This window comes from Falco punctatus (assembly GCF_963210335.1).
Source record: "Falco punctatus genome assembly, chromosome: 15".
NCBI lineage: Eukaryota > Metazoa > Chordata > Aves > Falconiformes > Falconidae > Falco > Falco punctatus.
Window position 1 is genome coordinate 1,228,686 of NC_137595.1, and position 72,089 is coordinate 1,300,774.

The following is a 72,089-nucleotide window of genomic DNA, read 5'->3' on the forward strand; positions in this document are numbered from 1 at the left end:
AGACTGCGCTGCCCACCCCTCCGCCTGCCACAGCCCCATTCCGGGCACGATGCTGGGCAGCAGAGCTCCATCCAGCCACGGAGGCTCCAGGCACCTCTCGGCACACGGGATCTCTGCTCTCCCCTGCTGCCTCAGCGCCAGCCTTTTACCTCTCCTTCTGCAGCCCTGGCCAAGGCGATACCAGCAGTTGCTCTCCAATGGTGGGGATAACCATGAGCCAGAGCAAAGGGTGACTATCCATGGGGAGGTTCTGGTCCAGCTCAGCACACGTCGGATCCTCCCAGCGGCAGCAGGACCTGCCAATTGTGCATTCCAGTGCATGATGCCCCGTCTGAGCGATCTGCCAGACAAGGACATTAGCAATGTAAGAGGCAATCGGCTTTACATTCGCTCTGTCTCAGTTTCACCATCTGTAACCTGGGGTTAATGATGTCTACTTCAGGAAAGTGCTTTAAGATCTTTGGATGAAAAAATGTGCACAAATGCAAATTATTCTGCTTATGACATGAGGAGGTTTATGGCCTGCATGGCTCTTAATAATACATTAATTATGCTTACAGTATTAAAAGTGTTCTGTGATTAAGCAAATAATTACAGAAATAGATGAGTAAATGGGACACTGGGTGCAATGCTGGTTACTGAGCTTATCCCGTTCCACACATTACAAGACTGTGTTTTCAGTTGCTCATGGCTTTGCCTAATTTTAATTGTTTGAGATGAAATTTTCCACGCCAGTGTCTGCCTCAAGCTAAACTTGAGTTTAGCTTGTTCTGGCAAGTTTCAACCAAAAAGCTTAATCTGTTCCCAAGAATGAGGCTCAAAAAAAAAAAAAAAAAAAGTGCTGAATTCTGGCAACCTTGTCTTTATGATGCTCTTGCTCTTCATCAGGTATCTTTACAGCAGGAGCTTCAGAAATGGGAGAGTGTGTTTGTGCCTGGAGTGTGCCCTTCATGTCCTCCTGCCTGGAAAACACAACCGAGCCTAGCCAGGTGCTGACCCTCCCGCAATGACAGCTTGCATTTCACCCATCAAGATTTCCTGTATCTTTGCGATGAAAATGCCATATCCTGATCAGGACAGAGGCTGTGACACTTGAAAAGGAAGGATGGGTTTGGGATTCAGGCAGTTGAGCCCTCCTTTGGGGACTGGTCCACAGCTTGGACCGTGAAGCCAGCTGGTCTCCCCAGCCATGATTTTCATCGGTGCAACATAATATCTCATCTGCTCCTTGCTTCTTGGATATTCAAACCTCAAATCACGGGAATGATTTCAGAAACACTAAACATTTGTGCCTTCAAAGGAAGCTGTGAGGAGTGGTGCTTTGAACATAGAGAGCATTATATAAAAGGCCAAGTACCATCAAAAAAAATCAGCTGCCTCAAACTGGGCACTCAGAATTGCCGATCCTTTTAATCTTGTGATATCTGTGCTTCAGCTTTCACTAAGCAAGTAGGAGAGCTGGCAGGCACTCACATTGGTTGTGGAAATATTGACACTTCACAGAAGTGAAAGCAGTGGTAGGGCAGGAACAGGCACCAGAGGAAAGCCCAGGGAGGACTGACCAAACCCAGCTTCAGCGCAGGTTTAGTTTTTGCTGTTGCTTTGCTGGAATGCAGTAAATGCGCCTACCCCTGAGCACTGACAAGCCAGGGTGGGAAATTGCTGCTTGTCGGTGGAGCTGTGTGCGTGCCCTGCCCTGAACGAGAGACGTCACATAAACCTCCCCATCCATGTGATCCTGTCATTACAGCTTGGGACTTGCAAGGAGGGTGCGGGATAGAAGATCTTACATAAAAGACTACTTCAGTCCATCACTTCCCAAGATTTGAGTTCCTGCCACCATAATGGTTCTCCTGCAGTGTTGCTCGTGTGTGAGAAGTGCTGCATAATTCACCTTGCCAAGGCATGGCATGCATTCAGTGCTCTTCCCAGCCCACTTACCTCTGGCTTGCCCTGCTGCTGCAGGACACTGACGCTCGCCTTCCGTGGTATTTAACGGTCAGAAATTCCTGTGTACATAACAGCATTTCTCGTGCCCTGCCACTGAAAGTCTTATCGGTTTCGGTAGCTCTCAGCTACCAGGAAGCTGTCAGCACAGTTGTAATCACTGTGTTCATGAAATATCCTCTGAGGAATCTGCCTACATGTTACCTCATCTTTTTTTAATTTTTTTTATTTATTCCCTGCCCACCCCCCCCACCCCCCCCCGCAGTATTTTCTTTTTGACCAGAAAGTCATGTTTGGACAAAAAAATGGCAATTGCATTACATGCCTCTTCTAGCAGTTTGGTTCTCCCCTCTCTTCAGGCAGCTCAGTTTTCTCTGCTGTGTCACATCAGAGTACAAACACCCAGCTAATGTTTAATGTTTGTCACACATGAGCTCTGGGAATTGTTTATGACACTGTTTATGACATGACATCCCGAATATAACATACATTCATTACCTGTGGTCTCTCTGTCTTGCTGGAAACAACCAGCCAGAGCAGCAAATGAGGGGACATGGTTGCAGGTGTCCAGCTGGGGACACAGGCAGGAGGCTCCCACCGCTCCTCTCCTCCAGCCTGGGAAGCCACCTCCCGAGACTGCTGTGAGGGATGTCTGGTGCCTTCTGCATTCCCGCAAGTCTGCTTCACTTACACCTGGAAAAACTAGACCCAGTGATTTGGAAAAGGATAATCAAACTCCATCAAGTAATGTCGTGGCTCCATTTCTCCTTTCAAGGTGGTCAGCTGTGGACTTGCACTTTCTACTGAAGAATTCCATCTCATCCTGCCAATGTTTTGCCATTTTTTCAGTATATCTTTTTTTGAATGCTTGTTTTTAAAGAAAATAAATAATAGTTGCAACTCGTTAAACCATCGTAAGTTTCTGCCAGCACATGGGGTGCTGTATTTGCAGGTAGGAAGGTGTGGTCCATAGCTGACTCGATGAATATGGCCCTATACTTCACATACGAGGTATCAACAAATGCAGTTGGGGCTTCTCAGTCGTCATTTCATTTCTTGACCTTGTTCTGCTGCTTTATGTTGTTATATTAAAACCAGCTTGCAAATTAGTCCCTTTAGTGGTATCTGTGACTTTGCCTCCCTTTGTGCTTTGGTCACCACTGTCCCATGCCATCGTTTTCCCCACCAAAAGGAATACTTTCCTACGAAGTGGGAACCAGGAGCAATTTGGGATTAATTGACTCCTTCTGGAGAGCATTTCTGGTCAAACGTATTGCAGCAGCAATCTGCAAAGTTCATCTTCTACCCAAGATTCCAGTTAAGAACCCCCCTCAAAGTACTCATGTGGATTTTTATGGAACACAAAGCAAAACAAAAGCCTCCTAAATGCTTTCAGGGGGCCTGATCCAATGCTCAGGGAAGTAACAGAGAGTTTCTTTTGACTTCAAATTAATTTGGTCTGTTTCAGCAAGAATCTGAGAGTTTTATTCATTAAATATTTTTTAAGGATTCTCCGAGCTTTAGCCAAGCACAAATGGCTTCAGCATCTGCAATAATCACATCAGCAATTAAATTTTTTCTTAAGCATTCAGGTCAGCCATTAAAATACCAATTGAGAATATTTTTGCAAGGGTTTTGTTCTTACACCAAGCTAGCAGTCAAGCTGGTACTTCTCCTTTCATCTTCAACCCCCTATTACCTCAATATAGCGTGTCCATCAATTTGCTTTTATTTATTTTTTCCAGGCTGTTTTAGACAATGCTGAAGAAATCTCACTCAGCAACGAGTGTTGACCTTGAGCCGCTCTTTTTCTTTCTCTCTCCTTTATTTAAGAATGTGCAATGAATTAAGACATCACTTATATGCACACTCTTTGCAGGCAACAACGGCTCTCCAATCGAGCATGAATGGCAGGTCTGTGGGCAGCGCTGTCCTGGAAATGTGATATTATGGAAACGAGAGGTGACCTGCTTACAGACAAAACAATGTGACAGGAAGAATCCTGCCTCTGAAATGGGACATGACTGCCAGCTCCCCGAGGGGCCGCACTGCTTGCCTCTCATCAGAAGCCCTAGACAGGTGGAGAGGGAGGACTTGGGAGCACAGAGGTCCCAGCAGAAATGATGTTGCAAGTGTCCTGCCCAGCTGTGCTGGGACTCGCACCCAAGCCAGGGCTGCCCTGCACCCCAGGGTGCTGCTGGGATGTGCCAAGCAGCCTCTGTGCTGCCAGCGCTGCAGCCGCACGCAGCACCTGTGTCTGGGGAGAGCCATGGGCACAGACCACTTTGCCTTCACTCGGCCAGGCTAACCACAGCTTCTGCCCTGCTTTCCCCATCTAGACCCCCGTCCTGCCTTTCCCTGCCTCCCTCCCAAGGTGAGTGCTGGCAAGCCACTGGTGACCATAAGCTGTGAAACCTTCAATTGCCTCAAAAACTTCCTTATGTAATCGAAACCCAGGCAGGGAGATGACACATCACTCATGACACTTCATCCCAGACAGTGACTGAGCCATGGCAGACGGTGCGGCAGGACAGATGCGTGGGACCCTGCCATTGCTGGCACGTCCCACACATTAATGACCAGGAGTGACCAGAAACAGCTTGGGAATGAGCCTGGGATCATGGGAAGCTGCTCAGCTGCAGTGCAGAGCCACAAGCCCGGCTGGCCACCCCGGTGCTGTGCTGCCAGCTGTCTCCATGGCAGGTTGCAGCCCTGAGACGAGGGGAAGGGATATTTGTGTTTAATAACATTTGGAGGGGAGAGGAAGGGAAATTCCTCAAATCTCTTGCTTTTTTCAAGTCTTTCTATACCCAAGTCTCAGAGGCAACAAGGAATTAGTACAAAACCATACCAAACAATAATAACCCCATTCAATGTGCTTAGACACTCATGGGAACTCGAGAAACAAAAGGAATCCATGGTATTATGCTCAGAAAGGCTTGTGCTGTCAGAGACTTGCTGCATTTCTCCTCTCTCCTTCCAGTACTCGACATTAAGGGCTGTGCAGGACCAGGGCTACGGAGCAGTGGGGAGGGAAGAAATGCATCCCCGGGGATCCAGCCCACAGTTTGCCGCAGCCCTGTCCCAGCCCCGGCGGAGCCCAGCAGCCCAGATGTGATCAATAAAGTGCATAGCTGTGGACCGGCTATCGGATTGCTCGGCTTTGATTTAAGGAGTTTCCCTGCCACCAGGGACAGAACACTTGGGATGTTTGCATGGAAACAGGATCTGTGTTTAAGTCATTAGGCCAAATTCACTGCAGGTGGAGACAGAGGCAGCCCCATGGACAGAGCCGGGGTTGTGCCCATGCACGTGCTGCATCTGCGTGCCATGCTCCTGCACCCAAGGCAGAGCCCTTTGGAGTTCCCTCCCTGCCTGCAGACCAGGCAGGGCTCACCGGCTGTCCTGCATCTTATGCCAGCCTTAGGAGATGGCTACGCTTCACGCTGCTCAGCAGAGGTGACCATCGTGGTGTCCCCACACTCCTCCATTCCAGCCACCAACTACTGCCTACACCTTCCATACTTAGCTATGTCTCTACCCAACAGCACCTAAGCAGTGTCGCTCTCTCCATCTTCCCCTCTTCCCTCGTTATATTAAAATTGCAAGAAAACCTTGGTGTAACTCAAACTAAACCCTCCCAGGAGAAGCTACCATTGCCCAAGGCTGGAAGAGGCTTAATGGCCTGCACCCGGTGCATTTGCGAGCTGCATCAATGAGCTGATGCTCCACGTAGCCCCCTGCTCAGTTAGCTGGAGGGGTTCTAGGACCTCCGACACCATGTGTGGGGCTGGAAGCAGCGTGGAGTTCTCGGCATGTAGCTGCACCTCCCATCACTCCCTGAACCCTCACGCCTTTTCACCTGCCTCTGTCCTCCACCACTGCCATCTCGTCTTCTGAATGGCCTTGAGCCTTCAAAGAGAGGGGGAGAATGGGAGGGAAATATCCACAGAGATTAGTTTTAAAAAATTTAAACAAAAATATCTGGTTTTAGCTGATGTTAAAATCGGAGCATTTCATTAAAAGGCTGCAGGGCTTTTAAAGACAAATTATAAGCAGAGCCATGAATAATGCAGTTTCTATTCAGAACATGAAGATTTTAGCGCATCCATAATACATGGGGTCAACCTGGGAAGATGCTGCTAATGCACAGAAATGCAGGAGGTAGCGGCCTCAGCTCTCTTTTGAAAGGAAAACAAACTGAGAAGTTTTAGGAGCTCTCCCACTGGCTGGGCGCTCTGGGGTACGGCTAGACTCCGAGGGATTTTTAAATCCTTTTTATTGGTGTCTTTCTCAACTAAAATAAACTTAGTAATCTCATTATGAGATTGGGGGCTGATCCAAGAGTGCTGGATATGGCCCATATAACTCTGTAAATAGCTGTCATTAAAGCTGGCTCTGCACAGTTAAGGCTATTAGCTGTCGGGGCAGAGGCAGCCCTGGATGTCCTGGCGTGCTGTGCAACCTGCTGGCTTTGCTGCACGACCCGACTACACTGCAAAGCCTTGTTTGCCAGGGAAAACAGGGCAGAGCTTGGCTGGGGCAGCGAGCGCCTGCTCTGCAGTGCTGGCTGAGCCCTGTGATGAGTTGGTGGCACCTCTGTGGGTGCTGCAGCCACCAGGGGGGATGCATTTCATGGGACGGGTGAGACCCGTGGGCATGGCGTAGGACAGCAGGCTTTAAGCAAGGCTCGCCCTGCTCCGAACTTGCTCCCAGCCTCTCCAGCCACTGCAGTGAGTGGTGGATGGGGCCCTGTGTGAGAGTTTAATGTGTCTGTGTTGTGGGAAAGAAGCCAATGTATAAACATCACACTCAGGAAAACACAATCTCTGCAGTAAGGAAAATTGATTCTTCTAACAGTTTTATTCACATAATGTTTGGTGGCTTTACCAGAGTTCCCAAGTTATCTCCCTCCTCCACTATTTAATGCTGCAGAGAGTATGTTCTCCAAATATCTTATCTCTTTAATAGCCCTTCCTTTTTAGAGTGTATATATCACTGTAATCTTATGTGGCTTCAGTTACCTTAAACATGGGTTGTTGTTAAAAAAAATGTTACCCTTTCAGAAAAAAGGCTGTGTAGAAGTTACTCACGCCCATAAAATGAAACTAGAGGGAAAAAAAAGGTTTTCAGTGGCTTTTGTGGGACTAATGGGGAACAATCCATCCTCTGGATCAGGCTTTTATAAATCTGTTTTGGCCGAAAACGTGAATTACTATTTGCATATTTTTTCCAACAAAAGAAAGGAAGAAAATGGAGTGAAAAACCCCCATGATTTTGGTTCGGTGCCAGTGCAATCTGTCAACAAGGACAAATTCCCCTCACTTAATCCAATTACACAAAAAATTTCTCTGCAGAATTATTTGGGTATTAAATTGGCAAAAAAGTCACTGGGGACTTTTTCTCCCCTGTTTTGCATCAAACCGCTCGCTACTCCTCCTGCACGGTGTCAGCTGGTGCGGACCCTGTGGTGGCTGGAAATACAGCCTCAGCACAGACACACACAGAGGGGATCCTCTCGGGAAGTGCCGGAGCAACTGTGGTACCGGCCCTGTGCGGATAGCTCAGGGTGTTTTATAGATCTCCCACCCCCTTGGCATGAAAACCCTTGCAGGGAAGCCGTGGTGGGGCTGGGTGGCTGCGAGGGGGTTTTGGCTCCCAGGGGCTCGGGAGACATGGTGGGACCAGGTAGCTGGAGATGGCCAGAGTCCAGCTCTGGCTCCGCACCATGGGAAAATGAGCTGAAACATGTGGCTCCTCCTTCACTCCATGGAGGGGAACAGAAAGATGCTCATCCCAGTCCAGCTGCCCCCAGCCAGCGCAGGACCTGGCAGGATTTGGTCTGCGCTAACCTGGATCTCCCTCTTCTTGCCCAAAGACGGGGCGCTGTTCCCCACTCCTGTGAAGGCAATCACTCAGTTTGACACCTCGCTCTGCTCAGAAGAATTTCCTGATGTGGTGCTCATGTTTCCTCTTCCCTGTTGCCTTTCTCACACTTCACGTCTGCAGCTCTGCCTCCATCTGCTTTCCCGCCTTCCTTTCTCCCTCTTGGACAGGTGGGGAAAACAGAAAGTGCCTGTGGACTGAGAGAAAATTTGCTATGGTAGGTATGGAGCTAATTTCATTCCTGGGGTATACTTGGGAATGGCTCCAGGGCTTTCCTGGAGAGGAATTTGGCCCTCGGGGGAGAGAAGGCATGGGGAATACATTAAGAGGGTCACCCCAGTGGCTACAAACAGGCTTTGTATTGTTACCAAATGTTGGTTAATCCAAAAATAGAATTTAAGAAATGTAGCAACTTTGCAAGAGAAATTCAGACAATCCAGGAAATCCAAAGGTAGCCCTGTGAACCTGAGAAAGTCCCAGGGTAGCCCACGAACCCCAAGTGTGGGGGGCATGAATCAGACTGACGGAGCAGCTTCAAGGAGTGGAAAAGCGGGACTGTTCATATATCACCCACTCCAGTGAAAGTGGTGGGGCAAAAGCCAGGAATAAATACCAAGTTTCCTCACGAGCCTGACGGTTTTGGTAGAAACACAACAGCAGAGGCGGCCGCTGTGATCAGCTCCATGCTCTGAGCAGGGGCAGGCGAGGAGGAGAGGGCTGTGCTGTTCTGGGGTCTGGTGGACCCTTGTCTTGCCCCTGAACAAGTCCCCTCATCTTTTGGTGAGTACAGCAACCCTTTCCCCCTTTCTGGAGCCTCCAGGCATGGCCACTACTGCCTGTGATCACACGAGGACATCGCCTGAAGGGAAGGTATTTTGCAGCCCACACGCAGTCCTTGTGTGTGCTGGTGCAGACCATAGCCGGCTGGGAAGTGTCTGTGATGCTAAATGACTCCAGACAGGAACACACTGCATTGCATGAGCTCTGGGGACTTTATTTCTTGTCAAACACAGGCTTCTTAAACCTACCTGTGCTTGGGCTACTGGGCAGAGCTCTTGGCTCTACAGCCTGGCGGGCACGAGGGTCCCCGCATCCCACAATGGACCCCACACAGGGTTTGCCCTGGCTCACAGGTGCTGCTCGCTGCATCACCAGCACATGTGTGATAAAGCCTTAATGCAGACGAGGTATTTGTGCTTTAAAAGTAGATGAAAGCTGCTGTCAGCAGTGAGGAGGAGAAGCCACACTCTCCAGGGGAAGAGATGGCTGGGAGAGCAGCTCTGCCAGGTGCTGAGCAGGGTCCCAGGGCTGGGGGGGGGTGGGTGGAGGGGGTGTGGTCTGGGCTCCGAGGTGTCCTTTGCTGAGATGTCTCCCTGCCTTATGGGTCACATCAACAATTGTTTTTCCCTGATGCTGCAGCTGGAACTGGACTGAGGCAGGTCCTGGGGACCCTTGTTTGAGGGAGCCTCTGAAGGGCAAGAAGGTCAGAGGCATTGAGAGCAGCACCAAGAAAATAGCAATCTCATGATGGACAGCCTGCACTAAGTGCTGTGCTATGGACCTCTGGCATGGAGAATGGGGGGGACTTTTGATGGTGTCCTGAGGTTACTGCCATCCAGGTGGCAGGGTAAGAGGACATGGTGGCTGTAACCTTACCTGGGAGCTGATCTAATTAGCATGCTTCCGTCTGTCCAGCCAGGAGGAGCACCAGCTCCAGGATCAGTGCTTTGACTGTCAATCCCTGGCAAATATTCAGACTTAAGATAGATTTGGGATTTCATCCCTTTACTGGGATGGGGCACCCACAGCTGCAGTGAGCGTGATCTTGACCAGGATTTTTCTCCTTATCTGTGGGATTTAAACCTGGGGAACAGCTTCAAGGTGTGATGCCATGGGAGAGCTGCCTGTGGTGGAGGTCTGGGGGGTCAGCAGCCTGTGCTGCCTATGCAGCCATGGGTTGATGGAGAGCTCCCATCGTCTGAGTCCTGGCCACGAGGGAGCTGCATAACGGTGAGGCCCCTGAGATTATTTTATATGGAAAATGCCAAGCATCTAAATTTAGCCCTTTATTTGCGGGGGGGGGGGGGGGGGGGGGGCGGGGAAAATCCAACCTTCCCTCATTAAAGCTGAGCATCTGTAGAGTATACTGAAAGCAGAACAAATGGGAATGAAAATCTCCCCCACCACAAGGGCAGGGCCTGGCTTGCTGATGTTTATTTTAATCGGAGCTCTGCTTTGGCAGGCGTGCCAGCGTGGAGCCCTGAAGCACTAGCAAAGGGAGGGAGCACTGAGTTTCTGGGACTTGGTGTGCAGGGGCTGCCTCACTGCCCACAGGGACCCTGCTGTGGGAGTAGGCGGTCCCCAGGGGCTGGCAGGACTGCAGATGCTGTGTGGATCTGATGGGTGATGGTGAGCGAGACCACCCTCAAGCAGCCCTCTGCAGGGCCAGCTTCTCCCACTTCCCTGGACATCCCTGGGCATGAGCACCATTGCACACGTTATTCCCCATCTGACCCGCTCTCTCCTTTGCAACGGCAAAGCTCACTGCACGTGACCCCACCAGCTAGAAAGTCAAACCAGACTCACTCTGCCTTCCCCCTCCTGTTCCCAGGAAAATCCACAAAAGTGGCCAAAATGAATGAAGAGGGACTGAATGTGTAACAATTTGGAGAAGAATTACTCTCAAAGACTAAAATATCACTGGCACCCTGGTGGCTTTAATGCATTCTGCCTCTTGGCCCTGAATAAATAACAATAGAAAAGCAACCCCAGAGAAATATCAACCAGACAAAGTACATCAGCAGACCAGAGCGGGAGCTGAGGAATGTATTCAAACAGGGAAAATGCTGAGAACACAAAAGCCACGCTGGATGCTGGAAGGACAACCAATGGGTAGGTTGGGCGGGTTATAAGCTCTGCATTTCCATATTTTTTTATTGTTTTCCCTAACTCCCAATGGCCAGAAGCATCATGGTTGCTGCTTCCCTAGTATTAATTGTACACAGCAGGTAAGTACTCTTTTACAGGCAAGTTATTAATGGATATTCTAGAAATCGGAGTTGGCAAAAATACATCCACCAGCAGTTTATGAGAGTTGCAAAATCCACATCTGAAAAAAAACTCCAACACCTGGCATGTTCTATCTGTGGGGTTTTTTTCCTTTATTTTGAACTCACTTGCCCCTAATGGAAAACAACTGGACCGAACTAAGACATTTCATTTTAACATTTTCTCCAAGAGAATGCCTCTTACTTTTCAACATTAAATTATTTTAATTTTAAAATTACATTCATCTAAATTTGTACAGTGATGTTTTGAGAAAAGGAAAATCTTCCCCTTCTGCCCCAAAGCACTGCAACTGTGGGGCTGCAAGGCAGCAGGACTGGCTCCTGGCAGAGTCAGCACCTCTCCAGTTTATCATTATCCTTCCTGGCAAGCACGGGGAGCTGCTGCTGAGGTACAACCTCCCCTTTCCCCAGCTCGCAGCTGAAAGATCATCCTTGCCCAGCTCTAATAGGAAGGAGAAATGTTGGGAATATCCACCCTGAGATGGTGCTTCGCAAACTGCAAAGCGTATCAATATCATTATGGTGCAGAAGTGTGGCGTGACCTCTAAGGTCCATAAAGTGATATTATTTTGACCAGCTGTACTCCAGGACCTTGCTGCCGAGGTGTTTTCTTAGCTCCCACTGTTCTGCCAAACAGTCCCCCACAGCTGGCTGAGCTCATGGCTTGCAAACCGTGTTCAGGCTCAGACACCTTAATGAAAAATATATATATCCTTAGTGCTGCTGGTTGTTCCCGTTTTATAGGGAAGGCTCTCCTGAGTGGAGATGACCTGTCAAGCATCCTTCCCTCATGCTGGCTGGCAAATAAATCCAGAAAGTAGATGTGGAATACTCACAAAAAGTGCATGTTCACCACAGTCACGCTGCAGGGTGGGAAGGGGTAGGTGGCTGATTGCATGGTGGCGTTTCTGTAGTATGGACGTATCTGTACCTTGTCCATGCTGTACCTGACACTGCCATCCAGAGGTGAGGCTTACTCCCCACCAGCTCATCTCTCAATAAAAACCCTCAGCCTCATGCCTGGGGAGGAACAAGCTCCTCCAAGAACCATTGCAGACAGCCGGGTGTGCTCACCCTCCTCCAGAAATGAACAATCCCCATTATCAGGGAAAAGTCAAAACACAAATGAACCAACAACCCCTCATCAAGAGGCAGGGGCTCAGGTGCCTCCATCGCTCTGTGTTTGTCATGGCTTCATCTGTCTTGAGAAGGAGCTGGAAGCCATCCAATTCATGAACTGTTGTCCTGCCTAGATTTTCTTTATTTTCCACTAAAACACAGTTGAAGAGCACAGCAGAGATCTTTTCCAGTGATTATCAAATGCAGCCTTTGACCACAGCTGAGCAGACAAGGGGCTGCTCCTTTCCCAGCAGTGAGAGTATCAGGGTCATCACAGAAAGCCACCCGCCGTCTCTTCCCCGTTCCCACCAGTGGACCCTGAAGACTTCACTGGGTGGGAAGATGGAGGCAGGGTTGAGCTGAGGCTCCCTGTGATGACAGGACAAAACCTCCCAGCGTGGCTGCCCGCAGAAAGAGCAGAGGCTCCGGGGTTTTTGGCTAAGCAGTGTTGCAGAAGTTGAGGTTTCACAGGGCACTGATAACTGCAAAACAGGGAAATAGTCTGGGAACCCTGCTGAGCTGCAGCTGGGCTTTCTGACCCGAAGAATTATCAGACACTCTTAATGATTTGTATCAACTCTGTGCCACCAATTTTCTCCCTGTTTCATTACTAATAAAAAAGCAATAGCCAGTGGGTCTCTGTAATGATCTCCTGATGGGCAACACCAGTGACTGGCAATGCCAGTGACAAATTTAATGAGAACCGGAGACTGCCCTTTGACAGATGCTGCCCTGCGAAGAGATGCAAAAGTGAGGCATGTCAAAGTGCATTACTTTATCTAATAACTCTCATTTTCTTTTGGATATGGTTGTCTCTTGGTTGTTTTGTAGGATTCCCAGTGTAACACAAGGAGCTCTTATTAATCCATTTTGGTGATTCCTCAGGATGAACAAACTCTTTCTGTCTAATTTCAAACCCACTTGAACATTATGGATTCGAAAGTTTGTCTAAACAGAATAGACTGTGAAAAAGGGTTCAGAGAAAAACCTGATAGAGCCAAAATAATTCAGCACATATTATACCACACCCTCTGCTAGCTAAGCTCCGGCAGAAATCCTATCCCCCCCAGCATATAGAAAATGCTATCCATCATATGGTTTTTTTTAAAAAAAATATCCAATTTGTGGAGGAATGACTTGAAGTCTTAGGAAAGGTTATTGTTCCAAAATCTTAGTGAATCGGGCAAACTTCTAAAAACATTTCAAGATAGTCACAAGTCCTTTTGGTCCCTTCTGATCACCCTACCAAAACCAACAGATTGGACACACATCTGAGACTTTTAAATCTTTGTGGGCAACTGTTAACAAGCAGAACATCAGGAAATTACGTTCAGTGGTGTTCTGCTGGCATTGATCTGGCACGAGACGAGAACTGAGCTGTAGATGAAGGGTTCAGGGCTGAGGCACCCAGCCCTCATCCAACCCAGCAATGCTGGGGGTGCTGAGCGTCTCAAAAGCCTTCTCTCCAGACACGTCTTCTGTGAGCAACAGAGACGTGACAACCTCATGGAGACAATTCTGGTCTAGTGGGCTGAATGTGAGCACGTGCCCTCCAGATCTGGACATGTCAGTTGGACGTGTGGATGGGACCCATCTGGCTTGTGTGTGTAGGTAGGTCAATCATAAGGGAAAAAAGAAGATAAATCCATTCTGGACTGGAGAATAGAGTTTGTGCTAACCAGAGTTACATTAAACACCACCACCACCACCCCCCCCTTTAAAATAAGATGGAAAACTTCTTCATGGATTGCAAAGCAACTTCTTAATGGATTGGAAAACCACCGGTGGAAGCAGGGGTATAACAGAACAGACCATGAGATGCCAGAACAAGCCTGGAAAAGTGTTTAAGGACTTCACATACAAGATGCTGCTTGTGTGATTGTGTCATGTGTTTGGTCACTGGGGAGAGGACGACAGTCATGGAAGGTGGAAAAGCCAGGAGAAGCACATATTTCATCTTGATCTTTTCTGTAGAAGACAATGAGGGGAAACATTTCAATTTCAAAGGCATTGTGTCTAGGAAATCAGAATGTGACCTTAATGGTGAGGGAAGTCTCTAAGGAGGAAATCAGGGAGCAACTGGAGAAAGTGTTGTAAATCACCAAGACTGGACAGTATTTATCCAAGAGTTCAGAAAGAAATAAAGTGTGAACTACTGGGAAGGTAGTGACATGGATACACAATATATTCTGGGGGTGAGGGGAAAAGAATCACGATTACTTCTATGGAACAGAAGTCAAAGATGACACCAAAATAAGAGTAATTTGAGAGTCATGCACAGATATTTCCAAAATTATCCAGAAAAAAAGAAAAATTAAAGCATAGTTTGGGAAGTGTTTTCTGATCACCTGACGGCTTTTTGATCTGACAATATCCTGCTACTTGCAGGGCTTTGCAGTCACACATGGCTCCCCTGTTTATTCCTGAGGTAGCATTCACAGACAGATTTTTTCCTGCCTAGGCAAGACATAGGGACAGTACCCATAGCCCCGCGATGGGTCCCCCCTGTTCAGGTTGCAAACTCCAAACTGCGGCACAGCTGCCAGGAAGTGTTTTCCCCATGTTAGGCACGAACTCCTCGACAACCGATACCACAAGCCCTATAAAATAAGACATACTCAGAGACATGCCAAAAGCACGTTGCAGCATGCTCTGCAGCCCCCAGTAACACAGTCCAGCAGGTATCACATTGTGCTATCCAGCCGGGTACGATGGAGGGGCCGCATCCATCACCAACACTCAGATCCCAGAATGGTTGGATGGAAACTGGACCATTACATGCTCTAATTCCTGTGTAGTGAGTCACGCAACAGCGGTGACCAGGTGACAAACTCTCCATCATTCCTGCTCCAAGAAGGGCTGGTGATGAGGGGAGAGCGGTTCCCAAAGCCAGGGTCCCTACTCCCTTCACTGGGAGTTGGTTGCCTGTAAAATTATACACTGAAACATCACAGCCGGGCGACTTGAGTGCATGCCGCACCTCATTCTCCCACATCTTCTGGTTCCCATCCAAAGGAATAAAGCCTCCTTGTGCAGGAGGACGACTGCCTCCATTCAGGGCCATAATGGGAGCTGACAGCTCCGGCGGGCAGCCGGCACGGGCATGCAGGCAGCTCTGCTCCTGTCCCCCTGACAACGGCCAGCCCAGACTCACCCTGCTGCCTGCAAAAGGTTAAACACAAGCCACTTCGTTCCTTTTATTATCATTTTTTTTAAATAACATTGTCTCCATTGTGCCACAGAGGGGGGAAATAATGCAGATTTGTGCCGAAAGCCCTCCCAGGGATGCGGGGACGCGATGAGAACAAGAAACCCCAGAAGTGCTGCAGACAGAAATACGAAATGCCATGGCAATGTTTAAGTCATTATCCCAGCACGGGAGGCAGCCACTGCGAGAGCAGCTGGTACGCATGGGAGGGATGCGGCGAGCAAGGGGGACGAAAGGGAGAGTGTGAAGGCTGGGAGATAATAGCCAGCGGTGGGTCCGCACCCCGTGCTCCTCATTAGGGTCCCCTCACACTCCACAGGAAAGGAAAAACCTGCTTCTTTCCAGATACAAACACTGCCGGTGACTTGTTATCACTGCGCGGCAGCCGCAGCAGGGCTGGCGAGGAGCAGGGGGCAGTTACGTGGAAGGAGAGGCTGCTCTTGTCCTTTGGTCGCCCAGCCCCCAGGCACTCCAGCAGGTCCACCCCAGTGAGGGGTCCTGTGCCCAGGTACTGAGGGGTGAAGTCCCCTGGGAGCCTGGCAAAGAAGAGGCGCTGCTGTGGTGCCATGGCAACGGACCTCCTCTCCATCACACAGATAATTTCTGTGTGGGGAAGCTGTTTGCTGGAGTGTTTTTGAGGGCTTTGAATGCAACCTGGAATTTAAACAAAGGAGGAAGAGGGTTAGCTGCCTGAAAAGGCTGTGGGGTTTTGGGGACACATGGGAAAGCCCTTTTCACAAATATTATCCTTTGGTGTGGGAGAAAGGTCCATCCATCAACTGCCTTGAACATATCCTGCGACCCTCACCAAGCACAGTTCAGCTTTCAGATATTGCTGTAATGGTGGGCTTTTTTGTTGTTGTTTTTAATTTCAGTTTGGGAGGAAAGAAAGGAAAAGAAGACACCATCACCCTCCTGCAATTCTGTGTCTAGAGAGGAGGAGAGGAGAGGAGAGGAGAGGAGAGGAGAGGAGAGGAGAGGAGAGGAGAGGAGAGGAGAGGAGAGGAGAGGAGAGGAGAGGAGAGGAGAGGAAAGGAGAGGAGAGGAGAGGAGAGGAGAGGAGAGGCAGGGCAATAAATTCTGCCTCAGTACCAACTCCCCAGACATGCATCCCATACTCTGCCAGATGCCCAGCTATCGGGGAACAGCTGACCAGCATTTCTAGTCCCTGAGAATATTTTGGTGTGAAAGACTCTATGTGTGGCACAGGTCCAGGCACTGGGACCAGTGACCCACACTGTGGAGCACAGAGTATCTGCTCTTGCCCTCCAAAGCTGTTTTTATTCTGACCGTGCAGTTCAGAACAGTGGATGTCCTGCAGATGCTGTTGGTTTTTTTCTGTTTGTTTATTTTCCTGGCAACAGTCATCACAGGGAGGGGACTTCCGTGGTTCAACAAGTGTCCTGGGACCACAAATCCAACCCCTGCAAATCCATGAGTAGAAGAGAAGAAATGCAAGAGATGTGAGAACAGTCCTTTCTTCTCAGCTTGTACGTTTTCCAGATGCCAGAACAAGTCCAGTTGACTTTAGTCTACTAGTATCATTAATTGATAAAATCCCCGTGGGATGCAAAGAGAATGTCATTGCTTACCTTTGGTGTGGCTCCACTGACAGCAGTGAAGGTGCGCCGCGGAGATGGCACTCCTCTGTCTCTGCTCCTGAGCAGATGCAGCCCCACATAACAGCAGTCAGGCTTCCCAAGCAAATCCGAGAGCACTTAGTCCTCCCCAGGAGAGGCCATCTCACTGAAGGATAAACTTCATCTCAACAGCTCATTCAGGCTTTTGCTTTGTTGCCAAAACAGCCCACAAGCAGGACTGGGAAAGGGGGAAGTGGTGGGACAGGGACAATTAGAGCCAACTGCGGTGGAGGGATTTTGAGTTGATCTCTTTTTTCCCCTTTTAATAGCGCTGTATTATAAATATCACAAAACCACATGTTATCAGACAGAATGAAACAATTATGCTCAGCTTCACAACTACAGGGATATGTGCCTTCAATGGGGCCTTGTGCTCTCTGATGTGGACACCTGCTCTCTAGAAATTTGATGGGTGAGCAGCAACTCAACCAGGATGTGGGACCCAAGAAAACCCCGTTAAGTCAGAGCAAATTTCAGTTGTGACCAATTGGGTGCTACTGAAGGAAGAACTCATCCCAGTTGCTGAGTCATTTTAATCACACGCAGCTAATGACCTTCTGGGCCAGGGGAGTGGAGAGCCTGTGCGCACTCTCGCAGACGGTTCTGATTTCTTCAGCAGACACGGCGAGCCCCAGTAGGTATAATGGATACCCAGGCAGCTGGGGCTCAGCTCCGACTCCTCTGAGCAGGTTCCGCTACAAATAATGTCAGTGACTTTTCTGCCCCATTTGCTTTGTGCAGTTGTGGTTTTGTGTTCGTTTACTAACAAAACTCACTTTGGGTCCCCCCACCCCACGTGCGTACTTCCTTGCTCTTCCCTTCTGATGTCAGGAAGATTTTCCTTGAGAAGGGCTACTCGCAGGCAACCCCCCATCCCCCCCACCCCCCACCCCCCCACCCCTTGGCCCGTTATTTATAGGGTACCTTTCTGCAGAGCACAATGCTGGGAGGTGAGTGAGTTATTGTTCCGGGTGACATCATGGAGTGGACTTCATAAGGGGGCTCAGCGGATGGTCTCTGAAGACAGCTGCAAAAAAGGCAGCCCTGAAGGATATGATGAAGTGGGTGAGACATAAATTTCTTAGGACAGGCAGTGAAAAAACATTTACAGCCCTTCTTTCCTGAGTCTGGTTTCAATCAGAGTCCCAACCATTTCATTGATGCTTCGCACTAAGCACTCACTCAGACATATGCTTTATGCGCTCAACCTGCCTTATTTATTTTATTTTATTCCCTTTTTTACTGTTTTTAAAATGCACTAGTACAGGATGGCTTACAGATCCTCAGGCAGCCAGCTCCCATGTAAAGTAGCCACAGACAAAGGCTATCTGCCTGGATATGAATCTGGCTTGCAGACGGGAATCAACTATGAATAATATTGATAACGGTAATGAAGGAATGGGTTTATAAAACCATCACATTGCAGTCTCAGTCTATAACAAACATGGTATTAACTTTGACATTCATTAAGGCAGCTTGCCATTTCTTCCAGGCTTAATGGAAAATCTGTCTGTTTAGAAGTGTTTGTTGCAACTGCAGAGGTTAGGGGAATGGATGGGTTTCTGATTAGAAAAGCCCTGAGTGCTTGGATACCCCAAAGGACATTTTAAGTTCATTCTTGGGCTTCTTGTTCCTATTTTTATTTTATCTCATGTCTTGGGGCAGCTCTTTTCTAAGTTTGCTGGGTCCAGCCTCAGGCACGCAGCAGGATGGGCTGTCCCCATCCTTGATGTCTGTCTGAATGGTGGCTGGAGACTGTCGGGATGGAGCCTTCACCACAGCCCTGGTGTGGAGTCACCTTCCCAGTCTGGAGAAAATCTTGCTCATTGTGAACCCAAATCTCCTTTGCTACAGCTTCAGATCGTGACTTTTTGCCATCTTCCATCACAGATACAGAAAACAGGCTACTTCGGTATTCTTGATGCCCAGTTTTGTATAACTGAAGACTCCGTCGAGCCTGTCTCTCCCCAGCCTGTGCTGCTGTTCATTAAACAAGCCAGTTCATTCGGCCTTTTCAGTGGAACTTGAATTCCCCCAGAAAGTGACTGCAAGTCCTACAGCTTGGGTAAAATTAAACACCAGCCACCTTCCCTTTGATCAGCAAGTCTTGCGTTCCCCACGGGTGTGATTCCTCTCTCTCAGGCTTGATGGTCAAAATAGTTGTGCCTGGCTTTGGTGTGAGGAGGCATGGTTTTCACCCAAAACCTTACTCTATTCCCAGGCATCCTCTAGTAATCTCAGTCCAGGTTTACTGGGGGTTATGGGAAGCTGGGCTGTTGCTGAAGCCCCCTTTGCACAGATGCCGTGGGCCAGGTGATACAGAACCCTCCTACCTCCCCTTAACCGAACCATGGATGCTGCCCAGAAGTGTCCGCTTTCCAGCCAGACCCCCTGCTCTCTGCAGCATGGTTAAATGGCCTTTTCACAATCCTCAGCTCCACAAAGATTCTCCTGCACCGGTCCTGGAGCCCACAAGGCAGCACCTTTCCCAACGCCACCTTGCAGGCAGCCTCAGCGCTCTCCCAGGCTGTGCCAGCTGGACAAGCGTTTTGGTATCTCTGCACATCTCAGAACTCTCGGTCTTAACAGAAAGAATAGATTTTCAGGTAGTACAGTGAGTTAATCCCTATCTGCCTCCCCCTGTAACTAGCTGGTATTTGTCAGCATTCTGTATTTTACATATATGTGTGAGGCATTTAATAAAACCCAGACCAAGGAGATGAAAGATTTATCCGTTTGCCCTGAGAGATGTCCCTTGCGAGGGCAACTTGGGACTCGGGAGCGGAAACCTGGATTGTTTTTTATGGCAGCTGCATGAAGAGATACAGAGTCTTTGAAGTCCTCCTGGCCTCGCTTCCTCCTGCCTGCCCCCCGTGCCACCGGCTCAGCACGGCGGGGCTCCCCCCTTCCTCCAGCCCCAGGGTGGTGGGGTCACGTCCCAGCCAGGCGAGACAGCTCTGTGGTTAGAGCATGGCAGAGACAGTGGGAAGGTCATGTAGTGATGAACAGAGGAGGAGGAGGCCAGGATGGCCACCGTGCCATGTACCGGCCGGCTGGCATGGGCAGAGCTGGCTTAGCCTGCTCCATGTGGCCCCAAAAAGCTCTTAGTTAGCCCTTCTGTCAGAACAGTTTTCAGAATAAAATCATAGCATGGAAAACTACTGACTGCCCAGAAGGTAACAGCAGCTCGAGGAGAAGAGCCAGCCCTCCACCATGCTGACACACTGCCCGAGCCCAAAGGCTCTTTTGGCTGGTGTGGAACACCCCATAACGGCATGGCTGGCATGCATGGCCACTGGGTCATCTCCCTCCTGCCACCCGCTTGCTCAGCTCTACAACTCTTCTTCAGCAAAGCATCTCAGGCCCCAGATGCTCTGCAGCACGGCAAACCACCCTGGAGCTCCCGGCGGTAATGCCAAGCTGCCTGCCAGCAGGCTGAGTGATTCAGGCTGTGGGAAGGAAAAAGATGCTTCCTGTTAGGAGAGGAGTAGTGACATTTCCCCTGCTGTCCCCCAGGTGCCCATCTGAAGAAGGGCAGGGAGGCATCAGGCAGGTGCTAGCCCAAATAATAGGAGGCGAGTGGTCCCCAGGGAAGCACTGGGGCTCTGCCAGCGATGCTGCCTGGGCCCCAAGGACAGAGCTGGGAGGGAGGGCACTGTTGGTGCTGTGGTTACTAATGAACAATTTTAATTTCTTCCATAAACAGCTAATAAAGCTCATCTCTCTCTCCTCTCTAATGCACCATTTATTTCTCACTTTGAAAGGTGATCAAGGAAATTCACACAGAAGAATGGGAGGGGGAATTTGATGCTAAATGTCAGCACCGCCTGATGAAGCCTAATTCTCCCTCTGAGCAGCTGCAGCAGTATCCTCACGGATGGGGCTCTGAATGAGAAAGAGCCTGTGGCTTCTGGGGGCTGGGGGAGCTGACAGGGTCAGAGCCTGCCCTGGGATGCTTCTAGAGCAGATGGTCCAACCCAGGCAGCGATTTTGTTCACGGCAATTATTAGACAGACTCTCAGGATGGGCATTACTCATCCCTTTGGAGAGGGATGGGGGACTCATTGCTTTACAGGGACAGAGGAGGAGCAATGACCATCCTTCACCTTTTCACAGCCCAACAGCTCCTGGCCTGCAGGCGCTGTGTTTTCTGCCCACCGGCCCAGCGTGCCCATCAGCCCCAGGGCTTGCACTGGGCACCTGCTGCACTGTCCCTCTGTGCGACTCGGCCGCCTTTCTCACTTCCAGCCAACGATGAGCTTTGCAAATACCATTGAAAGACTTCGGAAAATTACTTGTCCTTGTGGATTATGATAATCTTTAAAGTTAGTGAAGGATAATTATCATCATGTCAAGAGGCTGATGATAATCTTATGATACCATACTCACTGGTGGTGGAGAGGAAAAACACAGAGCTAATTACTCAGGAATAACTCTACAGCGTTGAAGCTGGTATCTCTAGTTGTGCAGGACATCAAGAGCCTTCTGAGGCCACCAAACCAAAGCAGTTTTGCATGTAATTGGCTGAACAGTGGGCATAATGGGAATACAAGTGACCTGCTAAGAAGCCTGTTAGGCCTGTGATCCATGTGTGAAACACAGTGCTATATACACGTGGGATATTTTCAAATATCAAAGCGTATCCCTTTTCATCTCTGAGGTCTGCCTGGGGAAGAGACTTTAGACAAATATTTGCACCATTTAATCTGGATTGTCAACTCTTAGCACAAGCAGGACAGAGGAAGGAAACACATTTACAAGGCACGGGAGGAGGTGTGGAGCTTTGGACCCATCCAGTGCTTGAGTGCAATTAAAATGCAAACTACAGCAATATGGGGGCTTTAACATTTGAAGCCCAGAGAAGTCTCATGGTTTAAAGGACTTGACAGGACTGTGCTGGCAGTGTAAGTGCTCATTTCTGGTCAGGACTGTGGAAGGACAATGTAGTTGCACTGGGAAAGGGCCAACACAGAGCATGAGGTGTAGCAGAGCCCAAGGTAGGCTGAAGAAATGGTCAGTATTTAGCTGCCAGAGAATGCAATTAACAATTATTTAAACTAGCTAGACTTTACTGTAGCATGAAGTTTGAAGATCTACTTGCAGGTGCCAGGTGAGGGGGGTGAGGCCACTGCTGGTGACGGGGACGTGATGGGGGCTGCCCATGGCACTGGCACAGGGCTGCGGGGCGTGCTGGTTGAACCTCCCGCCTCACACCCCTTCATGTGCACTCAGCCTTTGCAGCATTTCTCTTCTGGGCTGCAATCGTCAGGGTTTGGGCTGCTTCTAAGACCATTTCAATTATTTTACTGGGGAAAGGATGAAAAACATTTTTCATTCGTGTTATAGCCCTCCCCTGAATCTTTTCGCTTGTTGTTTGATTGTTTATTCTCCATTGTAAAACTGAATTCGTGAAGCGGTGCTGACTGCCTGCAGCTGAATGGCCCTCCCTGTGATATTCATGCTGGATGTATCTAACATCCATCAAACATCGTAAGTCTAGTCCAGATCATTCTATAGAAAGATCAGTAGATTAGATACAGATTTCTATAGATCTTCCTGTAGAATGGTTGGAGGCATTCACAGGACCTGAGTTACTTGAATGGCCGAGTTCTTGTTCTTCACAAGTGTGTAACCATTTCTTAAATCCATGAGGCCCCATCAAGCCTAATGCAAGTTAATTTAAAGATGTCAGAAAACTGTGGATCAGATCTGTGGCAGTTTTAAGTGGCCTTAGATTATATAAAGTAAACAACTGTCATTCACCAGTTAGAGTTATTTCACAGAGCATGTACTGAAAAGGTAGGGCATACTTGCTTTGTAATATTCAAGACAGAAATGATCAAGTTGAGAGGAGACTGTAAATAATTTTCTGCTAGTATTAGCCCAAAAGTTTTAAATGGTTCCTCCAGCTGCACTTGAGCATTTCAGCTCCCTTTTGGGGAACTTTCAAGCTGCTTTCACTGGCATGGATATTAAAAATATCCTAAGGTCTCCTACCAATGTTTTGTGTCTGAAACACACACATACACCCACAGACATGCACACACAGAGCCAGGGCTCATAGCTTTGCATGTATGTCCCATCCGACCCAGCGCTGGTAATGGGTGCAGCCCGGGCGGGACCTGGGCCAATCCCGGGATAGAAAAAGACCATCCCAAGCATATCTGCACCATGCTCTCATGGAAACAGCATTCAGCCTGCAGACATGCCATAGATGAAAAAGGAAGCAAAATTTGTCAGGTGAATTTGTCAAGCAGTGGTGATAATCATTCATTTAGCCTGTAATGATATGGCACTTACTATGTAATAACCTGGATATTGCATGGAAATTACCATGTAATCCAATGCTTGGTAGTTGCCATATTGTCAGTGGCTGCATGGTAATTTGTACCCTCTCATTTAAAGCCCTGAAACTGCTATTATTACGGCAACAAAGCAGCAGATTCAGTTTGCCAAAAGGGGAATCTCCAGAGGGATGTTATGAATAATTAGGCAGCCACGGTGGTTTTGGATAACATCTTTACCGTAACTCCATTAACTAAGAATTGATTGCTTTCCTAGCTCTGACTTGCCTCCAGTCCTTCCTACCCAGAACTCTGTTATCCCAGCAGTAAAGACGCAGCTTTGCAAAGGCAAGCAGATCAGCAGCAGGGTAATTGCTCCAGGAGCATGAGCCTGAGAAGCAGTGTCCCTAAAGAGGCCAGCAGCTCAAGCAGGACAACATTAACCGAGGTGCAAAAACTTCGGTCACTGTTCAGCTGGTGTGGACTGGTGTATCCCCCTGAATTTGGAGGAACACCTACCTCCAGCAGATGCTGGTGAAGAGCCTGGCACAAGGTTTGATTGGCATTGAGGACACCCCAGTGCAAATTGCATTAGCACAACCACTACACATCAGGTGGGCTCAAAATCGAGGACACCTTCCCCGGACCAATACCCAGGTTCTAATACCATCCTTAGAACTCTCTCTGTCCCCCAAAAGCTCTTTTATAACTTACAGATGGTCACTGAGCAGGGTCCAAAACTGACCTTTGTCACACTCAAATACGCACATCCTCAACTTTGCCTTTGGTGTGATAAATTGTGGTTCACTGTAGCCATCTTTGCACTGATAATGTGTTATTTTTAGATGGAAAAAGTATGGGGTCAGAGTTGATGTTTTGCATTTGTCAACGGGAGGAAGACATGGCCCGCGCTGCCCTCCTGCACTCTCACTCATCCCCTGCCCCTCATAATCCTCCTGACCCGCTGGTAACCCTCTCCCACGGATGCCTCCCCAGGCAGCTTGCCCTCCTCCTGGAGAGGCTTCACTTGCCAAGGGGCCGGGCAGCAGCTCTGAGGTCTCCCCTCTACCCACTGCCCTGCCCACTGCCTGCACTGGGTGGCTCAGACCCTGCTCCTCTTCCTTGCCCCTGCTCCGGCTGCCTGAGCCACCCCCGGGCTGGCCAGCGCTGTCTTCCTCTGCTTCCCCTTGGAGGTTATGATAGATGGAGGGAGTCGCTCTTGTGTTGTTGTTTGCTACATAAACTTTTAAAATGGCCTGTGCCTGTGACATGAGAGGGGTGAACGTGTGTGGGAGGTTTGCAGTTTCTAGTGATTGAGATTCTTTGGTTGGAGAAGCCTAAACAAACACCGTAACCTCAGGGGAAATTCTGCAAAGTTTTAGTTTTAAGTGTTTCCTCTATCAAAATAACTGCTCAACCTAGAAAGCTACCAGAGAGCATTCCTCTGGCTGGCGGAGGCTTTGTGAGATGGAACTCAAGCTTTAAAGTGTGAATGTAGAGAACTTTGTCTCTACTTTGAGCGCAAATCGGAAAGTGCTTCTCACTACAGACTCACCTGTTTTACTTTTCACCAAGATAAGTCCAGGAAAATTCATCTGGCATAATTTCTCCTATTGAAGGATGCTGGATCCTATAGGATCACACCTAGAAATGTCCCAGGGTTAGGGTAAGAATGTTCAGCTGGCTTGAAAAGGGGAGAGCCTCAAATGTGAAAGCTTATCCATCTTACACCCAGACACCATCTCACCTGGTGATGGAAAGGGTATCCCCAAGCCCTGTCACTTCTCTCAGCCTCTTTAAATTTATCTTACTCACAGTTTAACATTTTTTTCAGAAAAAAAAAAATTATTGTCCTGCTTAAATATCACTAAAACTACCACTTTTAGAGCCAATTAAAAAAAAAAAAAAAAAAAAGTAAGCAAGCTTTAGTGAGTAGCAGATGTGCCAAAATGGAAAAGTAATCAAAAGTATGCTCTTAACCTCAGAACTGTTTACTGTGTAAGACTGGAATGAAACCTCGAAGTGGGCTCTAGCTCTGCAGCCCACCCCATGCACCCACCAGCACCAGCTGGGAAGGTTTCCTGCTGCAGAGAGCGGGGCTGAGCCCCCCAGCCAGGAGGCACCCAGCCACTCTCATGTCCAAGGAGCACCAGAAAAAACATATGCCAGCTTGGAAAGTGGTGGTCATTGGATGCTGAGACTAGTGCCCTTCATCAGCACCATCATTTTGTGCTGAGTAGCAGGATGCAGGTGCAGGAGCCATGCAGGAGCAGACCTCAAGTTCCCAACAAAAGATCACTGTAGCAAAACCCTTTGATTCCTTCACTGGGGTTGGACCCAGGTATCACAGCATCTCTACTCAGCCCTTTGGCTTTTTCAGCAAGAACAGAATTTGCACGCAGACTGGCCTCTCTCATAGGAAGCTCTTCAGCCAGCCATAATTGTATTTTGTCAAGTGGTTTTAGAAAAGCAATCCACATTTATTAGACAACTGGATTAGAGAAATTATGTTCTTGATTCTAACTGCCAGCTTAGCTAAGGCATTATCAAAGAACAGAATAAGTTAGCACATTCCTCTCTTTCCTCACCTTCTTTCAAAGTGTTTGTTTCCCTTGCACACTCTATTTACTTCTGCATGTTGTGCGTCTCTCAGACAAATCCTTGCTGAACTGGCCAGATTACAGCATCAGATATGGATCTCTCCAGTGCTGACCTTTTCTCATGTCCTTACAGAAGGATGAAGAAACTGAGACATGCAGAGTCAACATGAATTTTACAAAATCACCTCAAGCTAATTGTGAAATCTCATTAGAGAAACGAAGGGGAGTAGGGGGATCCTGTCTATCATGCATCATCTTTCTGTCCTCCTCCCACCCCTTTTTAATGGTCCTGGTCCAGACACAGGAATTTTCCTCTTTACCTTAATTGTATGAATCTACTTCATTTTTTATTCTTGCAACCGATCCAGCAGGAACACAGAGACACAACGAGCTCTGTGGACAACATGCAGAGCATGGAGAAAATTATCTGTGTTTTATCTGAAGATTTTTCACAACTACATTACTCCAAAGTGGAGAGGCTCCTATGTCCTTCCCCACCTCTCCCATCCCTGCAGTACCCAGAGCTTTCCCCAAGCTTGGGAACCTGCCACAGTGCTCACCTGGCCATTCCCAGAGCCAATTTCCCTGGGAGCTGGGGTGCTGATGGGCCCTATGAAGACCTCTGCCTCTCCGAGTGTTTTCCAGGCTCAGTGACCTGTGTTTGATTGCTCTGTGAGCAGGGTTACTAGGGAGCTGCTGTTCGCTCCACCAAAACCCACACTTATTCCCATTCCCATCGGTTTTTCCCTTAATTGAGCTGCTGACTGCATTAACCTGGGGAATGGAGTATTGATTCAACAGCCACTGAGACGAAGGAGCTGAGCTCAGCTCAGGCCTTTGCTATTTACGGAGATGTGCATCGCGGTAGGAACTTTCTGAAATGAGGACACACATGAGCTCACAGGGGTCCTTATTTCCTTGGAGAGAGAAGAGAAACCCTTCCACCTTCCTGCCACACCTGGGATAAGACAGACCCCCTAACTGCAGTTCTCAGCTTTGCCTCCCTGCTTCCACCTGCATTCACATGCATTTCTAGCATCTAACAGCACTTGTAGCAGTGCCACTGCTGAGGGAAAGGGAAATGTTATTTCTTGCTGACACCCCTTGCAGTTGCCTGGTCCCCGACATCCCGAGGGCTGAGTCACATCTGGAGGAGCAGCTGCATGACAGCTCAGACCTGGCTTCTGCCAGCGGGACCCAGCAAGAGCCCTACACTGGGTGCTGCCCCCCATGCCGGAGCCCCCCAAAGGGAGTACCTATCTCTCCTGCTCTCTGCAGCTCAGGAGGGTTTTCCCTCATTTCAGTAAAATTCTTTTAATTATTAAGTCCAGGCAATCACTAGAAAACGGCAGAGAAGAGATGTGGGAAGGGAAACTTGAAAACAAACTAAGTCTTCCAAAGCTAAAAAAAAACCAGTGCAAGCACATGCAAGGGCTCAGGCCAGCAGAGGCATTCCTGCAAGTGAAGTTATTCTTGACCAGGAGCACCTTATAATGCTTCTAAACCAGTTCTGACAGATCATTTCTTCAGAAGCAGCAGCCTAGCATGGAAAATGTGGACATCTCCAGGTTGTCCAGCAGTGACCCTGGAGCCAGGAGTCCCACAGAACAAGCCTGTCCCCACCATCAGAGAGGCAGGCTGCCCCAGCGAAGCAGCTGTGCGAGGCACCCCGGCTTGTGCTGGACAGGACGGCTGGTGCGTTCAGACTGCAGCTGCCATGGGCTGCATTTCGAAATGAAACTATTGCCACAAGTATGCTTTTCCCAGTATGTCTTTCTTTTCAAGAAGGGGGCACGGGGGAGGAAGGTGAAACCTGTGCACTTTGTAACCAGCCCTAATAGCCACACGTCATCATTTACCTCCTTGAGCACTTTCACATACGCGCACACACCAGCTCCTGCAGACCTGCCCTCAGACCTGCTTCTTTCTCTCGTTAAGCCTGGGATCTGCTCTGAAAGCATCACCCAGAGCAGTAATGGGTGAGCCCCAGCATCACTTCAGACACTTCAATCATGGCAAATTTCTGGAAGTCAGCTGAAGAGACTTCTCTTTCCACAACCTCAGGCTGTGAAAACCTAGGCTAGAAATTTTGTTCTAGCTTTCTTTGGGAAAGCTAAAAGATTTCTCATTTATCTTCTGTTTGGAGGAAAGTAAGACAAGACTATTAGAGCTGGCTGCAATACAAAATTCCCATTCAGCCAAAAATACCACTGTTGCAGAGTTTTCTTTTATCCCATATTTGAGCAACAGTGTTCGCAGCTCCAAATTTCCTATGAAATAAAAATTCCAAACTCCTACTATAAACACTGAAAAGCCTTCTCTAAATATTTTGCTTCAATGAGGCTAAAGTGTTTCGTTTAGCTTTATCATTTAATAAACTCCACCGTATTATAAGACATTCAATGGGCTTGTTGCTCAATGAGAAAGCCAGAACATGAAGCTATGGCTGGGGACCTGGCATGCTCCCAGGGGGTGTCACAGAGACCCTGAATGCTGCTGATACACACACACACACACGCCCCCCCCCCCCCCCCCCCCGCCCCGCTTTCTGACTTCTCCCTTGGTTTTTCATCCTTCACTTTTGAACTTCTACGCAGAGCTTTTGTTTCCTCTTGGAGAGGGAAAGGCACCTTCAGCTGGTGGTGGTGGGTGAAGTAGATGCTCTGCAGAACCCCTCTAATTTAACACACGTTGCAGGGTTGTATGCTGCCAAGGCAGTAGATCTAAAGACCCAGGAGCTCAACTGAGTCCTACAACAACCAGGGGGAGAAATTCATCCCACTGAAAATGCTCCGACTTCCTCTGGGAACAGCTTTTGCAAATGTCTGCATGAGTCATATTGTGAGGAATGGGACAGGCAGAGAGAGCAGATAATTGGGAATGTTTCCCATGAGGCAGATGCCTGAAATGTGTGCAGAGTGCATGCACTGTGCAGACACAGAATGCGTAGCAAAAATTAGAATGAAGTTGGCTGTAGTATCTTGAAAAGAGCTTCATTTCCATTTCAATTCCAGGTGAGGGAGGAAAGTCAGCACCTTTCTCATTTCAGCCGGTCTGGGTCTCATCTTACTTGTGAAAGTTAAAGTTCATCCATCACCCATGCCCTGAGGGCTGCGTGCCAGACCAATTATTCATACTTAGCAATGACTTACTCCATGGAAAGCCCCAGAGAAATCAATGGGGTGGCTCAAAGAACAAGGTGCTGCGCAAGCCAAGGGAGAGCAGCAAGCTCTGCCCTTTTGTTCATGGTACTAATTCCCACAGCTTTCCCACCTCAGGGTGAGGCTGCTCTCTGCGAGCATGTTTGTGTACTGGGGGTTTATGGCTCTGTTTACACATCAGGCTTGCTATTCTCAATTTTTCAGTGCTATCACTAATCTTGTTTAATTGAGGGTTCCTTTGATTAATGAGGATAAGTATGGCGTGTCAGCAGAGTCAAAGGGCAGCTGGTCCTTCTGTGAGCAACACTGTGGAAATCCTGATCGTCGCGGGAAGACAGATGCCAAACCACTTTAAGTGAAATAATTTGATAATAGAAAAAACTTTAAACACAAGAAAATTTCAGAAACAATAGAACACCAGGATACCATCCTGGGGACACCCATGCTGTCCCTGCTGCCCTTTGAAACACTGCCTCAGGGGTAAAGCCCGAGGAGGAAAGGCATGGGACAAAGCTACATCCCGTGGGTGTAAAGCCACATTTCCAGCAAACTGTCCTGTTGGGTGGTTTGAACAAGCTCTTGCAGGCTCCCAAATGAGCTTAAACCCCATCCCACTGTGTGTGCACCTGCTAGATGTGCTCTGCTTGCCTTTAATAGCCTTTGCCTGGAGAGGCGGGTGGAGAGCTGGCACCGCTCTGGTGTGCTGCACAGAGCTGCCGTTGGCTGTGGGCACGCAGGGCTTGCTCCTGGGCAGGGCTCCCGCCAGCGACCTCAGGGAATGGCTTGGCTTTTTGCTTCAACCCAGTGACCCTTGCACATGAGGTTCTGCACAAAGTTCTGGCACAGGGTGGTCACTGTCATGCAGCACTACAAGGTGTGAAACTAACTCACCGCGGAGATGCTGAACCGGGTGACAGAACTCACACGGTCACGTTTACCAAATAAACATCGCCAACATTGTGATTGCTTAACAGCCTGCTCTTGCTGTACAGCGTGGGTGACATTTCTGACTGCCTGTTCTGCTGTCTAAGATGGCATTATCTGAAAACCAAACCCTCACATTTATCCAAAGCGCTGCAATTTCCCTGCAGTTGCCCCGAATGTTGTATTAATTATTATTGTTGTTATCATTTGCTTTGTCATAGCACACAGCTACATCATGAAAATTGACCCAGAGGCTGCCCAAAGCAAAAGATGGCTGATATCTCCGGATTATTCCACTCTAAGTACAAGGCAGGAGAGCACAGATGAGCAGAGAGAAAGGGAGCAAGGGGAGAGCGTTGCTCCCCCAGCCAGGCAGTGGTCAGGGATACTTGCACCCATGTTCTGTACAGCCAGTGCAGCAAAGAAGCCCTTTAACAAGGGACCTGAAGAAGCAGAAGCACTATCAGATATCTCTGGGAACCTTCTCCATCTGAGGGAAGATAAGGAAATACCAGGTAGTTTGAAAATGTAGGTAGCGAATGATAAAAGCTGGTTATCGCAGGTTGGGAGAGGCAGAGCTGACCCTGCACTTCTGTCTGAGAGAGTGATGGGGGGGAGTTGGCTCTAGGAGGAGCTGATAGATGAAGACAAACACCTTTTAGGATGGGAGTGAAAAGGTGGATCTAGAGAGGAAAAGAAAAGCTATGGTTGGCTGCAGTCCCAGTGAAGGGCCAGAAAAATTATCCTGGTAACAGCTTTCTGGATGGATATTAGCAGGCTACCCTCCATTTGTTAAGACTTGAGAAAAGGATGTGTCAAGAAACAAGTCATGAAAAGATAACAGCCTGGAAGCCTCAGCTGTGGACGGACAGTCAAGGTCATACCTTGGAGTTATGACGTGAGACGTAGAGGTGTGCTGGATGTGCAGACCTGAGCCAGGGTCTGAGTCAGAGATGGTGCCCAAATAATGAGGGCAAGCACTGGAAAAAAGGCTGAGGTAGCGCATACCTCCTGCCTCTGGGAGAAGAAAGGCAAAAAGTGCCTTTATGGACTGGCAGGCCACTGATAAGAAAGAAAACCCAGCATCATAGGCACAATTTCAATCTACTGAGAACATTTGCAGGTCTTCAGGGGCCATGTGCTGAACGTCTGATGTCTCACCTTCCCCATCGTGCTCAGGTCTCCAGTCCGGTCCTCACCGTCTGTGCTTCTCCAGCCTGCCTTCATCTCTGCATCCTCCTCATCCCACTGTGCCCCATGCTCCTCTCGTTACTGCTCTCCTTCCCCTTAAACCCTTTCCTCGTGCCACCCGCTGTGCATGGAAGCTCCCTCCTTTCTTCTTTCCTGAAAACAACCATAGGAAAACTGTGAGCCAGAGACAGCAGTTCAGGTTGCTTCCCACTGAGAAAATACCTGTCCCAACAGGAGCCTGACCCCTTCAAAGTGCCTAAAGATTCTTGCTTGGTGTGAAGCAAACTGAGAAGACACTGAATGAAAATCTGGCTCCTCTGAAGTCAGTAGTAAAATACCTTTTGACTTCAGCAGGGCCGGATGTTTACCTGGAAGAAATATTTCTTCTTGTGTTTTATACAGCACTCATCACAGGGTAAATAACAAATAATAACCACAGGGATTTTTTTTTTCTTTTTTTTTTTTTGTTTGTTTTTTTTTTTTTTTTTTTTTTTAAATCTGCTTAGCATTACTGGGAGCTTTGCTATAGGCCCAGGGAAAACCGGACTAGTGCTAAAGGCAGGAGGTTTTGCTGTGCTGGCAGAAGGGCAAGACACCACCTTGGTTCCCCCTGCACCCCCTCTTTGTTCTGACTCTCACACTGTAACCTGGGACAGCAGAACAGTTCTGTATTAGTTACCAATAGCTCACCAAAAGCTGGTGGCTTGCCTTCCCAGGTGATCATGGGGTGGCACGGTGCATTGCTATGGGCAGAAAAGCAACTGCATGGACCCCACATTGGCACTGCAGCCCCGCATTGTCTCCCCCAGGTCTCGAGGCTGCAGAGGAACTGGCATGGAGGTGATCCCTTCCTGCACCATCCGTGGCTGGCTTGGGCTGTCATCCCCAAATCTACGTCTCCTTGGTGGTGGGATGGTGTAGGAAGGGGGATGAGGAACCCCGTGACTCTCAGTCACTGACCTGAGCAGGCGGCAAGCAGCAGATGGGGAGCCCGCGTTCAGGCTGTAAGCAGAGCACATTTTCACCTACCAGCTGCTGAGAGGAAGCAGCATGGAACCAGGAGCTGTTACGGTGATGCTAGTATGTCTTTTCCCCTTGCAGAATCACTTTCCTGACCGTAATCACACTTTAATGTTAAATCGGAGGTGGTGTGAGCTCTTGATTCCACAGCACTGCTGCATTAGTATGCAAGGATGAAGCACACAGCAGAAATGTTCTTGCTTGCAAAGAGCACTTGGATAGAAACATTAAGGAGGGGAGTGGTACAGCTCTATTAATTGAAATGTTTTTATTTATTTCCACTTGATTCTTGCTCAAAGCTGGGTATACAGAAAAGTTTTAAAGCTGCTAAACCATCTATCATTCAAACCCCTCTTGATGTGTACATAGCTGGCAAGAGCAAACACACAGCCTTGTTATTGTTTCCTTTGTCTTCCCACCCTTCATTCTTCCTTGTTACCCTTGTTTGTTGTGTCTGATCTCCTGCTAAAGGGCTGTCTCTTGCTCCATATTGCTACAAAGCTGAACACAGGGAACCCTTTCAATCTTAAAGAAGTCCCTGAATGTTGCCTTAGTAGAAATAATAAATAATAACTTTGAAACATTGTATTTATCTGGGCTGAACATGTGTTTGCTTGTTTGTTTTTTTAAACAAAGTTTATTTTTGTGCCCCATGGAGGTAGATTTCTTTTTAAACACTTCCAAAGCCTTTCCCTTTCATCTGCTCATCCACCAGAATGGCTTGCCCCTCCCTGGCTGTGTCCTGCTCCCTGATTGCTCATGGGGACCCTTCCAAAAGGCTTCTTTCCCCCTCAACCCCTTCCTCAGCTCAGATCTCGTCTGTGACCACTTCTGTCCTTTGCCAACCGGGATCTCAACCTTTCTCCCTCCCAGTACTCATCTTGCTCCCTGTGAGACCCCATTTCTGTTCACTGCACAGCTTCAGTTCTGGAGGTCTTTGGGAGGTGTCTTGAGGCTGCACAGAGGACGATGCTGCCCCACCAGACGCACGTGTCTGGAGCTCTTCCCTGAGCTGTGGGTTAGCTCAGCCCCCACCCGTGGTCCTGCTGCCGGGAGAAGGGGGACACAGCTGGGCTGCTCCAGGCTGGGCAGCTTTTAAGTTGCTATTTCATTCCACATTTCCTCCTATGTCCCAAAGACAGCACTGACATTTTTTCAGCTTGAGATGTTGCAAATCAGTTCAGCCCCCAAGAGGGCTAGGCTTTCAGTGGGGGTCGGTGTTTTGAAATGTGAGGACAGATGGCCAAATACTTGGGTCTCTGCATCATCCTGCCCTTCCTCGCTGTGGGATGCAGCCATTCTGCAGAGCAACCACTGCCACTTTCCAGCTCTGCCCCGTGTCAGCCAAGGGTCCCTGGGAGACGTGCGCGACAGGGCAGCCCCTCCGTCCCCCTGTTACTTTCAAAGCATCTCAAGACAAAGGGGATGCCTAGAGGCCACAGCATCCTCTTCTGCCAGGACCTTCATGGGTACCACAGCCAAAACAGCTGGTGTGCATCCTCTGGCCATCGTGCTTGATGGAGCTGTGGGGTGGTAGGTGTGTGGCATGCTGAGGGGGTGCTGGGAGGGCAGGAGGGGATGGGGATGCAGAGAACCCAGCTGTCTGCTGTTTCTTATAAGCAGCGGGTGAAAAAACCCTCAGTTTTTCCTAAATGGGAACATTTGCCTTTAATGAGCCTAAGAGTGGTTTTTTTTTTTCTCTCTCTCTTTTTTTTTTTTTTTTTTTCAGGGAAGCAGGGAATGGAAAAAGGTTCTTTTCTATATAAATAAAGTATCAGACACATCTCCAAGTGTTGGATTGATGCCTCTGCCCCTGTACAGGCACCACCAGCACTGCTCGCTCCTGGCAGCGGGAGCAGACCCTCGCAGTAGCTGCTAGTCTGGACCAAGTCCACCTTCCCCCTCTCTGGTCGTGACTCCCCTTCACTCCTCCTTCTTCTCCCCAATGTTCATGAGCATCTTCCCGTTTCCTGACCCTTCATCAGGGACCCCCAGATTAGTACCAGAGCCCCCGCTCAGCCACACCAGAGCATCCCCAATATTGTATGTACATTCCAGCCTGCCTCTGCATCACACCAAAGGGACCCTCCAAAGCAGGGTAGGTTTTAAATACATGACAGAAATTAAACCAGTGTGGTCCCACTCAAGAACACTTTCCTGGAGTTAAAATGTGTGGCAGATGTATTTATTTTTGCGCTGTGTATTTGCCACATAAACTCAGGTCATTTTGGTTTATACTGTAGCTATTTTAATATATTTATGCGTTAGATCTGACCACGATGCTGCTGGCCAATAACGTGGGAATTTGATTATGTATGGGAACAGATAAGCTAGACCTGAGCAGAAAGCATTTTTTTCAGTCTGCAGGCAACACCAATATTTGTTGTGGATTTCCACAAAAAGCTAAAATTTCCAGCAAAATAAAAATGCCAATAAAATTATTTCAATATGAACCAGAAGTTTATTTTAAGAAGAGAAAATAATTTGGTCTAGCTACAGGCAAAAGCTTGATTTCAGTGCTATCAGAGCACGTTAATGAGAACCAATAAAACAAGTACACAAAACGTAAAAAAAATCATATTAACTCTTTTTCTGTCAATTCAAATTGAGAGAGCAAACTAAGAAAACAACTCCAACATGATTCACAGTGCAGACCAGGGGGATGCCAAGGAGGACAAACATGTGGCAAGGAGCAAGCTGCTCCGGTGCAGCTCCAGGCTCCATCAGGATGGGCTGCAGGGGAGGGTGGATGCTGCGGCGGGGTACGGCTTGGGTGATGGGCTGTTTGTTTAAAAATCTCTGGCCCAATATTGTTCACACTCTGCCAGAGGGTGTTGAGGTCCCCCACGGCTCTCTTAACATTCCTCTGTCAACACCTCGTCTCCCAGGGCTCTGCCCAGAGCATTTTCCCTTTGCCCTAAGGTCTGATACTGGAGGAATCCAGACCCCAGAGAGCAGCTGCGGCGGGGGCAGTCCCGTTGGTGGGTTCCATGAGAGAATTTATCGGCACGGCCAGCGCGCAGTTAGCAAAGGGTAAGCTTCAAGGCTGAGCGCTCAGCAACATAATTGAAGTGAGTGGTTAGTGATTAAGCCTGACCTCCAAAGGAAGGGGCAGGATAGATTTCAAAAATTGCATTAAATGAGACATATTGAAATATTGGTGTTATTTTCAGGAACTGATTGGTTTATGTCAGACCAAAGTCATAGCTCTTGGCTTACTGAAGCTTTCATTTGATGATAACAGATCTTTTGTCCAGAATACTTCTCCATTAGGGTTCAATCCTTCTTTTGGATCAGGGTACAGACCAAAATCCGTCTGTGTGCCTCCAGTTAGAGCATGCAGGTTTTCACATTTCCTTTCATGTGCCTGCTAGGTCCCCGTGACACTCTTACCCTACAGAGCAAGGACATGTGTCCCGCTTTTATATAAAAGAGACTTAAACACAAACCAAGACACAGCCTTTGAAACTCCTGGCTCTGGGGTAGTTCAGCTCTGGATTAAGTATAAACTTGGTGAATTCTAGACTGGCTGTTCCCAGCACGGCTCTAGGGATGGTGAGGGAGTCCTTGTAGTGACATGAAGCATTTCCTTACCCTGCTCATCCTACAGCCTCGTTCCTTGCTAGTCTATTTGATATTTTATCCAGTAATATATGTTAGTACAAGTATCATCTGTTTTTAAAATATATGCTAACTAGATGTCTGCACTGGAGAGCCAAAGTCTCATTTTGGGGGTGCTAGGGTGAGAGGGCCACCCTGAGTGCCCAAAGCCCAGGTCTGTGTCACTGAAGGTGCTGAAGGGTTCCAGGCTGGTTTTAACACTGTACGGCGGGTCTTTACCCTGTGTTGGCCGAAAGGGTTCAGTGAGTATCAGTGTGGTCATAACCAAGTGTAGGTGTGGTCCAGCTCCTGTCCTCATCTCTGTTTGTGGGTAACAGTCAGAGCATCACCTCCACATTAGTTAAGGGAGCCCGAACAGGTCATGTACCCCGTGTCAGAGCTTTTCCAGAATTCCCGACTACCATGTCTGTGCAACTGGCTGGTATGCAGTTGCTCACATAGAGGAACACAATATTATGTTAGTTCCCAAGAGCAACAGCTCTTTGGGAGGGCTCATACGCGTCTGCGGTTTACAGTTGGGTATCAGTTTTTACATGCTCCCAATCTTTGTTGCACAACACCGATTCCTTGGGCTGGCAATGGCTGGGCAGCCCCCTCCCCGCTCCCACGCTGACCCCGAGGCACCGCAGACAAAGCAGCCCACCGAGTTTTATCATCAAGGGAAAACACTGGACCACATTCAAGCAACACAGAGGCCTTTCTAAGAAGCAATTATTATTATTATGGACAACAGCTGGGCTCAGAGGAGAGCTTTGCCCACAGAATTCAGAGGGAGCTGGTCTACCAGACTTCCATTATTTTATGCCAGATCAGTCTTTCTGTTCAAAATAGGAAGGGATGAAAGTTAGGCAGACAGTGTGGTAACATTCCCTGTAAAACCAGACCTCGGGGAGTAAAATATGCTATTTAGTGGCCATCCTTATGCCTTCTCACACGGAGACCACACCAGCTTGTGCCACACTTTGGAGATGGACCGGGGGAGCAATGGCTTCTTGTGCTCAGCAGACTTTCCTGTCTCTTTGATTCAAACTGTTATTTGCCTTCCCATCACCCTACCCATGTGCTCAGCCCCATTTCCCAGACTGTTTGTGGCATTAAATATTGTTGCTATCATGGTTTACATGCTAGGAGAGAGGGAATGAAAAAAATGAGGCAGGGAGGGAGGGAAGGGAGGAGGAAACAAAGACAGCATTGTTATCTCTTCCAAAAAACTGCAGACACTTATTCAAGGCAGAATGACTAGTTGGGGTTGTGGTTTGCTTTTACATATGTGTTTAACCTCGTGAAATAGTCAACAGCCTGGAAAGAAAACACCACACTCAAAGGCAGAGGCTGCCCAAGTCTCCCAAACCCTCGTCCTGATTTTCCAATTTGGGGCACTTGGCTGGAGCCCAGTCTCAGCCCCTGGGATGCGATGGCTTCTGGGTTCAGTGTGGGGAAAGAGTCCCCCATCCCCAGACAAAGGCATCTTTCTGCTGTCCAGCAGGAGCAACACATTAGGCTTATCAGGCTCCTGTCTTATCAGTTCCTAGCAGATGCTACAAGATGATTTGTCACCCAAACCTTGGCATGCTTCACTCCAGCCAAGCAGCCACAAAAGCCAGAAACTGGAGGGGGGGGGGGGAAAAGGAAAAAAGAAAGAAAGAAAAAAACCCCCAACAACCCAGGAGTGGAACAATACAGTGAAAAAACACAAATTCTGCGACATCTAAATGTGAAAGAGAGAGTGAGCATGCTGCGCTGCCGTGCCAGCTATCCAGGGTTTAAAGCACAATCTTTTCTGTGGTACCACCGCTCATGATTAAGTTTGCCTGACACTTCCCATCAGGAGGCTCTGCAGCCACTCGTGCAGAGCTTTGCCAGACTTGAATCAATTGGGCTGAAATTTCCCATGTTTGGTATCTGCCTGAGGCAGAAGCTGAGGAAACAATCCACTCCACACGGCACAGCCATTTCTGAGAACACGGGTACAGAAAAACACCATGTATTGCTATTAAAAAAAAAGAAAACAACTCAATTTCCAATTATACTTATTTTCTCTTACTGAGAAGTTCTTGCTCTCCCATGACGTGGAACACATGCTCAGGCTTTCCAAGAAGCAGCTTTGGTTGCAGAGATAGGCTTTCTGCTTTTTCTGTGGAAATCTGCCCCAAACTTGATTGATTTGAAGTGCCTCTGAAAATAAATCACAGTTTGTGGCTCAGGCAAGGGCATCTCCCTTCCCACAGAGCGCTCCATCCTTCCCCAGCTCTTAACACCACGCTGGCTGCCGAAGCGGACAAAGCTGGATTTGGGTCAGGCAGATGCAGATCAGGACACAGAGTGGAAAGGGGACAGTAGGGAAGAACGAACTCAGGATTGGGAGCATCATATGAAGAACGTGTATTTTAGGGGTGAGAGAAGGATCTGAGACTGGGACCCCATCAGGGAAACACCACAGGAGGTGAAGGCTCTTGGAGCAGAGCCCAGGCAGGAGACCCTGAAGAGAGGACCTGACCTGGGGCTGAGCCTGACAGGATTGGTACAGACCCCTGCAAAGTATCCCAGGAGGAGGGAGAGCACGGGGAAATGGACAGCGTTCCTTTAATCTTTCTGGGTGTAATCAGATTAACCAAAGTGACTGAGCATCATGCCTACTCATTTTTTCCTTTTCTCTATCACACAACCTATAGTAAGAGCTATATTTAGCTTTCTCATTGCTAACTACAGGGTGTCAGTGGCTTCTTTTTTCCCCTCCAGTGATTCAGCCGAGTGCAATTGTTCATTCAAGTAGAAGTAGGAAAATGTAGACATGGCACAGAGGGGTGCTGGGTCCATCCCATCCCACAGCCCTGCCCGCACTCCTGCCTTGGAGAGGAGCCAGTGCCTTTGCCTGGCTCCTGTTTCACCTCCCCCGGCTCCCGAGCCCCCACTTTGTGGCTGATAATCACAGACTTGCCTCTGAGCCTCCTGCACGGACACACTGCCACGTGGCTCATCCCTCTGCACTGGGCCACAGTGAGGATGACCGTGACAGCACCAGCTGTAGATGCTGAGAACTGAGCAAAGCAGAGCTTTGGAGTCATTCTCACTCATTTTGATGAGAAATTCCATCCTGAACTCAAGGAAATCCTCACTAACTAAATTTTCATTGAAATCATTATGTTTCCACAAAAGGTTTTGATTTCCATGCATCAGCGTTTTCAACAACAGCAAAGAAAATGACCCTGCTTTTTTGAAAAATTCCTCCTCCATTGAAAGGAGACCAGCCAGCTCCATGGCATGCTGCTGCCGCCAGTGCCTGCCCTTCTCGTGCCCCACATTGCAGGGACCAGAGGCCCAACGCCATTGCATCAGAGATTGCCTAATTGGTTTACACTCATTAATATTTGCTCAAGGATGCCTAGCAAACCCCTGAACTGCAGAAGCCCTGGTTTGCAGTGCTTGAGGGAAAGGAACTTCAGCTTGAATAAGCAGCTTATGTGCTGGGACCACTGACCATATGGGGTTGTGGCCATTTGCTCGTTTTAATCTGAGTCCAGGAAAGAGAGAGGCGGGCAAAGGGGTGACTCTGCATCTTACACACACTGGGAAAATAAAAGGGACAGAAATGCCTGCGCATCAGATTCCCCCCTGGCCACCCCCACCCCCACGGCCTTTCCTGCCCCTTCTGCAGCTGGGGAAACCGCTGCAGCTTCAGAGGCCATTTGCAGCCGGCTGTGCGGACGCAAGCTTTTGGAAACATGCAATTACATCCACAGGCGTCTCCTTGCAGCTTAAGCAGGTTTAATATTACAGGCAGGCACAGGAAACCTTGGCCCTTTTTTCTTTTCTTTCTTAAATTATATTTTAAATGTGCTTCCAGTAAAGTTGGTGAATCACTCCCCAAAACAAGGCTTTTATTAGTGTCTGCAGTTCTTATCAGTGGTCTGGATGAGGGGATGGGTTGCACCCTCAGTACATTTGCAGATGACACCACGTTGGGATGAGTGTTGATCTGCTGGAGGGTCGAAAGGGTCTACAGAGGGATCTGAAGGCCAACAATATGAGGTTCAACAAGTGCTGGGTTCTGCACTTGGGTCACAACAAACTACCCCATGCAGTGCTGCAGGCTTGGGGAAAAGTGGCTGGGAAGCTGCCCAGCAGAAAAGGACCTGGGGGTGCTGGTTGGCAGCCGGCTGAATATAAGCCAGCAGTGTGCCCAGGTGGCCAAGGCAGCCAACAGCATCCCGGCTTGTATCCAAAACAGGTGGCCAGCAGGACCAGGGCAGTGACCATCCCCCTGTGCCCAGCACTGGGGGGCCGCCCCATGAACATGGGGTTCAAGGCTGGGCCCCCACTACGGGACAGACCCCAAGGGGCTGGAGCGTGTCCAGGGGTGGGCACGGAGCTGGGGAAGGGGCTGGGGCACCGGCTAGGGGGGGCGGCTGGAGGGGCTGGGGGGGCTGAGCCTGGAGAAATGGGGCTTGTGGGGGACCCCATCGCTCTGCGGCTGCCTGAGGGGGCTGGAGCCGGGGGGTCGGTCTCTTCCCCCAGGGAACCAGCGACAGGACAAGAGGGAACGGCCCCAGGCTGTGCCAGGGGAGGGTCAGGGGGGATCTCAGGAGAAATTCCTTCACCTTAGGGGTTGTCAAGCACTGGCTGCCCAGGGATGTGGTGGAATCACTACCCCTGGAGGGGTTTAAAAGATGTGTAGGTGTGGCACTGAGGGACACGGTTTAGTGGTGGATTTGGCAGTGCTTCATTAACAGTTGGGCTCAAAGATCTTAAAGGTCTTTTTCAACCTAAGTAATTCTATGATCTTATGATTCTAATTTGGCACAGATTTCTTTTCCTTTTCTGTGGCTGAAAGATGCCAGTTAAATAAAAATCTTTTGTCTGAAACCTATTGCTATTGCTGTGGTAGGGTTTTATCCCACACAATTAAAAAAAAGAATAACACTTTCCTTTTGTTTGATCACAACCACTCAGACAAAACCCACCCCAAAGTCCTGTCCCACAGACAGGCCACTGCTGTAAAGTTTCTTTTCCTCTGCTGTGGTCCAGTTGGTCTTGACCAGCTCCTACATCCACCAACACACCACTCTCGCTGGGCTGACTGCCCTCTGCAGCATCCCATGGGCTTCCTTCTACTCACATCCCACTGTGATGGAGATCCCACTGCTTGGGCAGCCCCTCCTGGTCCCACAGCCCCAGTTCCCATGAGGGACATCACCCCTAATCTGTTACTTCATCCAGTTTGGGCTGCCTGCCCACAGGGGTAAATGAGACACAGCCCAGCCTTTTGGTCTTTGAAGAGGTGGGAAAGCCATCACCAATGGTTGCCACTACCTCCCGGTTTGGAATAACACAATTTCTTTTGAAAATCTGAATGAGAATCATGCTAGTTTTATTAAAAAAAAAAAAAGAAAAGAAAAAAAAAAAAAACCTAACAAGTTTTCCCTTTCCCCTTCTCCCCAACTGCATACCAGCAGCCAGCAGGTGTGTGTCAATCGGCTGGCCTCAGAGATTTACAACCTGCTCCGGGATTTCTCGGCCGGGCTTCGGTTGTGGAAGTATTTTCTGCTCACAAACAAAGGAGCTGTAGCAAGGGGGCCCCGAGGGACACAACAGCCGGAGATGAAAAAGCAAATGCATCCTTCCCTAATGTGATTAAAACAAAACAAAACAAACAAACAAACAAAAAAATAAAGCAATGGGCTCTGGCTGGCCAAGGGAATGACTTCGTGCTCTTTGCTGCTTCTTCCCCTTCCCCACCTGGCCCCCTTCCTCCCAGGCAGGAGCGGTGTGGGAGGGGATGGGGGGGTGCATCTCTGCCTGCCACTGCCTTTGGTGGCTGAAGGAGCCTCGCTGAGCCCTGCTCCCCTTGGCCTCCCATCACCCAGCTGCTGCCAAGCGCCACACACGGCCAGTGACCTGATTGTCTGAGTTTTGGCAGTTTTCATTAAAAATAGATCAAAGCTGTGGCCAAGGAAAAGCCACAGGAAGTGGCTCAGGCTTCCCTGGTCCCTCACTCCTCTGCCCCACGCTTTGGCACAGGCTGTAGACCAGAAGCTTCTCCCGGGGTCTCCTCTATTTGCATCCACTTACGCCCAGCCTGTCACCCCATCCACAGCAGGAGGTCCCCCAGCTTTGCTCCCTGGGTTTTGCTCTCCTGGCTTTGCTTTCATTCAGCCAATTTCAGGAGAAGACATGGCCAATGCCTTCAATGATTTCTTAGTGGGACCCTTCTGCTGGGGGCAATTTGAAGCAAGGATAGAAAAAAAAAAATCATTATCATTCGTTGTTCTGATGCAGATATCTAGGCTGTCTTTCTGTGCGTGGCAGGACTGTGTCCCGGGCATGGGCTCCTTCCCCAGCATGCTGAAAGCTGCTGTGGGAGATTTTGCAGAGATCAGAGGTCTGGAGGGACCTGCAGATGAGTGCTACATTTGCTGGGATAACAAAGTGCACCCAGATGACCCACCATCCTGCAGGATCTGGCCCTCAGAGATGCTCCAGAGGAGCGTACCAGGACTGCTGCTTGGGAGGAGCCATCCGCAACAAACACGAGGTGTTAACACTCCTGCTCCCTGGCAAGGGTGCTGCTTCCCACGGTCATCTTGGTTTCTGTCAGAAGTAATAGCTCGCTTGGAGAATTAGATTTGAAACATGTATGGCAGCATAATCCCTGCGGGGCCAGGGATCCGTAAGTGCACCAACACCCTCACTCTTGTGAATGCACCGGGGGAGAGGGGAGGCAACGGGCGGGTTGCTGGTACCTGCAAGTGTCTGATGGAGAGAGAACAGTCACACACTAAGGTGCAGGGCAAAACCAGAAGCATTAGGGTGAGAATGAGTCAGGGAAATCTTAGCTTAGACAAACAAAAATGATGTAAGAGTGACATAATTAGGCTGGAGGCTCCTCTGCCAAAGGAAATACTGGATGTCCCACTCGCTGGACTTAGAACTAGGCAGGGAGAAATCCCAGGGGGATGTGCTGGACTGCCGACCAACAGTAGCTCCTGTCATGACGGCCCCACTACGTGTAACAAGGTGACACCATGGCCTGACAGATGTGGATGCCCTCCCCTCGACCGCCCTCACCTCCCTGCACAGCCTGGCACACACGAAGGAGCAGCGGTAGCATGCACACAGCTGTGCACATCTGGAAGAGGCTCTTCCAGTGTGACTTCTTTGCCAGCAGCCAGCCAATTTGGAATAGCCCCACCACCAGCTGCTCTGACAGAAAGGAGAGGGAAAGCGCTGGCTGAAGCCCTTGCAAGGGGCTGGCACACACACTGGGAGCTGGAGCAATGGTGTGTGACAGCCCCTGCACACCCAGAGCCCAGGAGCTGTGGGCTGAGCTCTGACCCCATCGTCATGCTCCAGCCAGCCACTCCACGATGAATAGAAATGACAGGCAAGTCTCCTGGCCACTGGCGAGCCCAACAGCCTCCCTATGAGCTGCTCACCAGCCCTCTTCAGCAGCAGTCTCTGCTGGCAGGTGCTCAAGCGTGAAAGGAAACGCATGACTAAGAGCTGGAGGAACAGAGCGGGAGAGCTACTGCAGCTGAGGGAGCCAAAATTCATGTTTCCCATATGGGCTGTGACTGAGCACCCTGGTGTATGTATGGCTTCAGAGCACAAATTCCTGGTGGCCCAATCATCAACTTGTCCAACAGTGCCGGAATAGCCACCAAAGGAGCAGGGTCTCAGCATCCCATCAGGGATCATCCCACCAGGGTATGATCTCTGGAGACAGTGGCAGAGGAGCCTGAGCCACCAACACAGAAACACCCTGCTCTCCTTCTTCCTCCCCCATGGCCGGACCCTGATATCTGATCCCTTGAAGCAGCAGCCCTGGCCATCCCCGAACAAGCAGAGCTTTGTCCAATGTGTTTACTGCAGTCAAGAGATTAAACCAAAGGAAACAAAGCAGCTCAAAGGCTTAGGGCCGTGAGTCATGCAGAGGGCTTCCCAGGCTGTCTTCACTCGGCACATTGCTCTGTCCCAAATGAAAAATGACTAAGTCAAAATAAATAAATAAAAGTCAATAAATCTCATACAGCGGAGATGGTGAGTGACTGGGGAATAGAAAAACCTGTTCAAACAGCGCAGCATATTCTAGGCAGAAAATTCAGTGTCACGTTCCCGAGCTTAGAGGGGACACTATGGATGGAGGAAGAGAAATAAATACACATTTCCCAACTACGTGACACGGCTTCCAGAAAGTGTCAGGTGGTGGTGGTGAGGTTTGCACTTAGGGCTGCTGTGCTTCAAGGCTGGTTTTGCTGGTGAGAAAGCAGGGAGCCAGACAGGTAGCAAAGATGTTCTCTGGCACATGGACCTCAGTGTGTGCCCGTAACAGCTTGTGGGCAGGGTTTCAGGGGCAGGCAAACTGGCTGTCACTGCAGAAGAGCCTCCCTGGACTTTCATCCTTTGTCTCTTGTGAGCCAGGAGATGGGGGAATACCTGGTGACCTCTCTGCTGTGGTCGGAGCTGTTTCTACACAGCAGCAGACTCACCAGGAATAGCAGGAAACTACTTTGTGCCCTCTGGACCTTGGACTCACAAGGAGCCATGCTCTCCAAATGGGAGCAGCATCTGAGAGCTGGTCCAGCGCAGACTGCTATGCAGATGAGGGATGGCGTGAAGCTGAAGATGATCCTGCCTTGCAATCAGGGGTTAAATGAACATAAACCTCCTGACAGGATTCAGTGCATCATGCCCACATATTCCCAAGGACATATCCTGCAAAGCCCATCTCCACTCCAGTTATTATCGCCCCTGGACCCCACGTTGAGTGTGAGAAACACACAGAGGATGGAAGACAGACCCAGAGCAGAGCCCTGTGAACCTGAAGTTGTTATGCTGTAAAGCCTGTGAGCTGAAAGCTTCTTTTTGCCTGAGGTGACTTTATTTCTCCTTAGTCTTGGACCCAGCTGATGGTGAGAAGTGCGGTGTCTGGAAGAGGGCTGGAGGCAGAAAGAAGCTATCAGCAGAAGGAAGCGGTTGCAGCAATAGCAAGCATTAAGGCACTAATGAGACAAAGTAGAGCTGGCCTGTCTCATACAGAAGGTTGGGCTGCGTAATCTAATGGTCCCTTTGGCCTTACAATTTGAGAAACTGTTTCATTCTGGTAGATAGTTGGCTCTGGCTTTAAATCATCCTCTGCAATCCAACAGCAAAAAGCTGGGAAAAACAAAGACTTTTGGAACAGCACCAAAAAGCTGTTGGAGTTGTTTCTGATAGCATCGATGGGCCAAACCCTGCAGCCCTCCGCGCCCCGCTTGCTATTGGTGAGGATTTGATTTCAACCTGGCTCCCTGGAGCGCAGGGGACTTCACCCCTGCATGCATGGACAGCATGAGCTGGGATCCTAAGAGGAATTTAGCAAGCAGCCCCTTGATGCCCTTGTTGTGATGCATGTATTGATGGGTTTGGACGGGGGTGCTTTCCTCGCCTGAATCCAGCCCCATTTCCCTGACAGTTGGAGTAATAGAGTCCAACCCTTCGGGCCACGGGCCAGCAAAGTGTATTGTTTTAAGAGGACCGACTGTTGCATGCTTCTTTCCCCCCGCTGACTGGCGTAACAAAGCCGCTGCGAGAGCACACAGGGCAGTGTGTGTGCGCAGGCTGAAAGGGAAGGAGAACTCGGAAGTGGGCTCTTGATCATCTTTTCTGGTCTCAGGACTCCTTGTTTGGATGCCAAGACAAACAAATAATTCATATTCAAAGGCATCTGTCCACAATAGTGCTGAAGTCAGAAAAACATAAAAGAGGGGAGCTGAGATCAGGGGTCAGGATTCCTGTTAGACACAACAGCTTTGCTCAGTGCTTTCATTCCGTTTTACTGCCTCTTCTGCTGCTGCTCAGGCGAGAGCAATTATTTATTTTGTAGCCTTTCTTTGGCCTGTTTTTTCCAACAGGAATTTGTGATATGCTTACAAAATTCCCTGGCACAGCTCGCCAGTGGGGACTGTGTGCTGCAGGCAGCCTTTTCAGCCCTTTGAAGAGCGCTTACACACTATTTGTGAGTCAGCATGCACGAAAGCCATCGCATCTTCATTTCTCAAGCACCTTTCCTCCAGTTGCTTTCCAAATTGCTTTTCATGGGGGTTGCTCTAGCCATCACAAGGCGGCAGTCACTTTTGTGAGAGATATTTAGAAGCAACCTGGAGCAGAAGGGGAGTAAGAACAGAGAATGCAGAGGCAGGGGCTTCTCTGGGGGATGCTATTTTTACCCCAGGTAAGATTTAATGAGGACAATGCTAAGCATCTTTTTTCCCAGAGAAAGAAAAAGCATAATAGTCTCTTTAAAATCAGTAAGTGACTACTTCATATTAACATCTCTGCACAAGGAGCCTTGTTTGCTGCTGGTGCAGGGGGAAAGCAGCTGCCAGCGACTCCCTGAAGCTGATGGACCCTTCTCAGAGATCTCTGATGCTTAGGCTGGTCCCACGCAGCTCTGAGGCCCCAGTGATCCTGGATGGTGGGGACTGGGGAACCCAGTTTCGGGGTGCTGGCAGGGTTTCGGGTGGGCTTGCTGGGGTGCAGGATGAGGCGGGGGCTCAGACTTGTCATTGCCAGGCAGGTGGCAGTGGCAGCAAAGAGGAATTTCGCACATCAGCTCTCAGTCCCAGACTCCAAGTTTGCAAGAGCTTTTCCATAAGGGGCTCAAGGAAATGAGCTAGGAGAAACCAGCTAGGTCATTTCTCATTGCTCGGAGAGGCCAAGAGCACCTAACTGGGAACTGATCTCAGCTGTTCGTTTGCCAGGACTCAGACCAAATAAAGCTCCAACTGAATTACCAAAAAAAAAAAAAAAAATCCTTCCCCTGATGGTTTGGATTGTTTCTTAATGTTATTTTAACGTAGGTCTGTTTGGTGTCCATTTGGAGCTTAAGGTGGTAGAAAATAAGCCATGGGTCAGCTCTGATGCTAGATGGAGCTGGGCATCTCCTGAAGATGAACGCTGTTAATAGCAAGCAAAGCACCCGTCGGGAGAAGTGAAACATTTGTTACATGATCTTCATTTCCTTCTAGTGGACCCGTTAGTCCCATACACTTGAATAGCTGGGAGGAAAATGGCTCAGCCTCCAGGCTGTTTGAAAAGTGCTGGCTTTGGCTTTCTCCTGTTTCTCGTGCAGGGCTGGCCAAGGCGTGTGCCCTCCTGCCAGCTCCCTGCCTGGATGCCGGGAGTGTTCCCGGCGGCTGGGGTAATGAACAAGGAGTAGCAAGTAACTTGCCTTCTCCTCCAAATTTTCAAGCAAATTATTACTCAAGCAAAAATCTGACAGAGTTTTGGGACCTGTGAATGTTTTAATAAATCCCCAGTGACTGTCTCGCTATTCACAAAGAGTGAGTAACAGGATCCCATAAATCAAGGCAAAACAAACTCAGCACTTTGGGTCAGGAAAATATTGAGAAATCCGTGGGTTTTACTCTAATCCTCCCATGGCAGGGGCCCTGGAAATGCCCTTTTTTTTTTTTTTTTACTTTTTTTTTTTTTTCATACTTCTGGCTTCAACACTAACTTCCCATTCCAGCTGACATCTTGCCAGGCTCAGCAGCATGCATGGGCATTCGAGGTCCAGCGCAGCACTGTGGGGAGCAGGGAAAACTCCCCAAGGATGTGATGAACTGGGATGCCTGGAACTCATCCCAGCCAGAGAAGTTTGCCCCATGGGCTGTGTCTTCTGGGCTTACATGTAGCACCCACCGCTGCACAGCAGCCCGCAGACCACTTCAGACTTGTGTGGAACTGGGAAGGGGTCAGGGTTTGTCTGTGGTACTGCTCCCTGCTTTGGACTCTGGACTTTTGCCCTTTCAGAATCGCACCAGGATGTCACCCAGCAGGGACGTGCTGCTCCAGGGAGCAGGGCTTTGAATCTGCCTCCAGCAACAGGGCCTTTCATCTTCTGCTGAATCTTTGTTTTGCAGAGAGACAGGATTTAGGTGTGGGGTGGTTTGGGGTTTTAATTCATTTTTTGCACCAGCAACACATCTGAGTGCTGAACTCGCTGGGGTTTAGGGTGGCCACAATCCTGTGGTGGTTCATCAGGCCCCCGGCTAATGCAAGCTGTCCTTGGCAAGTGCAGAGGCACCACATGGCAGAAAGGCTGCCCTTCCTGCAGCGGAGGCAGCAAGGAGTCAGCCCTGATGTGTGGTCCCGGCTCGTCAGCAAACCAGCCCTGGCCCTCCTACCTGCCAGCAACATCTGCCAGCCAGAGGAGCCCCAGTCCTGGCAGCACCACGAAGGGACAGTGCCATTGGGCTGAGGGAAAAGCAGCTGATAATGATGGCAAAGGAGGGATGGGACAGAACAGAGCACAACCGAAGAAGGGAACAAAGAGACAGAAAAGGAGCAGAAGCCGTGGTGCTCTAGATTTTGTGCTTACCAAGCTAAATCACTGAGGGATACTATGCAACGGATGAAGGAACCAGCTGATGGAGAAGCCCAGGCAGATGCCTCCAGCATGTCCTGCTTTCTATCCTGCTGGCATCCTCAGGGTGCAGCCAAAGGAAAGGGACATGGCTGGCCATCCTTCTCCTGGGACATAGCCACCCTTCTCCTGTGTCCATCAGGGATGGACACACCCCTGCGTGCCCCTCGCTCTGCGTGCCCAGCACCTCTGGAGCAGACACACTCAGCAGAAGAGCCTCAGGGCTTTGCAGTATGGTGACAGTGATGGGACTGAAAAATCAACACCAGCTTTATTTTTCTGGCCCTGATTTCTATTTAGGAATGGCTTGACAACCCAGGAGTTGGGATGCTGGTGTGCACCCTGACCAGCTCCCTACTACCTCCTGGGCTCCCTCCCCAAGCCATTTGGTCTTTCATCATGCACTAAGCCATTGGTGACTTCAGCTGCAATTGGCTGCAGTCTGGCATCAATAAACTGAAACATTTATTGCACAGTTTAAATCTAATACAGATTATAGCAACCTAGCTAGGTTTTAATGCCTGAGCCAGGGAGCAGCTCTATGAACTCCTGCTTCGCAGGCTGGAGGTTCTTCCCCACCACTGGAACTTCATCCCAGCCTTTGGTCCAAGTGTCTGGTCCCCACCTGATGCCCTCACCTCCTCCATCGCCCACCCAACGTACCCCCAGTTCACTACATCATTTCTGGTCCCTCTCCAGCTGTATCCTATGCTTTGGGATGGCCAAACCTCCCTCCCCAGCCCCAGTCAGTCAGGGTTCATCTGTGGAAGGAGGGAGATTTCCTTAAAACCTGTGACACCCAAACCCTTCTGCAGAGCATTGGGTTAAAGGTTGGTCCTTATCTTGGGATCTGCAGTGAAATCACTGAGTTTTTTGCAACGTCTGCACCAGAGTTAGGATATCTGATTTGCAATAATATAATGTTCATTTAAGTAACATTTTCTTAGAAGACATTATTGAAGTTTAGAGCAGGGGCCCGGGTGCAGGGGAGCTTTAATTTTAGATTGTGCAATTATTTCCCTCGACTACTGTTGTTTAACCCTTGCAAGGCTGAAACCCAGCTCCACACGGCTGCTGGACCTCAGTGGTCCCCATTGCAGGGCTAGCATCAGCACGAGCTTGCCCTTGCTGGGGCTGGCCTCCAAACGCAGGCTTGGAGGCTTTCTCCTCTTTTTGCCCTGATGTTTGATTAAAGAAAGCCCCCCTGTGAAGACCTGTGCAGCCTTCCCCAGCATCTACGGCCTGGGTCCCTCTCTACCCGATGTTTTTGAAAGAGCACTGAGGTAAATCATGTGTACAGCATAAATGCAGTCGCCTTTTAATGAACTCAATGAGATATAAATGGCAAATGCCTCATTTTCTCCTGATTTAAATAATGTATTGGAGAGGCATTTCACTGGCATTTCAAAAAATAAAAAAGGGGTAAAAAAAGGACTTGGCAGCCTTTGTCAGCCTCTGACACCAGCAGTCACCCAGCAGCACCCACCCCACCCTGAGCAGCACGTGTGGGGCTGAGGGCAGCGCTGCTGGGGGGCTGCCAGCGGCTGGAGAAGGCAGACGCAGCCGCAGGATGGATGGTGGCCAGGAGGAAAATGAATTGAGAACTATTGGGTTTCTCACGGACACCCACTTACTCTGCCACTGCTCCAGTGATTTTGGAGCTCCCCAGATCTGATTAGGCTCTCCATTACTGTCTGCCGCGCGCTCGCATGCCAGGAATCGCTTAACAGGGACCGGCTGGAGTGTCTCTGTGGAGGGAAGGGGGGTGCCTTCGGTCCTCCCCCTCTGCCCCCTCCGTACCCCCGGCATGGTATTACTATCAGAAATATCAGACATTTCAACTCAAATTAAAGTCAGGTTAAATATCTCAAATGCAAAAATTCCACATGGTTCCAGATGGAAAGCAGTTCCTCAACTTCATACCGAACAAAATAAATAAGAAACCTTTCAGACCTGTGCCTGCCCCTCCGCCGGGGAAAGATGGGGAGCCCCCGCCGAATTTGAGAACTTTGAAGTTGTAATTTGGCTGGACTAATGCAAAGCATGACACACTCTGCTGGAGTATAAATAGCATATTCGTGAAACGCACAGTGGTAAATACATTGTAATGATAGTAACCAAAGCAGAAACATGTGTGTGCACACACACAAATTACACACAACAGCACACACACGGTGCACGGAGGCACACGTGAAGGCAATGCATGAACCCTGCAAATACCTACACCCTGCGCAGCCGCAGCAATGCCGCGCAGCGCTGACCGCAGCGTGCAGACATGCATCTCGCACACGTCTCTGCATGCTGGACAGCCATGTGCTAGCAATTAAACTGAGCAACACAACAGGGGAAGAAGAGCTTCAGCCACAGAGAGGACGGGCTGGTTTAGGGTGGGTTTCTTTGTATGTTCTTTTTTCTCTGTCCAGATGCATATTTAAAGTCGCGAGCCTCAACATTTGAGCAAGGCTCTGGTGGGACTGTGGGGACACTGCCAGGACCGATTGCTTTGGGCAATGCCATCAGATCTGTCCCATGGAGCAGGTGGATTTTGACAGGATGCACCTAGGATGTTCAGCAAGTGTGGGGCCGTGCTGTGACAAGTGGAGGGCTGTCCACCGAGGACCAGCAGCTCAAGGAGCCCAGCCTCAGGGTGCATGGCAGCCTGCGTGCGTGAGACACCCGCTCGGTGCTGGATCTGCCCCACCGCTCCATCCTGACCCGTGTTCTCAGCCCATGTACTCATAAGCATGGCATGTGAAAAGCCATCTCTGCAGGGGACCCATTCCCCCTCCCAGCCATGGCGGGAGGCTGCTCCCATGGCGTTTACAGCGTTGCCAGGCCTGAGCTCTAAAAGGAAGGAGAGAACTCTGCTCACGGCAGTGATGAACCGAATCATACTCTGCAGCTTTACATAGCCCAAGCTGTGCCAGAGCCCATGAAACTGGATATGCCCTTATCTCCCACAGCCTCTCATCTCTCCACGCATTGGGCCCAATCCTCAAAGTTCGGATCTCGTTCCAAATCCAGCCCAAATCAGATGTATTTGCAGAGTTGGGGATTTGCCCTATCCCTGTTGCTCCGAGACTGGGAGTACCACAGATGTCATTGCCATCCAGCCCAGCATTGTCACAGGAAAGTTTAGCATTCCCATGGCTGGGGTCCTCATCCACAGGTTCTTACCCAGCCACTCCACTACAACTGAGAAAACACCAGCATGTTCCTGGCATTTCCCTCCAGGAACATGCACACTGCACCCCTTTTTGTCTCCATTCTCTCATGTTGCTCCCTGCTCCTCTGGCTTTCTGTGGTGTTTCTTGCCCTTTGCTTGCCCCATGGTCTTCACCTCTGCATGTAAGCGTTGCCAGAGCTGAGCCATCCCCATGCTCTGCTGTTGTTTGGGTTGGTGGTGCTGACTTTTGTTTCTTGCCTTTCTGCTTTGATTTAGCATCTGCCCATATCTTCCCAGGTTAATCAGTGGATTAACTGCAGCTCTCCCTCCCTTTCTCCCAAATCCTTATCCTTCATCACAAATCTAGGAAACAAAACAGACCAGGTGCTTTTCCGTGGAGGCAGCCAAACTATTTGCTTTCCTATCAGCCAGCCTCTCCCACACAATTCTCTTGGCCTTTCTGACCCCAGGGATACCCACTCCTCTGCAAACACCTCTGCCTCCTGGCTGCTCTGCCCAGCGCTGCAGGCAGGGGGACCTGCTGCCTGCCCCTCCCGGGACAGGGATGCCCCAGGGCATGAAAAAATCAGAACGGGAACCAAACTTGCCCGAACTCACCAGGGTTCCCCTCATTTTGCCCTGCCTGTCACCCCGAGCTTCTTGCCCACTCCCTGCCTGCGCTGCCTCTTTCCCCCAGGGTTGCTTGCGGATTCCCTTGCCCTGAGATCATCCTGGCCAGGGGAGCAATTGCACACAGCTGACATCCCCTCCCACAGACAGCTCACCCTCTCTCTCTGCCCCCAAAGAGCCATCGCTGTCCTATTAACCCTTCGCTCCTACCCGCTGGGGTCCCTTGGTTCTCAGGGCAACTCATCCCCCACTTCACATTGCCCCACTCCAGGCTCAAGCTGTTTGGCTCTGCCCTGCAAATGACCCTGAGAGATACCCAATATCTTAGGCCGGCGGGATGCCGTCAGAGCAATCCATCCTCCCAGCTCAAGAGAGGGAAGGGAGCAGCTGATAGCTGTGATGCACCCTTAAGTTTTAAGACCCTTCATATTTTCTGCTTTAATCAGCGGTTTCCAGTGCTGACTGAAGGCAAGATAAACTCTGTCAACCCTTCTGCAGGTGGGCAGCCAAAATGAGATTCTCTGAAATAAAAAATGGAGCCGCTGTAGAAAGGCAACCAGATCCCAGGAAACATCATTTCCTTGAACAACAGTGCTAAACGGAGGGAGCCAATGCTTCTGGCTCAGCTCTGCCTCAACATACGCTCTGCCTGAACGACCCTGATGCTGAAGAGCTGGCCCTAAGTGCCGGAGGACTCGCAGCCCCTGCAGAGGTAGCATCATGGCAGGATGGATGCAGCCTTCATAGCGCTGACTGGAAAGCTCTTGCGCTCCTGACAGGACTTTGGGACCATGCCCAGCGGTTCTCCCATGTAATCTCACAGCTCCCGCTCTCCACCAGCCACCTCTCTTGCACAGCAGAGATGACAGTGATGCTTCAAGGGCTTCCATCACTTAAACCTTCTCACGCAGGGCAGCTGGGTCTCTCCCCACTGGGTGTGCTGACCAGTCCCTTCCCCTCCTGTCCTAGCTCTTGGGTTCTCCTTTTAAACCTTGAAGGCTCCAGTTCCTCCTCTCTAGTTTATCACCTTACCAGTAGACCACACGGAAGAAGAGGGCACTAGAGCAGCAAACCCTCATCAGAGGGAGAAGATCACCCCAAGAAACCTCCTTAGGAGGTGTCACTCATTGTGCTGGGTACTGAAAAACCAAGGAGCACCAGATAACCTGCACCCAGGACAACTGGTCAACCAGCCAGCAGTATTGAGACTGGGAGGAAAGGACCAGTGCTGTCCCATCCCACCTGGCTGAGAGGCACAGCCAGGCAGGGTGCTGGTGTGGGCACGGGATGGCCCCTCGCCCAGCACTGCCCGCAGCAGGAGGCAGTGGGTGCCAGGCGCAGAGCTGGGATCACTCGGCAGGTCCCAGTGTCCACGTGTAGTGGGAGCTGACAGTGACTGACGTTTAGCATTGCATCAGCACCTGGAAAATGTGCTGCCTCTGTATTTATTTGGGTTTTCGGAAGCTGCTCATCTACCTGCTTGTGGTTGGGCAGCCTGAGAGCCCCCTCCCATCGCACTAAGCCAGCCAAGGTGTCCAAGCTGCAGAGCGGAGCAGGAGAGAGGGGGGAGCCGAGCCGAGCCAAGCCGAGCTGAGCTGAGGAGAGGGGTCATCATGTGAAAAAGCAATTCCAGCAGCTCACAGCTATGACCCAACTTTTCAGCTCAACCGCTCCTGCCAAAGCAACGTTTCCAAAGATGCAGCTCCCTGATAAAACCTAATACCATTGCCCATAAATTGTATTCAATAAACAGCAGCTGCAGATCAAGGTATATCATCAAGGGCTTCCTTTTTTTTTTTTTTTTTTTATGAATGGCTGAGGACTCAGAGATGCCGTTTGCCAATAGTCTGTCAGCGCAGCCTGCATTTAAAATCAATTTGGTAATTACAACTCCGACTCGGAGCCACAAATCAAAAAGGAAACTTCAGCCCTTCAGGATGTTTTGGACCATTAGGGAGCTGGTAATTACGCACCCCAGCCGGGCATTAATTTAAGGCCCCAGTAGAAAAGCGATGGTGTGAATTTGAGACAGGAAACTGACTGCGAGGAATTTCAAAGGTTGGGAGGCGTGCTGTCAGTCTGTTTACAACCACCTAACTTAACATGGTTAAAATCTGCTAGGGAACACTTGCTGAACTCGGGATTGCCATTGTGTTGGTTTATTTTTCCTTGTGAAAGAGACCGCTTTTCTGTCGGCGAGGAATAAATGAGGAAAATATATATAACCTCTGTTTACATAGGATCTGCAGTGTTTGTACTGCGCTACTCCAGGTCACTTGGATTCTGGTGTGATGAACGGTGTGTATGTATATAGAGATAGACATATGTATACAGACAGAGGAGGGTTTGACAGAACTAGCCAAGGGAGCATATCTTTAATTCCACTAGCAGCAAGTGAATTTGACTGCAAAACACCATTGCACCCCCTCCCTTTTAAGACGTAAGGAGAAGACCTGAAGGCTTAGCAGCCTTCCGCTCTACGCAAGCCCAGGTTTCTGGCAGCATCCTTTGGTTCACGTAGTGTGTGTCATGTCCCCGGCAGCTCCTGCTTCCGAGGAGGTCAGCCAGGCTGCACCTGGCCAAATACCCAGTGTTACAACGTGGGGAGCAAGAGTCTCCCCCCTCAACTGCTCCAGCAACCTCAGCCCTGCAGCATCAGGTCTTGCTATTCCTGTAAAACTGGATAACGTTCAGTAGCTGCAAATGTTATTAATGGTCATAAAATGATCTGGTTCTTCAGAATATCCTGTTACGCTGGTTGTCTCAGAGATCTCCTGCAGGCTGGTCCCACAGCCCGCTTTGTCTGGGCTCTCCAAAGTATCACATCACATCTCTGTCAGGAGAGCTGCAAAGATAGTTAAGCCCCAGGGACCGGTAGAAGGATAAGGCTGGATTTTGGATAATGGGGCAGTAGAAGCCCCTGGCCCTCCCTGCCCAGCCTGGTCTGCCTGTTCCCAGCCCAGCTGGCGCTGTAGATGTTCCATCCCATATGATGAAATGCCTATCACAAAACCAGTGCCCTCTTGTGATCCAGCACCCTGTGCAAGCATCAAAGAAGGTTCAGAAAATCTGACAATTAATGGGCGTCACAGAAGCTCAGAATTGCTCTTCTTCCCTCTTCCTCCTTGATAGACATTGCTTTTTCCCTCTGCAGAGATGGTGCAAAAGTGCAGCCAGCTCCAACCACTGCAACAGCTTGACTCTGAAAAAAACCCGAGCAACTGGGTGAATAATAATTAAAAAAAAAAAAAAAAAAAGTGAGAATTTCTCATTCAGGATTTAAATCCTTTCCTTTTAAACCACTAAGCACAATGATGGCTAATGGCTTTGTAATCCAGGGCTTTGGGAGTTCTTGTGCTGGTGTCTCTGGGACTGCCCTCCCCTTGGCAGCTCCGCCAGCCTCCGAGGAGTATGCAGCATGAAAACCTCCTACTGTAAATAATGAAGTAATGAAGTAAGGATGTGTCTCATAGCAGTCCATTAAATGGATGCATCCAAGCTGCCGAAGGAGCTTTGATGACTTGGGCCCTGGGCAGACAGAGCCACAGCAATCAGACTGATTAAATACAAGCCCAGGTCCAGAGGAGCAGTGCTGGGCAAGCCCAGGGCTCAGGTAGGGCACAGCTGCCATGCACACAGCACTCCAGCTTAGGCACAGGGGACAGGGGTGGAGGGGGATGTTCTGACGTGCTGTATTTACAGGTGCAACCCCGCAGACGGAGCCTGTGTGACAGGGTGCAGCCCAGTGCCAGCCTGCTGCTGGGGAAGGAGGAACCCATGGGGATGGCTGCTTATGGTGACAGCGGGAAGCCAGTGTCCCTGAAAGCAGGCCAAGGGATAGCAGGGAAGGAGGGACCCCCAGCATGAAGGTGCCATTCCTGGGGTCAGGGCCCCTAAGGTGTGAAGGAGGAGATGAGATTTGCAGGTTTCCTTGTGATGGGAGCTCCTCCATGCCAGGAAGCTTCTTCCCCATCATCCAGCCTGTTTTCCCTTTCTTGCACATCATTCCCAGCCTTGCAAAGTGCTCCCTCCCTGCCTGGTCCTTGCACCCTGCATGCTGTGCAGACCATCCTTTCATCTTCCCTTCCCTCACAGCTCTGGCTTGCCAAGCCAGACAGATTTAGCTCCTTAAATCTTTCCTCGTAAGTCAGTCCGTTGTAGTGTGATGGATGAGTGCCCCCCATTATCTTCTGGGGGTGAAGCAGGGCCACCCTGGCAAGGACCAGCCCCAGGGCCAGGTACAGGGCATGTGCAAGGGGCCAGGGCTGAGCCTGGTCTGTGCTGGCCATCGAGTGTCCCTGGGCAGCAGCATCCCTGCGCAGCACACAGCTTCCCAGCTGACCCCCTACACCCTGCACTGCACAGGTCCTTGCTGCCCCCCTGGCCTTGCACAGAGAGAGGCAGCTGCTGCCATGCTGCCCTGAGCAAAAGTGCTGCCACAGGTTCCCTTCAGTTAAATGTCACTTTGGAAAATACCATGCACCTCACAGGAAAAAGACGGAGCTATTTTCTATCACAGGCATGTCAATGTTTGGCATTTCCTGTGACTTTCTCCACGTCCCCCCCAGACAAAACCCAAACTACATATAAATATATATTGGAAATGGAGACGTCGTCTTTATTACAAGCCTTGTGCTGAATGGCAATTTCTGCATTTGCTTTAAATACATCCATTTAAAGTGACAGGCGGAAAGCCAGCTGAGCCGACATCAAGGAGGCCGCAAGGGAAGTGTGTGTGTGTGTTTGTGTCTAACATTCTGCTTTCTCCCCATTCTGCCTGTCCTCAGCACCCTGCATGAAGAGGCAATGAGGTGTTGGGCTGGAGGAGAGGGCTGCAGAGGGACAGTGCTTGGGGGCAGTGCTGGGATGCAAGGGATGGGGATGCGAGGGGACAGGGGTGCAAGGGGATGGTGACTGTCTCATATTTCTCTAGTGCCAGGCTGAGCTGCCTGGGGGAAGGGTGGGGAGGGTATGCAGTGGGGGTGGGGGACAAGAGGAAAAAGGTATTAAAATGTTCAATCTGAAGTTACTGACATACCATCAGGCTTACGGACTGCATGCAGAACAAAGTTTTGCATTTGCAAATCAATAAAAATAAACGTGGAGCAAAGGCTCAGGAATATTTTAACACAAATCTACATAAATCCTCAACCTGCAAATGCTTCCAAATGTGCCAGCTCAATCCTGTGCCCAACACTGAGCAGGGTGACCAAGGTGAGCAATCGCCCCGCAAACCCCCGCCAGGCCAGGAAGGGGTGTGGGGATGGGGGGAGCAAGTCTGCCCCCCCGCCTCCCAAACCCCATCTCTGTGCCCAATATGACTGCAGCAGCAAAGGGAGCACCACAAAGAGGGTTGCTCTTGGCCATCACCATGGCCAAATCTGTAATTTCTTCATGGCACAAAATGCAGTGCCATCAGCAGGGGAAATGACCCAGGGAAAATGCTCTGTTCTCTTCCAGAGGCATTGCCAAGCTGGCCACCTTCCTCCTCGCCAGGCTCAGTACTGTCCCTGCATGTAACGGTGCTCTCTGAGCACCAGCGAGGGATGCTGGCTCAGAAGCAGGGTTACTCTTTGCTGGGGAACTCCAGTTTTTCACATTTTCTTTGTTTTGTTTTGTGTTTTCATCTCGCATTAGACAAAAAACCCTAGAAGTAGTTTGGAAAATAAAAAGTTCATCAAAAATTTCTGTTCCTCACCTTGGAAAGGGTAAGACACTAGCAGAGAAAGTTGGGAGAGCTGAACCAATGCCTTCTTTTTTCACTCTAAACAGCTCTGAACATTTTCTGCTAAATCACCAGCTACCAGTATATTCCCAGAAAACATTCCTGTTTCAGGCACAACACTTTCTGCCAAATATTAACTCTGTTGATAATGTCACCTGAACACCAGTCTATCATCACCTGCACTTCACAGGTGGGGACACTGAGGCACGGCAGCAGCATCTCCTTCTGCTGCAACAGGTCCCATCCACCGAGCTAGGGGGTGCAGGAGAGCACTGAGGAAGACCAAGCAGAGATTTTGCTACCTGTGCTGGAGGAGAAGGGATGGCTTTGACCCTCACACCTCCTGGGACTGTGTCATGGCATGTCCCAACCCCTGTGAGGGCTCCCTAGCACTTGGGGATGCAGTAACACCCGCTCACTGCTGTACCTCCTGCACTGCCAGAAAATAAATTGCTTATTCTCTCCCTCTCTTTCCGTCTTAATTGGGACAAAGACATCTGGCAGAGATTTGCTCGTACGTGGCCCTGGTCTTTAACTTTCAGCTTATTAGGGGATTTAATAGCAAAACCACTCCGAGACAGGCATCCTCCAACAGACTGGCTGCAGGAGCTAAGATGCTACAGGTGGGATCTTCTCTGGGTTTCTCTGGACACTCCACACTGTCTGGCCCTGCTGTGAAGGTACAGGGAACTCGCGCTGCGCTGCCTTGGGGGGAGGTTTGCAGCAGGGTGGGCTGGGGAGCTTGCCCCTTCCCACGCTGCCAGGACACCCACTCTTGCCTCAGCCCCAGCGAGTGAGACACAAACTCCCTGGAAAAAGCACCAAGCGAGAGCACTGAATCTTTTAATCAGGCTGCTAGCTCGCTGGTCCTCCACTTTTTTGCTAGAAATGACCCAAAAGGGAATTGAAACATTTTGTTTCATTTTGAGCACAGCATTTTGTTTGATCTGAAAAGAACATGGGGTTGGGGAGAGGGAGAATGGGTCATTTCAGCAGCCAGGAAACAGTTCATTTCAGCTCAAATAAAACTTAATTCTGTTATTGTTGATGCGGTGTTTGCTGTCCAGGGGCCTGGGGATGCAGCAGGAGAGCTGGTGAGGTGGTGAATGCCCAGCTGAAGGAGCCCAGGAGGAGGTGAGGGCCTGAATGCCATGACTGGATCACCCTCCCCCAGGATGGATGCACAGCTCCTCCTCCAGCTGATACCTACACTCCATTTTGGGGGACTCCCAGGCTCGGTGGGACCCATTGTTCAGTGAAAGAAGGACCCAAACAAGATACTCCAATGCTGGGTCAAACATCTTTACCACCAGTGATGCTGCATGCACCCCAGGGACTCTTCTGCCAGGCTGAAGCTGTGATTGGCAAACTCACAGATAGTTTCAGGACAGCCAAAGCCACATTTCCCAGTGAGTTCAGCGGTTCTCCCTCTTCTGGGAGGTCCCCCCTGTGTCCTCAAACGAGGGCAGCCCTGCAGCTGAGTGGCACTGGGGGCTGTGTGGGTGCAGCCGCAGCCATCCCTCCTCTGGACCAACCCGGCTCAGGGCCAGGCGTCTGTGACTAATTGGTAGCAAAGTACTTATCAGACAAACTTTAGCCTCTCTTCCGGTTCATGAATTGCTCATGAGCTATTTGTGAATTTTCTGACTTTAATTGTTATCCTAAATTATTCATCAAATAATTTCAATAACTAGTTCTTGGGCCAGATTACATTTTAAATGAGCTGTTTCCGTGCGTGCTCCTGCCAAAGAACTGGCTATCAGGCAGCTACAGAAAGCAAACACAAAAAGGGACATGAAACATGGGGAAACAAACTGCAGCAAGCACAGAGGGGACTTTTCACCCTAACCTGCTCAGTGTTTAAGCAATGCTTAGCCCACAAGCGGCATGTGGTTGACCTGCCCAGCACCTCTCAGGAGCTGCCAATGTCAGACCCGTTGCTGCAGTGACAGCAGCTGATGAACGAGAGCAGTTTCCCTCCCTTAGGTCACCAAGAGTCGGCAAACTGACAATAAACCCCAGTGCCGCTGGTTCCCAGCAAAGGCTCCTGCTGCCGGACTGCACCTCCCTCCAAGAGCTTGCATTCCCAGACAGAAAGGAAAACAGCCTCTCCCTCCAAATGCTCCTCCTGCACACAAACACACACCCCCAGAGCCCCCCCCTGAGCTGCCTCCGGTCCCACGCTGCCCGTTGCAGCTCCAGCATCATCTCTGCCAGGGCCATGAGCTGGAGTAGCCCCAGCCACAGGGCATGGCTCAAACCACTTCTGAGCAAAGCAGCCAGGAGAGGCTTTACACACAGGGCAATTAAAGAGCCAAGCGGAGCTTCTCCCACATGCACGGCCACATCCCTGGCACAGCGAGCATGCCCCAGCTGGAGGGAGTGGCGTTCCCGCACACCAAGCTAGCGCAATTGGTTCACGGCAAGTGGTTTAATTGTTTGGCTGTGCACAGGGGAACAGCACTCACTGTCTTCTCTGCACAGCACGGGGGTGTCACCTTCCCTTGCCATACACCCCCCCACCCCACCCCCCCGAAATCACCAGCAGCTTTAATGAAGGCAGTGGAGGCAATGCTGAGGCTGGGCCGTCATTTGGCTGGAAGCACCAGGGATGGAGAGGGACCAGGGCTGTTTTCTCCCACTGCCACATTACTGAGCAATCAGATGGGCTCAAATAATCAGCTGATGTTTATTTTTCCTGCTTGCTTGACTGGGCGTAAGCATCATGTCCTGCCCCAGGGCCACCGCCTAGTGCTGTGCAATGACAAAAGACAAAAATATAATCACATTGTTGTCTCTCAACTTGTTACCCTTTTTCTGACCGACCTCAGAGAGCCTTTTGGGCAAGACTGTGCCTGGCTGCAGCGGGAAAGGCATTGTGGTGGGGTCAGCCATCAGCTTGCTATTGCAGGGCCCCAGCAGATACCTCTGCCGCTGCAGCCTCAGCCAGACCACCTCTTCCTATGACATCCCAGTTCAAACGTCTTGGGCAGGCTTTAAGGGCTTATTTTGCGTGTTGGATGATCACAACTACCACTTCTGGTTTAAGAAAAACAGGAAAAAACTCTTCTGGTATATGAACCTCTGTTCCAAGAGGCAGAGGCTACACTAGACTTGGAGGGAGAGCACCCCTCTGCCCTCCTGGGACTAAGCCAGGTGCCCGGAGTCACAGCCCCGGCGCATCCCCAACCCACCCCAGCACCCGGCTCACGCACACGCTCAAGTATGCACAAGCACAGACCATGGTCACAGCAAAGACAAGGTGGGAATCAGGGAGGAGGCCAAGAACTGACCCTGTCTGCTCCTGAGATAATGTATGTCCAAAAGCCAGCTCTGGTTTCCTGGCTTCAGTACTGCTATTGAAAATTTATGGTTTGAGAAAGTTCTTGGAGCTCAAATCCCTCGACCTATCACCTTTTCAACCTGGTGTTTATTGAGATGCGAGTTCCTCTTCTCCCACCCTTTGTTTTCAGCTCTTGGAGCCCAAGAGCCTCAGTCCTGGCGCTGCCCAAGCTGGTGCTTATGGTCAGGCTGTAAGGTGCAGTAAGTCCTCCCAGTCCTCTCCTTGCCTCCACTCCTCTCTTTTTGTCCTTGTTCCCTTTTTTCTGGGGTGGAAAGGAGTGCTGATGTTCGTCTGCTCTTTGCCAGCTCCCTATGTTCTCTTCCACTTCTCTGCTCTCAGCTTTTTGCTCCCTTCATCTCAGCAAAACAGGCATCAAACACTGCAAGTTACCACGGTGACTGGAAAATCGTGGATGGACGTTGGACCAGCATCCTGTGGTGCTGGCCTGGAAAGTGCATCACCAAGTAATCCCCAAGACACTTCCAGGCTGTCGGCTTTCACAGTGAGGCAGGGCATGGTGAGGGAGAAAGACAGTCTCAGGCAGAGCATCCCCTGTGGTCCCTGCTGCAGGACAGGCGTTCCTTTCTGTTCCATTTGTTATCATTGTTATTGGGGTGGGGGAATGTATACATGGGTTTATTTCCAAACAATTTCCCTGTCTCACAGATTTTTGGTCACCTGTGGAGTAAAAGACAATTTAGTGGTATCAGCAGGGGACCTCCCAGGCTTGTATTAGCAGGAAACAGAGGAGGGCAGCAAGGTCCCTGCCGGGAAAGGAGGCGGTTTCTGGGCTTGGACGAGGATTGCAGGGAAAGTCCAGCCCCAAGCATGAGGGGACAGCAGGAGCCCAGGTGAGGGGGCGGAAGACACTCAAGTGCCAGGGATTTGTGAAGAAGGCTTATAAAATTGCTGGAAGTAATGAAAGGAGAGAAGAATGACCAGGAGAACAGAGCAGTTTATTCCAGAAGGAATGAGATGGCTGCAGAGGAAAGAGAGGAGGAAATACGAGAGAGTTCAATAAAACTGTGGACAATTGAGACAAAGTGAATAAGAAACAATTATTTCCATTTTCTCAGAACACAAAACCCCCAGGACATCCAATAAAGTTACGCAGCAGCAGATTTAAAACAAATCAAAGGAAGTCTTTTATCGTACCGAGCCCAGATGCGCTGCGGAGTGCCTAGCCGCAGGATGCTGCCATGGACAAAGCCACCACCCAGGCAGCCAAAGAAAAGGGACAGAGGTGTGTGAAAGACTTTTACAAACAATGACCCAGATAAAACCTCTGGCTCGGGAAATCCCTGGATTTGGCAACTGCCAGAGGCTGGAAGGGTGCACAGGGCAGATGAATGGCTGTGTACATCCACTTTCTGATGCTGCTCCCTTGGCAAACATTGCTGGCTGCTGCGTGTGGTGGACCTTCGGTTCCTGCAATACCATGAGGGTGTTCAGAGGGGACCCAGTAAGCTGCCCTGCTGCTGCCCAGGGGCAGCTCAGCACTTTCAGCATCCTCAGAGCAGATAAAACCATAATATGTCAGCTCAGCTTCCCTCCTGCACCTTCTGTCACTCTGGGCTTCCTACAGCACAGGAAGAACCAGTGAACCAACAAAAAAAGAGAGACAGAGGAAAAAAAAAAAAAAAACAGATAAACTCTAACCCCCAAAACGCTGGCAGCTTTGTCAAACCAAGGGAGACAACACACGAGACAGACCAGTTCAGTGGCTGCCTGGCTGGGACTGAGCACACGCACGCTGCGACATCTCCCTGATGCTCAGCTGGGATTGATGGGGCGAAACAGGCAGCCGGGGCAGAGCACTTGAAGTTTCTGCCTTCACAGAGAAGGAGAAGGCAACAAGACCCAGGAGGATGGGTCTGTAAAGGGGAAGACACATCTGCCTTAGATATGTATTCTCCAGCTGGTCTCACAACAGCCTTTTGCAGAGGACACACCAGGCAGCTCTCACAAGTTATTAAAATTTGATAAAAATTCCACTCCAGTTAATTCTGCTGGCAGAAAGCTCCGGATCGATGCACAAAAGGCTGTCCCTCCTGACACGGCTGTGCCTGCTTATTTATTTATTTACTCCTAACGTGCATCTCGGCTGCACAACAAAGAAAATTGGGGTTTGTAAGTGGAGGAGAGGCTTGTCAGAGGGAAAGCAGTAGCTGAGGATTCAGAGGCAGGGGCTGGGGAGCACCCATGGTGGCACAGGACATGGACCTCCCCTCTTGCCAGGGCTCAGACTTCCCTCTGGGGACCAGCCAGTGACTGGTTTGTTGCTCTTGTGGTCCTGATAGTATTTTTGCTTGGGAGAACATGGGACACTTCACTGCACCCGCTGCCACCCACCCTGGCTGGTTTCCCCCCGCAGCCCACCTGTATGCTGCCTTGCTTCTGTGCTCCCTGCACCCGTCCACAGCCACGCTTTCCAGATGGATGCACCCAGCCAGCCACGCTCCTCTTCTTCCCACACAGTTTAATAGCTGCTTTGCTGGTGTTTTCTGAGTTTTATATAGCTTTCAGTCTCTTTTTATGATGTTTGAGTAATTGCTGTTTGTTTATCATGGACTGTATGTCAATGGCTGGGTCACACCCCATGCGCTTCAGCTTAAAAGGAGCCACTTGATACATTCAATTAAAATTTCTTCTTCTTACGCTATTTATTATATCTTTTGGAGGTGGATGGTAGCTCAGTTCACACCATCAAAAGCAGCAAACCTCAGTCCTTCTGCACAGTGCCATCCAGCAACTCCTGGATCCCCCTGCAATATTCCCACTCAGGAGGACTTCAAGCAAAACCTGCCAGTGACGGGAAAAGCAAAGAGGATACTTCAGCACAGATAGGACTCAGAAACAAAAAAAAAGCCCTTTCCCCACAGCTCTCCACAGGCACAGCTCATCCAGCACCATCCTGGGCACCACCAACTGCACAGCGGGAGCCAACAATAACCCCATTGCATAAACCTCAACCACCACATTTGCACATTAGCCAGCCACGCTCTCCTTTCGATTACTAAAACAGCATCCAAGCAAAGCAACTTCTTGGGAAGTGGCAAAATGAGAAACAAGGCCATCAGGGACCAGATTTAGAAAAAAAGGGACAAAAAACTTGTTCTCCAGCCATTTGACTGAGGGAGCAGCTGTCCCTCTGCTCTGGGGAAGCCAGGCACCAGCATCCATTCACTGGCACATCCTGCCTGCTCAAGTCACTCATTCTAACATTACACACTGTCAAGGACTGTGCAGCACCAGCAAAACAGATTGCTGTCACCATTTCAGAGCTGAAAAGGGGGGAAAGCCATGTGGGGAGTGTGTTTGAAAAGTAAAACCAATAAAAATTCTGCACAGAACCAAAAAAAGCCTTTCCCCACAGCCAGGGCCCCACATATAGGCTGTGGATGCTGGCATGCAGAGGGGTGCAGGCAGGACAGGGAACAGACGGGTGCTGAGCAGAGACTCTAGCAGAGGTGACAGGCAGATGGGTGCCTGTACAGAGCCACCTGCAGGGACCCAGCAAGGGCAAGCAGGAGCCAAAGCTTTCACAGCTCAGGTTCATATCAGATGAGGGTGCTAACCAGCCTCACCCCACAGCCACCCAGGGGGAGAAAAACCCAGCAGGGCAGCGGCAAGTAGGGAAAGGACAGGAGCTGCCCCTCACCCACACCAAGAGGGCCACAGAGAAAACCACTGCCTGAACATTCCACACCCTGCTTACCTGCCCACCTTACACCCCTTCTGCTTAGCGAATCTTTTATTGCCTCCCTCGTGGAGAGCCCAGCTGCCCAATGAGATCCAGCTTCCTACCAGCTGGAAACTGAATTAGGTCAATTAATTAAGATCATTATGCCACTTCCTCATCAGGCCTGCATGGGAAATGTTGGGGGTGAACTTGGGGCAGGGACCCTGCCCCTCTGCCTGCCTGGGTGCAAGCAGAACATCCCCTGCAGCCTCAGTACCTAGCAGCGTTTAAGGTAGCAACCAAACCCTGTCTGGCACTGGGTTGACAGCTGTCTGCTCTAAGGGCTTTGTTTAGCTCTGATAAAGCTCAGAGCATCCTCTGGCCAAACTGGGGAGGGCCAAGGAGGCTGCAGGTGTCACACACCCACACCGCTGCCCTTGCAGGGTGCCCCAGGGTGGCTGGGGTGCACCAGAGCCAAGAGAAGATGCTGCAACAGGCTGTGCAAAGCCTCAGCTGCGAGCTGAGGCTCAGAGGAAGGCAAACAGCCTCAGACAGGTGGCTTCTCAGGGAAGCTGATGTATCTCCATCACTATCTTGCTTGCTCCCTGCTTTAAGCAGCACTCAGAGCCTCACGGAGCAAGATGTGGGACAGACAGTGTCCAGCCTGGCTCATGGCTCCAGCGGGGACTCGCACCCTCCACTGAGCTGCAAGTGGTGCTTGTTCAACGGCTTTGTGAATACTCAAGGAATTGCAAACCACTGGGGTGCAAAAGGGGGCAATATGCCCTTTGCAGTCAGTAGAGCTAAAGTGTAGGGAAAAGCTGTCCTAGACAAAAAAAAGCAGTTTTTCATAGGAGCTTATCGGGAGACAGGACCCTCTCTCCAAAGGTGGGCATTCAAACTCTGCAGAACAGAGTGGGGAGTGGGATGGATGGAGGACCTGCGAGCCTGCTGTTATAAACCACTCAGGTGGGAGGTACAACCCAGACATAGTACCAGCTCATATCCCACAGGGAGTGATGGCTGGGTGCTGGTGTAGTGGGGACACATGTCCCCTTAGCAGGGTGGCTCCTATGGCACTGGGGACAAGGACTGGGATGCCTGGGCAGCAAGGAGCACAGCCTGTCCTAAATGTCTCTGAGAGCTTCCAACCCTGGTTCCTTCATATTTCACATGTCTCCCTTGCACAAAGGGCAGGAAGATGTTGAAGAGGCAGAGCGTGTCTCCTACCAGAAGTCAGGGCAAAGCTGTGGATAAGGCACAGGGAACCTGCCTGCCAGTAGTGAAGGGACAAGCCCTGCCCAGGCTGCTGCAGGACAGCGTAGCTCTCGTGAAGGCACCCTCCTTGGGGGTGTGCTCCTGGCTATGGGTGAGATCTGCTCAGCCCGGTCCCAGGCAGCTCATCCATGCATTTCTTTTATCTATTTATCATAGGAAAACAAAGACCAGCACCTCCACTCACTCCCACACCGCCTTGTTTGTACATGACAGCATAGATTTTGTTTACTGCTCAAATTACTTTACTCTTTTTTTTTTCTCTCTAAAATCTGGGGCATTTACTTGAAATAAAACCAGTGATTTAACATGGGGAAAAAAAACAAAAAACAAAAACAACCCTTACGGTCTTGCATTTCAAAACATTTTGGTTATTTGAACATTTCTGTCACTTGCAGCCAAGTAGGAACTGCTGGAATTTAACTCACACTCACAAATGGTTTTATTTCTCTCCTCACATCGCAGCTGTATTTCTTAGCAAATTTGATATCAGGGAAATAAAACCTGTCAAGCTCTAGCTGACACCCTGCAATCCCAAATCACCTCTGGGCTTGCCTGCCAGGATGGGGCAGGCACCCACCATCTCTACAGGGAGACGAGGACCCTGGGCAGCGTCCCAGCAGGCAGCAGCATCTCTGCTCCCAGCTGGCATGGCTCGGCCTCCTTGGAAAGAGGATGCTGGGATGAATAACCCCAGCGTGGCACAGCCAGCAGCCTCAGCAGTGAGGGTTTCTCTCTTCTGACTCAGAGGTGGCTTAATGCAAAGCAGCATCCAGATTTGGGATTAGGGGAGGGACAGAAAGGTCAGCCTGGATCAATGGTGATTAGCTGAAAAGGACCTAAAGAGCCTATTGTTTGCTCTACATTAACGATCCTGCTGCCGAGCCAAGATTCCCTCGAACCACTTGAGAAATCAAAGGACAAACACACCGTGCTGGAGATGAAAGCCCTGAATCCCTACACCTATGTGCAAGGCAGCGATGGATGCTGTGCCAGCCTGTGGGCATCGCGGACAGGGCCATCACTGGCTCCATCTGTCCTTAGGAAAAGAGGGAAGTGAGAGTGAAGGAGGGCTGGCTGCAGAAAGGAAAGATCAGAATGAAGTCTAACAAAAATGTGCTGATGGAGGGAAGGCAGACATGGCAGCAGGGGTGCTGACATTTCCTCTGGAGGGAAATAGAAACACATCACGGAGGTTATTTTAATGTGGAGCATCTGAGGAGCATCTTGAATCCACCTTCCTGAGCCCGCGCGGCTGACGCCTGGCTGTACTGCTGGAGCTGCTGGAGCAGATGGGGATGTGAGACGGACACTGTCATCCCGGGAGGGTCCTGCAAGGCTGAGTCCACAGGGCTGCCCCAGCTTTATGCCTTGCGACTGACTGTACAAGGGGCTGCCGGGGCTGCCCAGCCGGTTTTGTCCTGCTCTTGCTGGCAACAATTCCCAGCCAACAACATTCTTCCTAGAGCTGTATTGACACAGGATCAAAAATTTGTCCTGAGCACAGGATGAGGACTTCTTTCAAATACATCATTTTGATTTCAGCTTGTTGCTTCACTTGCTTGCATCTTCCCACCTCTTTCCAGATTTCACGTAAAAGCTTCATTTAGATTGAAAATGATATTTTCAGCATGTTAATTAAGTACTAATTGCTGATTAGAAACATATTTACCAAGGTCTAACAACTATGTAACAAGTGATATCTTACTACATCATTCCCCAGGATTTAGACCTGTGGAAAGATTTTTCTAATAAGCAACTGGCATTTGGGTAATGTGCAGTTAGCAAGCCACAGAGCCACTCTCCCAAATGGGAGAAGACAGCTATTTATGTTAATGAGATGCCAGCTGATTATTAGAAACACATTGATACAGGTTTGGGCTGTGGTGTAACTGATACATATCTACTGTGTTCAGTAGCTGTGAAACCTCAATCAATATGTTTCTCATAATCAGCCTGCATCTCATGCACATAAATAATATCCTTGATGCAGAGAAGAGCTGCAGTTCCCAGAAGTTAATCAGAAATCCCCACTTCCCACCCCTCCTTGCTGCAGATATAACATTGGGAGGGGGCTTTGCGGCTTACCCCACGTCTGGGCTCAAAGGCCTCCACAGAGACCCATGGCCATGTCCAGTGTCCTCCAGAGGAGAGGTCTGGACCACTTAGGTTTCCTGGGTTTGATATTCAATGAACACCTCACATTGTTATTTTTAGGTCTGAGTGCCAAAGGGGTCTCAGAACAATGTAGCCAGAGGACGTCCATCTCTCCTGACTTTCAGAGATGCCTATCAAAGGCTTTCCGTGGTGCAGAAGGCAGGGATGTACCCAGTGTCTCGGTGGCAGAAGGATGGGAGCTAATGGCTGTGAGGAGGGTCCCCACCAAGCTGGGGGACAGCCCGGACTGGGACACGGCTGAGTCTTGTGGGGTTACCAGAGCATCTTCCTTGGCTGCAGCTCTCCTCTTCTGCTGGCCAGAACTGTACTACCATCTCTGCCCTTCTGCCTGTCCCATGATGCGGGTGATGCTCCTGCTTCACTGCCGCTGCTTCAGCAGCCTTTCTGTTTTACTCTGTGCTGCAGTATGTGTCAGGGAAACACATCTTGGCTGCACGGACATGTAGAGCAGAGGAGGAGACCCCAAGAATTGGAGAATCTGCCACCTTCCTCAATCCAGAAGGGAACATCCTTCACTAACATTCCCACTGTGACCTTGTCCAGGCTCAGCCTCTGCTCAGCCCTTCCATTATGTTTTCCTCTGCAAGGTAAATAGACTTCTAGTATCCCCTCTCGTCTTCCTAAACCCACGCTGATGCACTGATACAGGCTTACACAGCCATTTTTGTGGCTCTTTTCTGGACCCTTTCCATTTCTCAGTTGCCAGCAGCAGAACTAGAGGAAGCACGCAGTAGGGGGTTCATACAAATGTCATGTCCAGATGGCCAGTGTCCCCCCCAGTAGACCCCCATGCTGCAAGAACCTCCAGGCAGCTCCCGCTCAGATCCCTCCTGCACCGCATCCCCGCTGCTCTCCATCACCTGGTCTCTGTTCCCACCTAAAAGGTTCAATGTGCAATGGAGCAGTGGGTGGCAGAAATAGGTGGTGGGTTCCAAAAGGACCCTCCTTCTCCTCCCTAGGCCTGGCACAGCCAGCCGGGTCCAGGCGCACCCCGGCACCTCAGGCACACGCTGTCACACCAGCTGGATACCCATGGGTTACATCTGCACAGCCACCTTCGCAGCCCAAAGCCTAATCTCACTACAGAATGAAATCAGGTTTGTTTGGCAAGATCTATTTCCATAAAGCTGTGCTGACTGACACTAATTCCTCCTCAATTAAAAATCCCGTATCTTTTTTTCTCCCTCTTCTGCTGAGGCCAGGTTGCCTTTTTTGTTCTTTGTGTGGACAAAAGATGCAGCACTCACCCCCGACCCCATCCCCGGTGCCAACAGCAATGGGAAGGGGCTCTCCCCATGCGTGGGAGCCTCTGCTCTTGTGGGGCAGAGGCCAAGTTGCTCCAAAACGTGTCTTTTCTGGGATATGCGACAATCCTTGGTGGCTGCTACTGGACTGAGATGCACCTCGACAGCCTTGCATGACAGCAGAGCATCGTCCCACCGCTCCACAGGAGCACAGAGATGCTGAGGGAGCACTTCTGCGCTCTCCTCACCACTGCCGGCACTGTCGCTGCTGTTAGTAATGAGCCTCTATTACTGCCGCAGCACTCCCTCTGCCTAATTCTGTTAACTACTCCTTAGCGCCCACAGCCCAGCCAGCCACAGACTTCTCCTTGACACCTTCACCTTCCCTCATCAATTTTCTAAACTTCAAAGTCTCCAATTTATTTCTGCTACTATCAATGCCCCATCTTTCCTGCTGTCCATTTCCTGTTCCTGGGGTTTTGTGCTCAACCTTCATTTAAAAAAAAAAAAAAAAAAAGGACATTTGACCAAAATTATTGACTTAAGAAATAGCAGCTTTTTGGCCAATTCATAAATTTTGATAAAAGAATTTCCTGTTTTCATTCTCACTTTTCTGCCTGGTTTTTCCTCTGTAGTGATTCTCAGCAGCCTTGGGGACATCAGCCTTTCCAAAGCAACACTCGTCTTCATTAGCAATATACTTTGTTTAGCCTCATTGAATGCCATTTAGTCACAGCAGCTAAATCTTTAGGCAATGCTAACACGTCTGCCAAAATTTAATTCTAAAAAAAAGAAGTCCAGATGAGAATAACTCTTCCCTGGGCAAAACCCCCTGCTCACCATGCCAGGTATGTGTGCAGAAGCAGGAGCGTTTGTGGGGATGGGGACAAGGGACAAGGGAGAGGACTCCTGGGTGCAGCTGTAAGGCCAAGCTGTGAGCAGGCTTCTCCAGAAAGTGCTGTTCATCTGCTCCGTGCAATTAGCTGACGAGGGCACAGGCGGGAAACACCAAGCTCAGCTCTGCACCAACCATTTCTCCTCCTTGCTTCCTGGATTCCCCCAGATACCCACCAGCCTGGGCAGCCCCTGTGGTGTCCCAGCAAGCACCAAGGGAGAATTCCAAAGGGGCTGGTACAAGTGCGATATGATGGACAGGCAGAAGAGAAACAGATGAGGATGAAGTCACATAGAAAGAGGAGACAAAAAAGACTTTTGTGGGGAAAACAAGAATCAAAAGGTATGAGAGTAAAGCAGCAGGGATGATGCAGGGTGCTCAGCCCACACCTCGTGAATGCCAGAGAAGGGCAGGGAGGGAATTGGTTTATTATTATTTTTTCTTTCAGCTTTCTTCCTTCCTTTAATCTTTGATCGGGAAACAAGCTGATTTTAATTAAAAAGCCCTCCAATTAATGCTGCTGTGGAGTTTTCATTTCCTGGCCTTCAGTAATTTGCAAGCCCAGGTTATGGAGGCTTCGTGTCCCCTCTTGTTAAATAAATAACAACAACCAGAATAAATCACAAAGAAGAGCAGGCGCTGTCTGTGGGGCAGGACATGGGGGTGGCTGTGCCAGGGGGGACCCTGGGCCCCATGGCAGGGGATGGATGCTGCACTGGGGCAGGGCAGGCAGCTGCAGAGGAGATCGCTCTCGGCTTGGCCTGAGGTCGCAGCCACACTTGGCATCTACATGCAAAAGAGCTGCACGCTGTCAACCTGCTTTGCAGACAGGAAAGGGTCCAGCCTTGCTCTCAGTTGTTTCCGAACGACTTCATGGGAACGTGCCCACCATTTATTAATTTCCCTCTCCCTGCTCAGGAGAGAGAAGCAGCAGGAACTGTCTGGGCTGCAGCCAGGCTTCAGGGCTCCTGCACTTCCCTGTGCAGCAGCCGTTGTGCCCTATGTGCTGACCATCCAAGGTGGCAAGGCCAAACCTCAATATTTTGGACCATCACAGCTACAGCGCAGGACATCAGCATACAATGACTCCTGGGCAGGACCGTTGGGTGAGTTTTCCTTTTCCCTGGGATGCTTGGAGCCACAGAGGTGGCAGAGGAGCGAGCACAGGCTGAGCTGCGTGGGCATCAACAGAGCTGCCAGTGAGGATGTGGAGCTGCCAAGGAGCTGGGAAGGGCACAGGACCCCTCCACTAGCACCATTCCCCTGCACAAACTGTCGGGCGCAATCCCTATCTCTCACACACATACACACAGCTGTACATATATAAAAGCCCCAGGAAAAAAAAGGAAAAAAAAAAAAAAAAGATTTTGAAAAGCCTTTATTATCCTCGATCCCATCTATTGTTAATGTGATCCCAAGTAGGGAGTGTTTGGAGAATTCATTTGTGATAAATATTTATACCCTGTGTTTTTGGGCTGTTATCTGCAAAGTGTAGCTGTTTGATCTGGTGTAGTGCTTTTTTTAGGTCATTTACATTCCCTTTCGTAGGAGCCCTTGTCCGATAGCAGCTATCACATAATTATGTTTCTTTTGCTTATCCCTAATCCTGTCAAACCACCTACTTATCTCTAATTTCCTGTCCATTACCCTTATTGTTTGAGCTTAGATCTCTAATGCAGGACCGAGACGGCTTTGGAGGCTCGGCGGGGTGCAGGGGCATCTCAATATTGCCAGCTGCACGGGTGCAGTGACCAGCCCTGGCTGCACTGCCTGGGGGCACCGCAGGAGCCCCAGACCCAAGCGTGGGGGCCCGTGGGGACCACAGGCACAGGGCTGACACTGTCAGTGGTGCACAGCAGGGTCCTGTGCTATCCTG